Consider the following 72089-nt stretch of genomic DNA (forward strand, 5'->3'; position numbering starts at 1 on the left):
ACTCAGAAGAGGTGGAGAAGCCCCAAGAATCCCAAACCAGATTAGAACCTAACCAGACATACGAGAGACGCAAGCAACATTCATACAACATACTTTATTTATTTATTACCCGCACTTGCATTCTGCCCCAATCAAACTATTCTGGGGGATGATCAGACAATCTGAAACAGCAATCTTTCCAAAATCAATAATAAGGAAACATAAGCACATTAAAAGGTCAACAATAACAAAATTAAAATGGCTTCTATCTTCAGTAAGTAGCACAGGCAAGAAAAAGAAACATTTCAGAAACTTTCTGAAGGCCAGAAGAGAGGGGGCCTTCTGCAACTCCAGAGAGTAGGGACCATGATTGAGAAGATCTGCCTTCTTGTCCTTGGATGGGATCTTAAGAATGGGATCTTAAGTAGATCCTCTCTGGTTGATCTGTCAGGATGGGCAGAATCATTTTAGACAAGGGAATCTTTAACATAACCCAGCATCACATCCTGTAGGACTCTATGCATATTAACCAGCACTTTGAATTGAGGCCAAAAATCAACTGGCAACCAGGCTAGCAAGTGGAAGGGAGTTGGTATTCTGCCACATTCTGTGCCAGCTGCTGCTTCCAAGTCATCTTTAAAGGCAGACCCAGGACAGTAGTCCAACCGTGTGGTGATAAGGTTGTGAGTCACAGGTACCAGTGCCTCCTGATCCAGGTAAGGCTGTATCTGGTGTACCAACTGAAGCTAGGCAACGCACACACACAAACACACCTTGCCATGGCCTCCACATATCCAGGAGGACCTGCTCCTTCAACGGTAGCACAGCCCTGTCTACAGACCTAATTGGAACCAAGTTTCAGGGAGGCCAAGCTGTTTACAGATGAACAGCAGCTCCCTCTTGCTAGGGTTCAGACTTGTTGCTGCCCATCCAGACCCTGACTGCCTCCAGGCACTGGATGAACCCATTTTCTGGCATAAATACACTGAACCATAAACTAACCAAACTGAGTGCATTTTCATCACATGCTAAATAACACACACAAAACCAAACAGTCACTAAGCCTTTCACTGACCTGGTTTCACCTCTTCTGTGAACATAGCAAGAGAGCTACAGTTAGACAATAACTTGCTATTTCCTGCCGTGTCATGTTGAGTTCAGCCATTTTTCCCTGCTGGATGAGAGAGCATGAGACTTTTATTAGCATTCCTTGCTCTGATCGAATCAGATTCGATTTGGTTTCCCATCTTTCTGTTCAGCTAGATACTGGAGCTAAAACCCAGAATATATATTTTGAAAACCCATGCATGAAACCACTACTAAAATTGATCAATGATGCAAGATCTGGGAGAAGATTTGCATCTCTGCTGCTCTTCTAAAGGCAAAGAGAGATGAAGTCCACGTTGGGGAAGGGCTGGTCTAGTTGGATGTCCCTCCTATCTGGCATTGGTGATTGGTGGCAAGCAGTTGCTCATGTCATGTGCTACATGGAACTAGTAGCAGCAAAGAGCAAAGACAGCCAGAGCGTATGTGAATGTGGACTTGGAAAGCATTGGACTTCCAAAGGGAGTGGACTACAGTAACTTAGTCTATTGTCTTAGTGGTCTGAACTGGAAAGCAGAATAGCAGGCAGAAAATTACTCACGAAATCTTATGACACTGCAGGTGTGTTCACACAGCATCCTTAATCAAGTCAAAGACACTGCAGCTGTCTTGTGGGATCAGGACCTCTGTGTCAAAGGAGTCTTGTCTTGCTCTAAGAAGTTTATGATACTCTGCAGTTTTTCATTGGCTGTTAAACTGACTTGAACAAGTCAAGGAACAAGTATGATGCTATCTTGAAAATTTGTACCAGTGAGTGGTCCTCAACATATTTGGGTGGATGCCCATATCTTGGAGAGCATGGCCTGGGGGTTATCACAAAACATGATAAAGTGATGGGCGTATCCAGGTACAAAACACCCACGTGCCAAACAACAAACTTAAGAGGTTGCTTGTGAATACTCCTTTTTGTCTACCCCAGATGTTCTTTACATGCCAGTTAAACTTTGATATTGTTTTTGTTTTTTTCTGGGCAGATAGATATGCTTCCAAAAAAAATCCAACGAACTGAAGCTGCCTATCATTTTTATTTTGTAAACATGCTCCTCAAGTTGATGAGATCTTGGAAATAAAGATGATGCTTTAGGCAGTTGTTTTGATTTATACAAATGTAATTTCTCTTTTTCATATTTTAGTTAAAAGAAGCTTCAAAAAATAAAATCTAAGGAATGTATCTAAGAATAGCAGCAACCCTAGATGCCCCATTGGGGACTCAGGATGTAAGGAACCAGAGAAATTTGACAAGTTTATGGAAGTAACTAGAAAAATGAAGGGGAAAATTGAGACTATCTAGAAAAATGAATAGAAAAAACTGTTCTCTGAGTTGTGGAACACATTGTAAGAATCTTTATAAGTGGGGCTCTTTTTCAAAAAGTTAAATGCACATACAAAATGAGATTTCTAAAATAGTGCTGAGAAACACATTAAAAACATCAAGAGAAAGGGTAGGTGATTTTTAAGGAAAACGTGAGAGAAGCCAGCATTAGTTATCCGGATACATCAGAAATTGAGAAGAGGGAGGGAGGGAGGACGGGCATAGTCAGGTAGCCCCATTAAAATAGTATCTATCAGCCCTTGAGCCAGCAAAAAACTAGGCCAGAACAACATTTGCTGCCCCACTTGCAGAGGCTGGCAACTTGTGCCTCCTGTATTAATGGGGGACAAGTTGAAATAAGCAATTAGTGGATTCTCTTCCATGAGCGCATTGCCTACTGGCAGAAAAAGAACCACCAATTCCCTGACATGAAAAGAATTGGTTCACAGTTATGTGAGTGGGTACAAACATTTGGAAGAGTTCTTAGCCAGTTGTCCTGTTGCCTAACAGGTCACAGACACAGAGGTACTCTGTGTCTATGACTTGTCAGTCAGGTTATTTATGAACATGGGTCTAGCACTCTTCTGAAAGAGCACTAAACTTGTGTTCAAAAATAGTCTGGCTGACAGACTGCGGGTACAGCGGGGTGGCGCAGGGCGAATGGAATGGAGTGATCAATAAGGGGTAAGCTCTGTCCTTGACAAGTGCTGTGCAGGCATGGTAGTGTTAGCAGCAAGCCCCATTCAGTCCTCATGGCCAGCAACACCCAGACATGGCCTGTGCATAGCCATAAAGCCAGAATGGGGTGGACAAAATGCCCCCCGTTGGAACAAAATCAGTGGAAAGTACAGCTGTACAAAACCCCTTGATGGCACAAGCAGTGGAAAATGTGTAATGCATTCATTTGTGACAGAAGCAGCAACACATAGTAGTTGGTGGAAACCAGCTCTGTTTCACTGTTTAAATTGACATTCTGTGCTAGAAAGCGCAAGTCCTGGTTTTTAAACACAGGTCTAGCATTCTTTCAAAAGAGCGCTAAACCCATCTTTCCAAGGAGCCTGGGTAGGACTTGACAGAAAAAACAGTCAGGCTTTATGCAGACAGATGTCTTTGAGGAAGGTGGAAGTCAGCTGTCCAGTCTCTCCTAAGCCCCAACCTGAAATGGACGTGCAGGGCCGTTCCCAGTGACCAGAGGGTAGAGGGCATATCTGCAGCAGCCTAAAGTGGCCGATAAAAACTGGGCAGATCCAATCCTAACTGCATCAACGACCACATCATTGATCAAGCATGCTAGATCATATCCACAGCAAAAATTATGTCAGAGGAAGAGATGAAATACTACTTTAAAACTGGAACAGCTAAAAATGACTTTAAGCTACCTCAGCTGAGCTGAGGATGAGATGAAGCAACATCATGAGAACACCAAAAAAAAAAAAGCATTCGTAGGCCATGTTCATGCTACTGTCAGACACGACAGAAAAGGAACAGCGAAAGAAAAAGAGACAATTATCATCTCTCAATGATCATTTCATTTACCCTGTGTGTTTCAGGGCTGAGACTGGAGTTGCTAGAAATCCACGCAACTGCTGATGCCCAAACACCACACTGCTTTTGAGGCAACAGGAAAATGTAGCAGCTTATTTTGAGTATGTGGAGCAGACAATGGAGACTTTGGTTTAGATGGATCATGGCATTTCCAGCAAATGTTCTGTTACTTTTAGCATGCAAAGCACGGTTCCTCCCACTAAGCTTTGCTCCCTTTCTTTCTTTAAAGCCTCTCCTTTTCCTGGAAGAAATCAACCACTTATTGGACGTTGAACACCGAATGTGTTATTTTTATTTGTTGCAATAAGCATATACCTTAGTTTCCAATGCTCCTCTACTGACAGCAAAACCTAGCACCAAGATAAGAAAGTGTGTCAGAGTCAAAGAAATGGTTTAAACCAGTATTGCTTGAGCTTTGCAACTTTAAGATGGGTGGACTTCAACTCCCAGAATTCCCCAGCCAGCATGCTGGCTGGGGAATTCTGGGAGTTGAAGTCCACCCATCTTAAAGTTGCAAAGCTCGAGACATACTGGTTTAAAGTAACACCTAGAGAAAATGGAATGATTTGAAAACACATGGGCACACGTCTCTGTTGGCAGCCTTGGCCTCTGTCAGGTCAATTCCTCTCCATCCTGTGGCTGTGATAGTACGTGCAAGTCTGTATGTCAAATGAGCAGGATTCAGGCTAGACAAGAGCCCCACCATGTGTGCAGCTGAAGGCCTGCAGCCCCATCTTGCAGGAAGAGCCAGCAAACAACAAAGAGAAAACAGAAGATCAGAACTGCACATATGCGCACCGGATTGGGGGAAGGGCCATGCCTGGGGAAGAGGAAAAACCTGAATAACATTTGCATAAGTGTGAAGCTCAAAAGGGTTTCTCTTAATCCCCTTCCCCTACCCTTGTCAGCTATACTCATGCCAGAGAGTTTGAAGATGGGTTGACTAATGAATAATTTACCGGAAAATATGTTTTGTGTAACTCTTGGGTTTCACGTCACCTTCCACAGAACACGTGGGCCACCTTTACTGATTTAAGCCATGACAGGTGGCCCTCTGCCCCAGTGCGGCATTTGCCCCCTGTTCATTTTAGGGTGGCCACAGGCTAATGAACACCCAAGAGTTTCCTGTGGGGGTCCTTGAAGCCGTCCAACTTGCTTGGATTCAGCAAAGAGGGCCCTGAAGGGAAAACGAAACCAAGACGACTGCATGACATTTTTTGCACACTATGTATTCTCCATCCATCTTGGAATCAGCAAAAAGCTAGACCATCCATTTCCCCACTGCCACCCTTCTCTGGCTCAGTTGTCTCGGTCAATGCTGTCACAGGAATGGGTGACAAAGCTGAACATGTTTAATATTCTGTGCAACTGCCTTGGACAGAGTTGGAATAAGATAAGAACAGGCTGTTTTAACAAAGGTACCACTCAAGATGGCTGAAGCATGTGTTGGAGACAAGATGGAGGCGAAGTCCACAGTTCATTGCAGAAAGTAGCTGATGGGGTGTGTTGGTGCCACGGTTAAGTGCAAGGAAAGGTGAACATTTGGAAATAATGACTAGAATTTAAATAGACCTACAGTTCACCCTAACGCAGAATATGCTGACCTGTGTGTTCAAGGCTTTCTTTTTATTATGGCTTTTCTTTCTCTTTATACCCAACTTAGATGGTTTTGCCTCTCATACACAGGACAGCTCCCCAAAAAAAGAATTAAGGGTGTCTGCAGGGTGTGATCAAAAAAGTCAAGTTGGCAGCCACAACAGAACAATCAAAGCTCTGCCATTTTTTAATTTGTGTTGCACATAAAAACCAGGCAGAGCTTCAATTGCACTGTCATGGCCGCCATCTTGACTTTTTTGACCATACCCTGCAGAACCCCTGACTGAAATCAGTGGTCTACTATATAAAATAAGATACTTAGCTGCTGTAACCTGTTTTTTTCTATTCCCTGGGAAGCATAAAATGGAAAGGCATCTTTGTCCACCCCTCTTACCTTTGATGAGATTCCTGCTGATAATATTATTGTTACCATCATCATCGTTATTAAATTTATACCAGGTCTTGTTTGCTGTTCGGTGAACACAGCTGTGTAGTGTAAGATTACTTACTAAAACCAGCAATGAGCTGGATTCAGTTCTTAGGGCTCAATCCCACAATCAAGACACAACCCTAACTGAGCATGAGCATAATGAGGATGAATGGACGGACAACTAGAAAAGACTTATGGATGACTGTTTTTGTACCTGGTAACTGCAGAGAGATTATTATATGCACAAAGATGGAAAGACTCTGAAATACCCACCATGAAGGAGTGGCTGGTAAAGATGACAGAATCGGCAGAGATGGCTAAATCAACCTGTTTGATTAGGGAAAGGGCAACAACTACATTTGTGAGTGACTGGAAACCCTTTATGGACTTTTTGCTAAAAATAGAAAAAAATGAACTTGTGATTTATGGGTTTGATGATTAGAAAGGGTAGAATGTGGAAGGAAGGGAGCCATGATGTAACCTTAGAGAGAGAGGATAAAATATAAATGCGTTTATAACTGCTGTAAAGAGGATTGGAAACCACTTCTTTTTTTCTTTTTCTTTTCTTTTCCTTTGTCTTTTTTCTTTCATTTCTTTTCTATTTACTTATCACTTCTCTTTTCCTTTCTTTTTTTCTTTAAATTTGTACTATTTTTACTTTGTAAAAAGCTTCTTTAATAAAAATTGATTTTAGAAACTTGAACATGAGCATAACGTTCTGGAATGGCCCTTATACTCATGGCCTGATAGAGAACTTTTAGCCATCTAGATTTTATTGTATTTTCATTTTTATTGTACTTATAATCGTCTTGAATTTTAACTTGTTTTTATTGTAAACCCCCAGAGTCCCTAGAGTGATAAAAATCAAATAAATAAATAAAGGATTGCTAACAGTAGGCGAGTAAGCAGAGATAGTTCTGTGATGGTGGTTTATGGTGCTGGCTGTAACAATCATGTAAGTCAGGCAAGACTGAGCCAGTTTTGAGGCCACACTCAGATAAAAGCATTAAGGACTGCCTGAGCTTCAGATTGGGACACCTAGCCAACCTCCTGGTTCTGATTAAGTATGATAAAGAACAGTTTCTTTCACAAAGCACCTTTAACCTGATTCGTGGATTAACCCTTTTCCAAGTTCTCACAACATACCGAGCTCTAAACTAATTAAGCTGTGTTTGCACAATATGCTACTTCTCAAAATCCAAGGTCAAGGCTAACTAAGCTGAATACAGTGTATAACCAGGTTTTCCACTGGCCTCGTGACCCCTCTTATGTGAAGACAGCTAACCCTTCTTTCCTATTTACCAACCAATCTCATTCAGCTGGGCAGAAAAGAAATTGTTTTCCATTTCCATAAAAACCCTGTGCAGGGCTCTTGCCTCCTCTTATTTACATGATGGCAAGGTCATTGTCTGAGTATCCAGTCTTTCAGTGTGCAAAGATTTCTCCCATATTTTATAGCCTCCACGGTTTCTCACACTTCAGACAGCATCCTATTGAGGATGGCTAATCGTAATGGACTGTGGGATCTGTAATCCCAAACTCTAGCAGGGCATTAGGTTCTTATGCTTGCCTTAAAATCTGGAAAGCTCCCAGCTTTCCACTTCCAGTGTTGTTATCATCATTGGGATCAAGCATCCTGGTGATACAGTAAGCATTCTGTAAAACTATAGATTTCTGACTACAGCATACAGCGACTATGGCGTCTTCATTTGTATTTCTAGTCTACTTTTGCATGCATGCCACATAAAAGGCTCTGAACATGCAATAGAAAAAATAGGCCTCCTCCCCCCCCCAAAAAAATTACAAACTATTTCAGACTTACATGCTATTAAGGGTAGTTCTATTCCAATCACTCAAAAGCACTTTGAAGGCAATAGCACAATTGCCTTCCCTTCTGCAAACTTCACTAGGATGACCATTAAAAGGAAAAGGTGACAATTAACCACTATCCCATCCCAAGGTACAGTTCCTGTGGAGTAACCAAAATCCATCACTCCCCATTCCATGCCAAAGAGAAATAACTTGAATTGTTTGCACCATCCACACCTGTTATTTAGGCTGTGTGCGTTTGGTTGTACATGAACAAAATCCAGTAATTTCAATGCGGGGGAGCTTCAAAGCCATCATGCCACCTTTCCCTTGAAAGAGCTGCTAGGATCAGATACAAGGGAATGTGGTAAATCAAGAGTTCCTGCAAATGGAAGAAATGGACAACTCAAACAAACAAAAAGTTTTACCATAGTTTCAAATACACCACAACTGAACAACCAATAACAACCAATAACTTGGTACATTTGCTAAAGGAAGCCATGAAATGCAGTTTCAGAGCTGACTTTGAAGTAATACAAAGAACTGTGTAGAAGTGCCCTAAGTCTTAACAAAGAATGAGGAATAAATAAATAATTGTATTTATTTTATTCATGCAATCTATCCACCAACTCAGTCCTAGTGGACTTTAGATAGTGATTTCCAATTTGTTCCAAACACTGGACTAGGTACTGCCTTGAATCCCCAGAAGAAAAGCAGAATGTAATGTAATAAGTAAGATGTTTTAATTAGAATTGCCAAGGATTGAATCGGGAATCATGGGCTTGATCAACAAACTATTATCTTCCTAAAATAGGATAGCCACCTTTTCTTGTCCATGTCAGCTTAACTACCTCTTCTTGTCCATCTCCAGTTTCAGAGATTTTAATCAGTCATTCTATTTCCATATTTTGCAATTCTTCTACATTTGTTCTAGAAACTTGCTTTCCGATTAAAAAAAAACATACCTTTAACTCCACTTAAACATTCTTTTTTACAAAGTGATTAAAATGCTATATTCTGCAGTCCCAGTTGTGCATCCCATAAGCAATCTTTGGCAACTCACAAAACCTAGCCTTCTCCATATGTTTCACAAAGGGCTTTTTCGGAAGAATTGAGCAGAGAAAAAGCAGAACGGGGTGGCCCATTCCAGCCTGGGACTACAATTCCTATTATCCCGCGAAGGTTATGGAAGTCCACAGATCTGAAGGACACCAGGCTGTGGAAAGTCGCAATTCTGCATTTTTACAGGGGAGGGTCAAAGAATACAAGGGGCGTGACTCTGGACTGGAATGGTTCACCTCCTCCCCTTTCCACCCCCCAAAACAAGAGTGTGCTTTGTGTATTTGGAGAATTTGACAGATGGCCAAACGCTTTCAAAACCAGACTTGCATATTTCAGGTTTCATGAGCGAACACACTGGTTATTAATATGACAGGTTACAAACATCAGAAGATTTTGCTGTTAATTAGCCCTTTGACAAATACCATGTCCCAAACTCTCACACCAACACATCTTGGTGGCACTCGAGAGACATCTGGTGGCCAAAGTGGGCTTCTTCCTTCCACGAGGTCAGCATCGCTACATTTTGTGATGGTTTGAGTTTGGGTTTTTTTTTCCCCCAAATGGAAGTTCTCAAGCAAAAGGGATCTCTGCAGCCTGACGGTTGAACACCCCAGATTGTAGGCCAACAAGCCAACCAGCTCTTCAGCCCTCCCCCTTCTCTCCAGGGCCCTGGTTAGGGCAAGCTATACTGTAGAAGACAAATTCAGTCTCTCTCTCTCTCTCTCTCTCACACACACACACACACACACACACACACTGCATTTGGACATAAAGGAAGAAATGCAGATTAGGCATTCAGCAGAGCCCCCATCAAAGCATTACATCCAAGGTTTCTCTTCTCTCCAGTGGGATTATTTTGTCCCAAGTTTAAAATTACCTGAGAGCATTTAAAAAAAACTTCAAAAACCCTTGGGGCATCTTAAGGACTAACAGATGTGGTATTTAATACATGTATTCGTCTTTAAGATAGGCCGAAGCTTGAGGCTGTGTTCACAGAAGCTAGTTGCTGAATTAATCCCATTTTCTGGGTTTACACAAAACCTTGGGCCATAAACTTGCCCCAAACACTGAGTCACTTTAAACCAGGGTTGAAGAGATCCAAGCGTGGCCTGGTGTCCAGGAGCAACAGCTTGGTTTTGACGTGGTGGATTATATGGACTCAGTCAGAGAAGTTGCCAGTTCTAAAAGAGAAATACTAAAGCAAGTTTATTGGCTCAGACGCCAGATCATGGCTTCTCTAGTTATAGCCCTATTTCGTTTGGAGAACAAGGGAGATATATTTGGGCACACAGGCATCCAATACAAGCCACGATGAGGTCACATGCATTATGATGTCATTGTTATAATGGCCCATTTACAAGAAATAAAACTAAACTGGATGAATAAATAATCTGAGAGATCTTTTCTGGGAGGAAAAGAAGAGAACTGGGCTTTGCACTTCATGTTAAGCCATGGTTTGTTTAAGTGTGGTTTATTGACTAAGCCACAATTGGCTGGGTTGGGGCACACTAAATCATAAACCATGGTTTGCAGACCACAATAACAGTGCTCATTCAACAAGCAAAGCCAAGCTGAACAAACCACATTATAATTTAATGCAATGCTGCCCATATATGGCTATGTGCATTTGGATCCCCTCAGAATTGGGAAGGGGGGATGTATTTTCCTAACAAGGAAGCTAAGTGCTTTCTTTTTTTTTTTCTTTTTAAATGCCAGATGTTAGGGAACAATAAATAAAATTGATGTAACCTGTTTGTCATTCTGGAACCAAAGCAAATACTTGAGTTTAGCCATTAAAGAATGGTCACATCTCAGTTCAACTCAAGATGCTTTGTAAATCTTCTGTATTAAATAAAAAAAAATCAATAGAATTTTATGATTATATGAAAAACAGCCCACTAGGGAAGAGAGAAAAACCTGCCAGGATCACTGAAAATGTGTGTCTGTAGGCCCATTTTTCCATGAAAATGCTGTTGGTTTTCCGTCCCTCTGGCAAACGGAGAGTGTGCCTCCCCCAGCCCCGTTTGCAAAGAAGGAAGCAAAGCCCCCAATTATTTGGACAGCTTGACTGAAAGAAACAGATCCAATTTGTTGGCATTACAATTTTCTCTTCCAGGTCTTGCCATCTTTCAGCTTTCGACGTAAAACCATATTTGCATTTGTCTTAACCCTTTTTATCTCCTCCTTTCAATCAGCCTGAGGTTTAACAGCGAGACTGTAAAGCTCTGTGCACATTGAGAATTCGAAGCAGCTGCTCCTGCGTTTGTACTTTATTAAAAAAAAAAGGGGGGGGGGATTATGGTTCAGAGGCCCAATCTGTGTGTTACACAGTGCAGGCCCGCACAATTGCATAGCAGTCTGCCCAGGTCTGCAAAGCACATACTTAAGGACCAGATAGGTCATGTTACATGATTGGGGGTGGGGAGTAGAGGCCAGGAGTTTGACCTGAAAATTGACAGGCAATTTGCTTGATTTCATTTTTCAGACCATTAAGCTTCTGGGGGCAGGGGCGCCCACAGGGTGTGGTCAAAAAAGTTAAGATGGCAGCCACCACAGTGTGATCCAAAGCGATGCATATTAAAAAAGGCAGAGCTTCGATTGCACATTGCGGCCACCATCTTGACTTTTTTGACTATGGCCTGCAGACACTCCTGTCTCAGGACTGAGGCTAAGGTGAAAACTACAAGATGATGGCATCTGGGGCAAGCTGAACACCACCACATGCATCCCCATATCATCACACAGGCCAGTGGTGATGATGCAGAAGGGACTGCCCACCATCACTCAAGAACTTTCTGTATTTTAACTTGGGAGGGGCTGAACAGGGCTTTTTTATGCCATAACTACATTCACACAACATAGTTAACAAAATCTCAACCAAATGTAATTCTTGTGTTCACACAACACGCTACGCCCAATGAAAAGATTATTGCAATGTGCGTGGGGCTCCCCTTGAAAAACATGCAGAAGCTTTAGCTGATCCAAAGTGCAGCGGCACAATTTTAGTGCAGAGGTTCATCCATGTGAACCTGCTGTTCGCTGAGCTGCAGCTTCCAGTAAAAGTCAAGGTGTTTCTACTCTTGTTTGATTTACATGGCTGCCCATCTTAAGCAACTCCAGGCGGTTCACAACAACTTTAAAGCCCTGCCTGGCACAGAGCCAGGCTACTAGCAGGACTACCTGTCTCTGAGGCTCTCTACCACAGGGTGGGCGTGCTCCAGGTCCTCTCCATCAAGCACTGTCATCTTGTGGAACTGAGATGTGCCTTCTCTGATATGGCACCTGGTATAGAGTAAGGGAAGTGACCTTGAATGAAATATGTAACAACCGTTAACTTTGGCAAAGAGGCTGAAACATTCTTTAAGTCCTAGGAGACAAGATAATATTCAGAAGTGGCTCAGGCAAATATATCCCTGATTCATTGGGGTATGAGGAGGAGGGGAGGTACAGCACAGACTTACAAAATTCGGTTATTACAGCCTATCTCAGTGAAGTGTGGTCTTCCTGTGGACTTTCAGGTGTGGCCTATCTAGTAGGGCTGACACCTGCCCTATGGAACACCCTCCCCTGTGATATTCTGAGGACCCCAACACTCTTGATCTTCCAGAAGGCTATGAAGACCTGGCTTTCCCTCCAGGCACTAGGGCCACGATGCTAGAGCAGCCCAATATATGTGTGTTTGTATTATGAGTTTGTTATGCAGTGTTTTGGTTCTTGCATTATGATTATTTTTAACTGCATATTTTGTTTTGTTTTAATATATGCCTTCAACTCAATGCCAGTTCTGAGTGACTGCATAGATAGACTTTCTCCAGGATGATCTGTCCCAGCTTGGTCCTTCAGATCATCCAATACTGCACCTACTGCCATTGTATTCAAGTCTATCCACTTTAACATTATGGTCATCTCTGTTATGAACCTAATGCTTTGAACATCATGGTTTGGACAGGTGTCCACCTGAAACACTCCACCTCAGACAATTGCTTTCAAAATATATTGAACTACATTGATTTATTGATTAGGTGGCATCAAGTCAGTGTTAGCTCTTAGCAGCCATAGATATTTTCCATGATGATCTGCCCCAAACGTGGTCCTTCAGGTCTTGCAATGGTGCACCCATCAGCACTGTAATTGTGTCCATCCATCTTGGTGCTGGTCATTGTCTTCTCTTTCCTTCCACTTTTCCCAGCATCAGAGCCTTCTCCAGAGCTGGGTCTTCTCATAATGTATTTGAAGTAGGTTAATTTGAGCCTGATCATTTATGCCTTGAGTGAATGCTCTGGGTTGATTTGTTTTGAGATCTATTTGTGTTGTTTATATTTTATTATTTTGTTTTTTTTTTCTTTCTTCCTTTCTTTTCTTGTGGACTGGTTAGTCAGGCCCCCAGAGTAATGTATTTAAGATGGGCAGACATATAAATTTTCTAACGAAATAAACAAACAAACCGTACAATGGTTTAACATGAAAGACTGGTTTGCACAACACGCTAACAGGCTGGCTGGCTTCCACAACTGTCTGAATCACAAATGACCTAACCTTTGTCTACATCTTTATACAAGCCTGCCCTGTGTTTAGCTTATTCGTCTTCCTACTTCAAAGTAACTGGAAAGCACGCTGCAGATTTTGTAAGTTTTGCTGGCAAATCTCAGTGATGTTATCAGATCAGTCTCAAGTGGTCACAAAAACCCCTGAATATTCAGGCCCTTCTGCAATTTAAACAAACCTTCAAACAGTTACTCAAGAATCAGGTGTGTCCACAGGGTGGGGTCAAAAGCCAAGATGAGGCCAGGATGGGGCCATTGAAGCTCTGCCTTTTTTTTAGGTCCACCAGAGATGGCCTTGCCACCAGAACTACTGTCTGCAAGTTCTCTTGCCTTGTTTCCAGGACCTATTAAGGCAGAGCAAGAGGGTTCATTCTGATAAAAGGACATCATTGGGAAATTCAGAAGTTATGGGCAACTGTTCACTTTTGCTCCCTTTGAGCAAAAGGAGAGTTGGTTTGGGGGGAAATTCTAAAAGCCTTTGCCCCTTTCACAGGAATTCCCCCATGTGCAGCTGTCCAAGTGAGTTCAGATGACAAAAAGGAAGTCAAGGATGTCCAGAGGAGGGGAGGGGGGTACCTGCAGTCTTCTTGGGAAGGTTTTTCAGAAGAGATTTGCCATTGCCTCCTTCTTCCTAGGGCTGAGAAAGAGGGACTGGCCCAAGGTCACCCAGCTGGCTTTGTGCCTAAGGCAGGACTAGAATTGTCCCAGTTTCTATCCTGGTGCCTTAACCACTACACTACACCAAAATGGCTCTTACAGGGAGAGGCGGGTGTCAAAAAAGTCAAGATTGACCTTATCCAGGGTTGTCAGTACACATAAAGAAAGAGATGGGGCTCTGACCTCATGGTTGTAGCCGCCATCTTGATTGTTTGACCTCCCGCCACACCCTGTGGAAGTCATCAGTCATGCAAGGAAACGGTCTCTAAGCCAGTGGTTCTTAAACTGTTTGACCTAATTACTCACTTTCCCAGTCTCGAATAATGTAATTACTCCCTCAAAAAAGCCAGACTCTTGTTTCACACAAGTGACCCGGCAGCAGCAATCCCAAACTGGATTGGAATTCACAAACAATTACAAATTGCTCCATTATCCCCAGGATATGCTCAAATATGCCCCAATTTATGCCAGTTTAAGAACCACTGCTCTAGGCATACCAGGAAAGATTAACCCAACAATTCAGCATGTTAAATGGAATGCTCTAATAGAAAAGCTCAAAGAAAGGCCTTCATGGGCTATAGCCAGAGTTGTATGGATGCCACAACCCCCGGGCATAAACCATAATACTGTACAGAATTTGCCTCTTGGAGAATCCAGGATTTTAATTTTTACAATATGGCTTCTAGACCTTATGAGGGCACCTACTTCAGAGCTGACCCCTGAGGTTGATCAAATTAATGTAAACCGACCAGACACTGGGTCTCTCTGTGTTTAATTTGCATTATTAATATCCACCAGCTTTTGTTGAGACAGCTCCTACAGGGTTTGATTACATATGTTCACCTTCAGCAATGTGGATCCTTGCTCCTAGTATAAATTAGAAATAAGCTAATTAGAAAAACATAGTCTCTTTTAAGATCCTGACTTCAGCAGAAAGCAAAATTGAATGTATAATGCTCTACAATGATCTGTTAAGATTTTTAGCCAGGATAGGTAAAGGTTACATCACAGACTAATATTTGCTAAAATAGCACAGTGCCAGAGAATTACTGAAAGTCTAAAAGAAACACATTTATTTTGGACCCTTTGAAAATTACCTTATGTCTCTCTGTGCAATTCACTGCTCTCCTTCTGGGAGCGTTTGAACCCTCCAGTTCCTTCTAAAAGAGAATTAATTCTGCTATTTCCTGCTTAACAGTGACTGGGAGATAATATCTGGAGGGTGATCACCCTTATTGCTAGAATACAACCCTAAAATGTCCCACTTGTCTCTTATTTTAAGTTCAGGAGGGTAAAAATAAGAGCAACTGTACCTGAGAAACTTTCTAAGGTGGCTTTAAACCACCAGACAATGCCAATCTTTGATTCTCATCACTCCCAACCAAGTTGCTACACTTCCTGCCAGAAGATTATGTGGTTTGTAATCCAAATCCATGGTGAGAGTCTCACATTGAAGAAAACCACCTTAATCCAACATAAGCAATGTGATTTGACAATGAAGACACTGAAGGGGTAGATATAAAGTGGAAGCCTTTAACCATGAACAGTAAAATAACAAACAATCCAGAAATATGCTACAGATTAGCACTTGGTGGACCAGCCATGAAGGCCTTGGAAAAGATATTCAGATGCCTCAATGTGATATAAAGATTAGAATCACACAAACCGTTATATTCCCCTGTGACACTCTATGGAAGCGAAAGCTGGTCTTTGAAGAAGCAAGACAGGAAGAATATTGATGCTTTTGAACTTTGGTGTAGGAGAAGACTCCTGATAATAGCACTGACAGCCAAGAAAACGAACAAACGGATCATCAAACAAATCAACCCACAGTTCTCATACAAGGCACAAATGACCAGGCACTAATTATCCTACTTTGGATGCATTATGCAAAGACCCAGCTCTCTGGAGAAGGCTCTAATGCTGGGAGAGGTGGAAAGAAAGAGAAGATGAGGACGACCAGCAGCAGGGTGGAGGGACTCAGTTGCAACAGTGATGGATGCACCATCAGAAGACCTGAAAGACCAGGTTAGGACTAGATTCCTACCCTTAACAAAGGTGGCCCCCTGCACAGTAGTTCTTTAAAAAGAAAGAAAAAAATCAAGCCTCAATCTATTTCCTTCAAGTTCAGCTTATCTCCTAATAGACACGTCCATGGACTTTTCTTGCAAAACTACAGAACTAGTTTGCCATTGCCTTCTTACAGGAAGGTGTTTTTTTTAAATTTATTTTTCCAATTTAGCCCGCCGGCCTGGGGTTTCCCAGTGGTCTCCCATCCCAAGAATTAACCAGGCCTGAGCTTGCTTAGCTTCCAGGTCCAAACAAGACCAAGACATTGTTCTCTAACTATTGTGAATACATACATGCATGAAGCTATACATTTCAGCTACAGGTTTATGCTTCTATGCAAGCTGGGAATAGCCAATAGGCAATTCCAGGTATGGTTAACATTCCCACCTTATTGACTTAATCAGCACCGTAGCTGGCTATTCAAAGCTCAAGCAGGGAAGAGGATCTGATTCAAAGAATGGACCCATGTATGCCAGATGATATCACTGGGATAGGCTCAACATTTAAGCTCTGGCTACCCAGACACCCATCACCCTCAAAGATTGGCTTTGATGGAGACCTTGTAGGCTCCCCCGTTGGAAATTAGTGGTGTAACAGGGAAGGTTATGACTCTTGCCAGAAAGGGGTTAAGGCAGCTGAAACAGGAACACTTTAACAGGGCCTTTGCATGAGTAGCTGGTGCTACCAACAGGAGTGGGAGCTCAGAGGAAAACCCTCAAACAAGCTTTTGTGGACCAGATGGGTCAAACTCGCTGGCTTTAAGACTCCCAAGCCCATGAGGTGTCAAGCTGTTCAAAGCTGGCAAACTCAGGAAACAAGAACCACTTGGATTCTAGAATGAACTTTATTGCTAATAGGGCAAGGTAACAGAATCTTGAAAGCCTGCCAAAATAGTTCTCCAGGTCAACTTATACCTAGTGTAGTTAAGATGGAGTTATTCTGGGTCTCTTTCCCACATTTCCACATCCCCTCACCTCCCAGACTTAGGAATCTTTTCTATAACAGCCCTGCTTCCTCCTGTAACAATCTTGATCCCTCCTTCATGTTCCCAAGGTCTGTTAGACATCCCAATAGAGGTCACCATCATAGGACAGAATGACCATCTGCAGTGGTAATCTTGCTTACATATGAAAACTAGAGAAATGTTAATTATGCATTAGGTTTTAGTTATTGAATTGGATTTATGGTTGATGACCCTGACAAAATTTTTGATCCCAACCTTGGATGGAAGAATATTTTGGATCACCAAGGGCCTGAGTCTCATCCTGTCCTTTGCATTTCTTACTGGGTACAACATCCAGCCTCAAGAACTGCAGGCTTGAAAAAAACATGTTTTGGATCCTTATGATTATAAATGTAAAGCTTACAGGAATGATCAACATGTGTTGAGCAGTGGACAAAATCAGGACAAGGGCTGCAGAGTTTCCTCACTCTGTCCTATCAATAATACAAGGACTTGTAGTTGGTACTGTTCTGCATAAATTATACAAAATCTGAAAATATACGGATATGCAAAACAAATAGTCATCCAAAGTCACAAAGAAGAATTACATGTTTGTAAGACAGAATTTGAATTACTATGGAAGATTTTGTTCTTGAAAAACACAGCACACACCCTCAGATACGAAGGCATCTTGCGGCCATGGTTAGTGTCTCAGAACTGGGCTGGGAGAACAGAATCTCAACCCTACCTCGGAAGATTTTCATGAACAACTAAACATCAAGTTTTTGGAGAGAAGATGTAGGGGAAAAGGCCTTTTAAAAAAGCAGGCGAATACTTTTTAGTATCCAGTACATTTCACACGCACATAGGTAGATGAGATATTGCTAAATCTTAATGGAACCAAAGATCATTTATCAAGAAAAATCAGACATTATACTCCCAATCTGTTTTTTTTTTTAACACTACATGGATCATAATGCTACAAATTCAGCCTGTGACATTGAAGGTCAACATTCTTCTAGACCATTACTTGCAAATTCTGATAATCTTCAGTACAAAGGCAACTTGTCTGTTAATGACGATGATAAAAACGTAGAATTCTGGCAAGGGCTGCCTAGTTTGTATTTTAATAATCTCTTTTTCTAGTGTTCAGCCTCTGTAAGAAATATTTAAAAAGTGCACACAACTCCTTCTCAAAGACTGGGTTGTGTTGTCATCATTCTTTTTTCTTTTGCTTTTTTAGGTGATGAATGCAATAAAAATAAGGATGTTGCTCGTCCAAGGATTACATGATGAATTGCTTGAAGGCAGCATCAGCCAAAAATGCCTTCTGTGTAAGCCTTCTGTTTCCAGCAGGCAGCAAGTAAAGCTAGTAAAACTAGATACAGTATGCATTTCTAACAGCTTGTAAAGGATACTCACACCCCACCTGTAATGGATGTTCATGTCTCTCTAGGACTTGGTGCAAATATCTTTGCAGAAAATGTTACAGAACAGTGCAACTTGTCCAAAGGCTCAATCAATCAAAGGGAGCCTACTCTGGTAAGAAAAGCACTGCTTAATCGAGCCAATCTGGTCTTAATGAAAAGATGCAATGCAAGGGTTTTGTGAAATAGCACTCAGCTCAATAAGACAGTGTACAATGGCCACCTGAATGCTATGACTTTTCTCTGAGAAGAGGTGCAATGATAACAAGAAAATGCTTCTGTGGTAACAGGGATTCGCCTCCATGAAAGAGCCATCTGTTCCAGTTGGCAGAACAAGTGCTGCAGTCAAAGGAACTTATATTAAGGGGCCATTACGCACTTAATTATGCATTTAGGGAATCCACTGCAACAGAGAATGCCAAAACTCTACACTAAATTCTATCTCTATCTTATATTGCATGAAGGAATTTGAGAGGGAACTTGAACTTTCTTAAACTATGCTAGACACGCACATGCACAGACACGCAAATTCAAGGGTTCTAGGCAAACCATGAAGATTTCTCAGCTGGCAAGCTATGGTGGGAAGTGTCTCCTATAGAAATCTGAACTCCTTATGTCAGTCTCTCTGGTCTCCCTTCCCTACCCCTAGTGTTGGCTTTCTCTGGATGATCTGGATTATAATTCCCATTGTCCCCAAGATCTGCTAGGTGGGCTGATGGGGTCTAAAACACTTGAAAGGATGCTCTGGGCTGGTCTTCCTAATCTGCTGTCATCCAGATGTGTTGGAGTTCAAGCTTCCTAGCCAAGGGAGTAATGGGAGCTGAAGTCAACACCATTTGAAAAATTGATGTAGGCAATACAGAATAAATCAGTTTGCTTTGAGCATTAAGAACCATCAACATACAGGCAGCCTAGTACTTCTGTCAGTATAGTTAACATCATGTCCCAATGCCTCAAAGTGAAACTGTGGGATCTGTTAGCAATTGGCATATCCTACATCCATTTAGCCCCAAAATACTGAAGCCAATTTACTAGGTTTCATAATTGCCCTCTTCCCCTCTTCTCTCTTTCTCACATGTACCCCTTATACTACATCAGCTCTGAGCCCCTTCTTCCCTAGAGCCTTAGACAGAAAGTCCCTCATTCTGCAAAGACACAAAACTAGCTTATCCACGTTTGCTAGTTGCATTCCAGAGACTTCACCTTAGAAGTGAGCCTAAACCTGAAAACAAGCACACCAGAGCTGAGAGGGAAGACATTGTGTATCCAGGGTTTACCGCAGGGCACATCTACCGGAAGTAAAATTGTTGCAGGCTAAATTTTGTCTTCCTGTCATGCACACAAAAGCACAAAGGCAATAGAAAGGGAAGGACAGCATTTCTTTTCTCCATAGGATGCATTTTGCTTTTTTTCTGAATGTAACAGGGGTCATCGCCAGTAAGAATCTCAGCTAAACATTTGGCCAGTTAATAGTGGGGGATGAAGGATGGCTTTTTCCTTTACAAGGCTGAACAACTGGTCCATTAGGCCGCCCAGAAGCTTACCACCACCTACATCACAAGTTAAAAATGTCTAAATTCCTACGGGATATCGAGAGGGTGCAAAAATTATTCTGGAGATTGCAGGCTGCCAATTGCTAGGGAAGGAGAAGCGAGCAGGAGGTGGTGGAGTGGCTTGATGTGCACAGACGTTGCTTAAAAATCCCGAGAGCAAGATCGTCAACACGCTGCCTCGATAAATCTACAAGCAAGACTGCCAAATCCAACTGAACGAGCATCTCCATATTTTATTAGCGCTAAAAGAGTCTGCGGTACAAGGGATTCCTTTTGAATGGTATGAAGATTGTGATCTAGTGCCAACTGGCAATTTAAAAAAAAAATGAAATGACCAATTAAAATGGATTTCCACAAACTACATACAGAGTCCAGTTTCCAACTATCTTCCTTCCAAATTTAAGGGGGAAGAGATAGGAAGGAGAAATCATTCATATTTTCTTAAGGAAAAAGAAAAGGATCCTGGATACTCTTTTCATGGAAATGGGATTTTTTCTTTTTTTGTACATTCAAAGATTATTGCATCAGAAAAATGGATCATGCACAGTTCATGTTTTCAGACAAAAACGTTTAGCCTGTATTATTCTTGTCACTTCTAGCTACATTTCAAAGGTGCACCAATTCTACAGTTTTATACTTCTCTTTGCTTTTAGTCGCATGCTTTGCCTATGCGCATGCGTTAGATAATAAATATTAAATACAGGAAAGAACATTAGAAAAAAAAAACCTTGACATTGGGAATATTTTGTGGCAGGTTCACCGGGTAAAGTACAGGTCGAAAGAAAAAAATGTTTGAGGTAATTCTGTTGGCTATAACCACTCCACCAAGACTTGTTTGAAATTCATGGAAGTTTTTTTCTTCTCAGAAAATTCAAGTACACAAATACCAGCTGGGACTCTTCAGAAATGCCAAGGGCTGTTTTTCTTTTGCTTTTCCTTTTTTATTAGTCTATTAGCCGGCATTCACAGAGTTCCTTGTAAATCCTTTTTCGCACTCTGGGCATGTCGTCCTGGGAGAACTGAAAGGACTGGTCTAAGGCGAGGCACTTGCAGTACTGCAGGAAAAATTAAGAAGGAACACGTCTGAGAAACAGGGATAAGAAGCAATGTTCTGGCAGATTCTGAAAAGGGAAAGGCTAGGATTTTTGAAAAGCTACTGCCTTACCTGGAGTACAAAAACTCCACAGTCACTGTCATTTTTCTGTTGTGGAATGCACTGGAAAACCACACAAACAAAACAGAGTTTAACACAGATATTCACATTGGGCCTCCATGTACCAATCTGCATTCTGCAATTCCTCGTTTCCAGATCACTAACTTGCAACCCACACAACAGTTGTCGATGCTCAAAAGGAGAATGCTGGGAAGAAACCCCCTGGCAGGTCCAGAGAAACCCACAGCAGTGAAACCAACCCTAATATCTAATTACGGATGGTTAACACAACACCAGGGCAACCATTTTGCTTTCAGAAAGATCTGGGTTCCGTTTGTGCCATCCATTTAAAAGAGAGCCAGGTTGCAGATAATAGAAAGCTGGCTGACCCCTCCCTCTGCCGCTTGAAGATCACTGAAAAGTCTTGCTGGCTAGACTAGACCATACTGAGGAACATTCTGATCTGGCTCAATTCTTTAAAGATGGATGGTCGAGGTTCTGTATGTCCAGGTTCATAATTTTAGCTGTTAATGGGCAGCAGAGCAGTAAGTTAAGAGTAGATAGGGCAAGGTTTGAATCTAAATTCCTCCAGGGCTTCCCTATGAGAGAGCTACTGGGACAACAGCTCCAAATGCTGACTGCTCCATTCTCTCCTTCTTCCTGGTCCCGTGACCCAGAGCAGGCATATGCAATCCACCCTCTGGGTCTCCTACTCCTGGGAAGCCTCTTCCAGAAGGTAAAAACAGGCCAGCCAGAAATGTAAAACAAAAGAGCTGCCTTCCCTCTAGAATTCCCAGAATCCTGTCAGTATCACCATTGGCTGGGGTTTTTGAGTCCCAACATAGCTGGAGTTCTACAACTTCAGAATGGGGAAGAAAGCTGTAGCATCTGAGCATGAGTCCAGCTAGACCAGCGTTTTTCACACTTGGCAGCTTTAAGACGGGTGGACTTCAACTCCCAGAAGTGAGAAAGAGACACTGTTTTACAAGAGACTGCAATGCTATTCTCTTTTAGGGATAATGCATGGTGGCTAGGGAATTCTGGGAGTTGAAGTCAACACATCTTCAAGTTGCCAAGGCTGAGAAACACTGCTCTATACTCAAGAGGAGTGCAGTTCCTTATGTGGATCTGGCCAAGTAAGTAAACACAAATGTATTTTATAATGGAAAACAAATTCCATCTCCCAACCACATGCCAAATTTTTAATAACCATGACAGGACAGTTCCTTCCCAATTATTTTAAGTAAATATTTGAACATTACTACCTCCTTTACACAGGTACAATTTATTCTAAGCGTGCATGCACATGCAAGCCCAAATACACTAGTGAAGGGACACAGTTATTCTTGGCCTTCCCTCCACAGAGGACAGATTTCTACAGCTCAGTAGTTTAACAAACTTGGGCATCACTAAGGCATTCTAAAGCAAGATTGCCCATTTGGCCATTAAAGATGTACTAGCCTCTACGTAAACACCTCAGCGATGTACTGACTGTGAGGGAAGAGGGAGATATCTGGAGGACATGTTAACAGATTTGCTGTACAGGACACCACCTAGTTAAGCATGCTTCAGGGCAAACTACAGAGGTGACCCCAGGAAGGAGCTCATAATTTGAGCCTAAGCCTCAGCCCTTAGGAAATATAGATGTATATCCTGCATTTCCTCTAGGAACTTAAAAGTTCTATCTCCACCATGACCATCCCAGGAAGCAGTCTGGAAAGAGTGGTAGTAACTGCCCCAAAGTTGCCCAGTATGTTTCCATAGCTGGGAATTGACTTGATCCTTGACTTCCCTGTTCTTAGTCCACTATCTTGGCACTACACCATACTGGTTCCTAGTCTTAAAAAGCCATGCTCTGATGTTGTTGATCTAGTCAGTGCAGCGATTTAATTATTTAATTAATTATTTGTTTGTTTGTTTATTAGATTTCTCCACCACCCATCTTGTGCAACGATGACTCTGGGTGGTTTACAATGAATAAAAGAATGAGGATTCATTATAAAATATAAAAATGAATAAATGTAAAAATGTAAAATATGAAGTCCAAGATGGCCTTAATGAAATTTACTGGGGCTGCATCACGGTACCAGCCATCTCCATGATCGACTATCCCCCCTCTCGCCCCAAGCAAGGTGGCATAGCCAGGTGGGTAAATTATTCCAGAGGACGGGGGCCATGGCAGAGAAGGCCCTCCTCCTGGATCCTGCCAATCGGCAATTCCTCATGGACAGGGTCCATAACATGCCCTCTCTGCCTGACCGGGTGGGATGGGTCAATGTAGTGGGGGTGAGGCAGATCCTCAGGTAGCCTGGCCCGTGCCACGATGGGCTTCAAAGGTGATAACCAACACCTTGAATTGGACCCAGAAGCAAACTGGCACCCAATGCAGCTCGCGGAGCAATGGTGTTTTATATGCCCTCCTTGGGGCTCCTAAGACAGCTTGCGCGGCCACATTCTGCACCAGCTGTAGCCCCCGGATACTCTTCAAGGGTAGCCCCATGTAGAGCGCACTGCAGTAGTCGATGCGGGAGATGACCAGGGCATGAGTGACTGTTCGGAGGGACTCCCAATCCAGGAAGGGGCGTAGCTGGCACACAACACAAAGTTGTGCAAAGGCTCCCCTGGCCACAACTTCCACCTGCTCTTTGAGCAGGAGCTGTGGGTCCAGGAGGACCCCCAGATTCTGCACCGGGTCTGTCTGGGGCAATGCAACCCCATCCAGAACCAAAGATGGTAAATTCCTGGATACCCGGAAGCCCCCAACCCACAGCCACTCCGTCTTACCAGGGTTCAGCTGAAGCCTGTTGTGTACCTAACCATTAATTTCATACAAATGCTTTCCCTTTTATTCCTCCCAGACTACCTTTGATTGTCAATAGCTGATGTACTGGACTCATCTGGCAGCTTGACACTCTACAGGAAAAAGTCACATCTCCCACCTTTCAAACTATCCCTTCAACCCCTTCCTAGTAAGGTACATAGTAAGTCCTACTGTGCAGAAGCCTTTCCCAACCAGGTGCCCCCCAAATCGGTGGGGACGGGGGAACTCCCATATCTGGCAAGGAATTCCGACTTGTGCTTCCAACATATCTGGAGGGACACCCAATCAGGGAAAGTAGCTGTGTACAGTTGCTTGCAAGGAACTAACATAATATTAACTAAGCCACAAATTCAGAGATATTCTGAACAAGCCACATAGTCTAACTTTTATTCAATCCATCTTTATAATAATAGGGAATCAGGGTAATGATGCTATGGTTAAGTAGCAGCTAAGCTGTATTTTGTAGACAGACCATTTTTTTTAAGAAGAGATCTGGTATGTTGGTTACACTCTGCTTCCATGATGGTTAAATTTTTGGCAGCTGAAAGCTGCTTCAGCTACTGGAACATTCTAATTTTCATTTTTCTGTCTGACATTTTAAACTGAGCTCCACTTTTAAATGGTATGTTGTGTGGGGAGGGGGAGCTTTCTGCAGTGCCTGGAAATGGACATCTGGATGGAAATTCTGGGGACTGAAATCAAGAGACCTGGAAGTAGAAGATCAGGAGCAACCTTCCTCTAGCTTGGCTCTCACAGGATATATATCTGAAGGGTGCCTGGTCTAGAGCGGGAATGGGCCATCTGTGTCCCAGGACTGACCGCAGCCACCAAGTTTCTTTTTTTCAAGTACTGAAGTCCCCCTCTAATTAAAACTCCATGGTTCTCCACCATTCTGAACCAAGAAAGCTATGAACATTGCAGAATAAGGCCTGAGGAAGACCCAACACAGTTAAAAAAACAGAGCAAGTTCCAAAGTTAGGGGGGGAACCTTAACATCTTGACCCCCAGCTTACATTCTCACCCTGCCCAGTGAGGCCCTCTCCCCACCACCACCACTGTCAAATACAGCTCTTGGCCTCCAAAGATTGTTCATTCCTGGTCTAGATGGAATGCTTTAATTTTAGATAAAGTCAAACCTTCTGCCAGGCACCACCACAAAAATGTCGTGCCTGTATGAATAGTACTTACCTTTGTAACAGCAGTCTGCCAACCCTGAAGGAAGTCAGGACGATTCTTTTCTCTAGCTTCTGTCAGCAAGTATTTCCGTATGTTCTTTTATAAAAATGGGAGAAGGAGTATGAATCAGAGCCAGTTTGGATCATCCATAAGTTTCTTAAACAAGCACTACCCTACACACCATGCCCCATGAGAGCCAGTGGGATGCAATAAAAAACATTTGGCTTGAAATAGAAAGCACCTTTAATGGCCATGATTTAAAAACATCCTGGGTAAATCTTGCAGAAATCATTAGCTTTCAGTGTAATTAACCTCATGGGGTTTTAATTCATTTTATCTTTGCAACAAATCTGTTTATGTCCTCTGCAGAGCTTTACAGAAAGGAGGAGGATCAATAATGCACACAAATTGCAAGTTATTTAGGACAGCTTTAAGAACGGGCAAGAACCACTTTGTTGTTCCTATTGAAGATTTGTTGGACTACAACTCCCAGAATTGGGAGTATTGTTGGTCTTTGGCCAAAATGGCTGGGACCACTAAGACTTCCAATCATAGCAAATCTGGAGAACACTAAATTAGTAAAAGATATTAAAAACTGAGAAAAAAAAGTGGGGAGAAGTATGCCTCAGCTAGAATTAATAATTTATGGCAAAGGACACAGCAACATCAATTGCATATTTTGTAAGTAAGGTATTCTAGGAAAAAGCTTATAAATGATGGCTCCAGCCAATTTGTAAGAAAGAAATTTTGGACAGCTAAAGTAATAGGTGGCCTGGCTCTAACAATTCAAGCAATGTGGCATTTATTCTGAGATTCTTGATGCTGTAATGTCTTATCATTTGCCCAAGTTCACAATTTAATGGCTACAGCAATATCCAAAGTAGGCCCATTTGTATATTAACCAACTAATGCTCTATCCCTTTGAAGAAAGACGGCTTGAGATTTGTAAATCAGAAAGACAGTGCTACATTGAGGAAAGCTCTATTAGAGGGAGGACCAAGCTCCTTGTGTTATGAAAGATGGACACATTTTATTAGAACAGCAGCAGTTCCTCTTACCTCTACGCAGAACTTAAAATGAATGCCTTGAGAGTCATAAAATGAAATAATTCGGTTAGGGAGATTCACAGTAATTAAGGACCAGTGGACTTCCAGATGAATAGGAATTAATAAGAGGGTCTTTTTGAAGAGGTCCACCTGAAAAAAGTGCAGGTCATCCATCACCAGGAGGAAGCAATATATCACCTGCCCACAATGCCGAATGCATCATCAATTCCCACAGAACCATAAAGAAAACCACCAGAAATTTCCAACAAGGCCCTCCCTGGATACAATAAGACAAAGGAAACTTAGGGTGCACTGCCTGCCAATTTCACACAAACGCCATACCAGCTTCCTCTTTACCTGGGGTGAAGAATTACTGCCTTCCAAATCAGGGGTTAGAATTTCCATCAACTCAATAGCCATTTCAAGGTTTACATGGCATGCCAAGGGCCACACAGCCTTTACTGGGAGAGAATTTCAGACGTTTGAGGAGTGCATCCACAAAGTTTATTTTGGCCCTTCACACACACACACACACTCACACACACACATATGGCCCACATTTCTGATCCCCAGGTCATAACATTTTGTATCCCTGCTCTAGATGCTGTTAAGATTCCAACTGACACCATTGCCAGGGAAAATGAAACTTATAGCCCATCTTCTGGACAAAGCTGTCCTCCTGCCTTGTACTCATTCAATTTACCATGAGGAAGTAGTAATGCAGTTGGTATGGGGAGTTCTAGGTAGTCATGATTTCAAGTAGGACATTCTGGCTGATTAAGGCCAATCTATTTTATTAGAGACAGAAAGGCACAAGCTGTGTTCCAGGCAGCCGGTTGTTTTGCTTGAATGCGATTTTAGGACCAGTGTGTTAAAACCAGGAGCAGGGTTTCCAGTTCAAAGCTACCCTTACACCCTTAAGCCAAGTGTCATCTACAACTTCACAGAGGTCCCGCAAGGAGAATTTTCCATTCTCCACCTAAAACTGCATTCAAACCCCGCAGCTCCCAGGAGAAGGCAGGAGACACAAAAGTGGCAATGCAAGGGTTGAGGCATGAATTACTGTCTGACAGAGCAAATTAATAACCCCAGGTTACTTCTCAAGAGAACAGTGGCTATACAGCAAACGCTACCAATATCATTTCAGGCAGCGGTTCCACATGGATACCAGCCCCTCTCTCCCCTCCCCACTCAAGTAGGCAGAAGAGCTCCTTGGATTGCAAGAAACAATTCTTTTGCCAAAGACAATTGCAGCTTTGATGACAAGCGCAACATCTCTGAAGCACCAACTGCATGCAGAGTGCACCACAGACTCTAGAAGCACCCCTGCATCTGAACAACCTTCAGCAGACCAGCAAAGCTATAATGGAGGGAGGCAGAGGCAGATGGCCGAAGGCCAGGTTAGAGGACAAGAAGCTTTTGAGGTACTAATTCAGAGCAAGCATCAAGAGATGCTCTGAAGCACACAGGAGCATGAACGAAGCCACCTCCTTTGCAGCTGCAGGTCCGCTGATGAGCTGCAGACAGGTGCTAGGTTTGTGCTGCCGCCACGTGTCCCAACACATCTCCCAAATCAGGTCTGAAACAGTGCACAACCTGCACACACACTAGCAGAGGACAAGCTCCAAGACCCTTCACTCTCTGCTATCCTTCTCTTTCCTCCTCCAACAACCAAGGGCAGGGACATGGTCTGAACCCCCGAGGGCTTTTGAAATCAGGTTGAAGGTAGCAAGGTGCTGTTTCTGGCCTTGATGAAGTAAGGGCAGTTTAAGAAGGCCTCCCCGAAAATCTTCAGGCAGATGGGGGCTTTTTACAGGAGACAGTGGAAGAAGAAAAACACAAATAGTCATTGATTAAAAGAAATGGTAGAGAAAATGCACTACTATCTGAACACTTCCTTCTTCAGAATCTCCCTGATAAAAGATCATTAGGGACCAATAAAAATCACACTGCGCATTATATTTTGTTCTCCTGTATGTTTCTGGAATTCCAATTAGACACATTTTGTTCTGAAAGGCAGACAGCACACAAAAGGACAAGAGATCCTCAGTTGAAACAGCATGTTGTTCTGTGTCAATGATAACTTTTAAAGCTGTTTTTTAGATTTATAGCCTGCCTCTCCCCCAGGAATGCAAAGGGGTGAGCACAGCATACCCACCGTTTTTTCACCAGCACCACCACCACCACAACCCTGTGAGGTAGGTTGGGCTGAGAGAGACTGACTAGCTCCAAGTCCCCCAGGGAATTTCCATGGCTGAGGGGGTACCTGAACCTCCTCAACCATAGCCCAACAGTTTGCATATTCATGTAGGCCAAGCCACTAAACAGCAAGTTTTCCCACTTGGATTTCATATTTATATTTATTATTTTAGTATTGTGGATGTTGACTTTGTAATTTTGTGTGCTGAGGTTTTTAAAGCATAATTTTATTGTAAACCGCCCAGAGTCCCCCTTTTTGGGGGGAGATGGGCGGTAATAGAAATGTGAATAATAAACAAACAGACAAACAAACAGCAAGTTAAATATTTCCAACTTTTCAGTAATATAGTCATTAAAAATGCTGCTGAAATTTAGTGAAGTGATAAAAGGGGAATCTGGGGATCTGCTAGCAGAGGATAGGGTGGATTTTTTAAGGAGTTTTTCTGCTTTCATCCAGTTTCACCCACTTTGCATGATGACCCTGTCCAGTGGAGCCCCGGTAAAGGATAAAAAATCCATCCTCAACCAATATCAGAATGCACATCTTTGACCCAGACAGTCCCCTGGGACTCAATTTTCCTTCCCAGCAACCATTTATTTGATGCAATTTGCCAAGTAAAACAGAAATTTCAATTTGTTTAAAATGATGGTGAAAACATCTTTCCGTATTGACTTGTTCAAAATCAGAATTATTTGACAGCATACAATGAGATGGCGTTAAGCATAAAATTAGCATTTCTATGCATGGTGCTCAACACAGAGAAATGTCCACCAGTTCATGCCACCAAATGTCAAGGTAGCTCTTCAATTCTGCAACCCAATCCACTAGTGAAGAGCTGGAAGGCACCTAAGAGAGATGGAAACTGCCCCAGGCAAGTGATAATGATGGCAGTTTAATGGACAGGAGAAACATATTTGCAAACAAGGCTCCATGAGTGGAAAATAAACCTGTGAAGCTTTAGTTAATCCAAAATGCAGGCTCCTGTTTATTAGCTGGCACTAGCCACCCTGAACATATTGTGAGTTTGGAAGGAGGCAATACCTGGAAAGAATTCCAAAATAAGCCAAGAGGACATCTGCTTAACAGCCTCAGAATACTCAATGAAAACTCCAAATAAAAGTTCTTCTTGCTTTGCAATCCTAAGGGAACAAAAGCCTTGGAACTTTAAAAAGAAGATACAGGAGGAGAAAGATACAGAAATAGCAGAACATCCAACCTTCTGCCATCTGCATCTGTGATCTTGCCTCTAAAGAAGTAACACTGTTACATAGGCAAACCCAATGCTCTGACAAAAATGGGAAGAATCAAGTAACGCCACTATAGAGTGGACTGAATAATCTCAGAAGAAACTGGTGAACAAATGAAACTATTTACAGAATTTCTGAATCAGAAACCAATGTTCTATCTCTGTATTAAATTTAAGAGCCACCTGAGGACAAAACCAGGGGCCACTTCGGGGGAAAAAAGCCTCATTGTGGTGATGGATGATTCCCTGCTGATAGGACCTAAGGCAGCTGTGCGCAGACACAATGTCACCACGGGAGGTGTGTCATCTTCCAGGTGCCCATATCCAGAGCTTAACAGAGAGATTACCAAGATTATTCAATGTTCCTTTCCTCTTGATTCACGTGGGGATGAGTAACATGGCCAGAAGACACCTGAAAGAATCTCTTGCCAGGAAAGTGAAGTAACTGGGAGGACAAGTAATTTTGTCATCAATCTGTTCAGTTGAGAGTCACAGAGCAAGAAGAGAAAACAGGGTCCTGGAAATCAACATCTGATTACATAGATGGTGAAGCCAAGAAGACTTTAGATTCTACAACGATGGCCTATGCTATCTTCACAAAGGACCTCAGTGAGTATATAGGAAGAACTGGGAAGGAAGGGCTTGGCAGGCACTTTGCCAGTCTCATCAGGATGGCATAAAACTAGTATCAATTACAGATGATAGGAACAGTCCAGAAGCTAACATGCAGACAAGGGCTAGGACAAGTAAGTGATGGGAAAGGTTCCCTGTGCAAGCATTGAGTCACATCTGACCTTTGTGGGATGCCGCTTTTGCGACGTTTTCTTGGCAGACTATAGCGAGGTGGTTTGCCATTGCCTTCCCCAGCAAGCTGGGTACTCATTTTACCAACCTTGGAAGGATGGAAGGCTGAGTCGACCTGAACCGGCTACCCAAGAATCCAGCTTCCACTGGGATCGAACTCGGGTTGCGGGGAGAGTTTCAGTTGCAATGCTGCTGCCTACCACCCTGCGCCACACGAGGCTTAGGACAAGTAAAACAGAACACAAAGAGAGAAAAATGGGATGAGCGCTTAGCATTTTGCAGGATATTACAACAGAGACACTTGCAGGTGGTACTCAAAACCTCAGAACTTTCTACACTATTGCAGAATATGAAAAATAAACAGAAGGAAACAAAAGGTCCTAGCTCAGAAAGACAAAGATGTTGTGACAAGACATCATGGAAACTTAACAGGGATTATAATCATGATGGCCTATGATACTGGAAGGCTACAGCTTATTCAAAAGGAAAAGATCCAGCAGAAAGGATGGGGGCATTGCACTGTATGTGAAGAAAATATATACTAGCACAGAATTAGGAATGCAGCATGGACATCCCATTGAAATTGAGTTTGGCTAAGACTAAAAGGAGAAACCAAAGTGAGAGTTACCAAAAACAACAAAAAGGGATTACTTGGGCATGTTAGAAACAAAAGGAAAGCCAAAGAGCAGGTAGGTCCAATGCAAGGAAAAATGGTGAATTGGTAATGAGAGACAAAAAGAAAACAGAACTTCTTAACTCCTGTTGTGTCTTTTCTCAGAAGAGAAATGGAGCTCTAGCTGGACCTTGTGATGGCACTGGGGGAAGGAAGGAAGGAACTGAAGCTTAAGATAGACCAGGAGGGGATAAGAGTGAATTAACTAATGTAAATGAATTCAAGTCTCCATGTGCATATAGATTACATCCTGGAATACTGAAAGAACAAGCAGATTATGATCGCAAACTTTGAGAACATCCTCTCAATGTTCAGCAAATATCATCCTCATCTTCAAAAAGGAGAAGAAGGAAGACCCAGGAAATTACTGACTTGTCAACTTAACACTAAATTGGGCAAGATCCTTGAACAGATCAACAAGCAGCATGTGAGCACTTGCACTGGCATGCTACAATTAACAGGAGCCAGCATGGGTTGTTGCAAACAAATTGAGATGGCTTAATCTTCTCTCTTTCTCTGATGCTCTTTTGGGTCACATTAATAGAAGCATGAAGTCTAGGTCACAGGAATTGTTCCAATGTATTCTGCCCTGGTCAGACCCTGCTTGAAATACTTCATGGTTCTGGGCACCACAGTTCAAAAAGAACAGAGGGAAAATGGAATGAATTCAGAGGAAGACAGCCAATATAGCAAGGAGACTGGAAACCAAACCAGCTTTCAGTTAGTAAATTAGGCTGGAATATTTAGACAGGGCTACATAACACCAGCTCCTAGAAATAATACAGTGAGAATTAACTATTGCTTGGAAAGTAACTGAGAGCAGAAGCGGCCAAAATAAGATACCCTTATTCTCAGTTTTAAAAAAGGAAGGAAAAAGTACACATTCTCAGTTTGATTAAAATCCATCCAAGTGAAACTGCTATTTGCAGCTGAACTCAAAAGGCTCCATACAAAGCATGAACAAAACTCAGTCCTACTATGCAAGTCAAGTAACAAAATCCAATTTAATTTCCCATTCCAAACAGTAGAATGGAACATTTTGATTTATGAAGCCTTGTTCTAAATAAATATTTACAAAAGTTATTTTAACTTCAAAAGAATTTGAAGAAAGTTGGCCTGTACAAGCCACTAAAATAATCATATTTTTGTGGTACTACGATTGATTTTAGCCAAAGGGCCAAGAAGACTTTTCCCTGGTCTATTCCCCAAAGAATCATATTCTCACCAGCTATGCCATCTATGGTACGCTTACAGGGCACACTGGTTCTTAATCAAGAAGATTCAAAAATCTGATTTAGACCAGTTTAAGGCAAATTTCCGACTGATCAGCCTTGTCTTTCCTAAACAATGGAGCAAATTCAATTAAAGCAGGTAGATTTATAATAGCACTACTTACTTTAATTCATTCTTACAACTGGATTTTATAACAAAATATGTATTTTCAAAAACAACAGCTTCTCTTACAATTTTTTATACATACATACATACATACATACATACATATATAATTCTGAAGTTACAAGTGGAAATATAGGACCCTGTGCACATTTTAGCTTCTCTTCTTTCATGTGGGAGGGAACTTGAGTATCAAGAAATACCCACGACCAATGGGCTACCATATGTTGTGGCAGTTACTAAGCAACAAAATGCCTCTGTTTGAAGGGCATTCTTAATTTTTCAGAAATGGACCTAAAATTATACACTGAGAGTGCCCAGTGAGAGTACTTGCTGGGCCTTTTTAAGAATATTCCATTCCACCGTATTTCTTTCATCCTCCTTCAGGATTTCAAACCTGCTAAGCATGCTTAATTGTCACTTAGCTCTTTTGGGGTTCCACAGCAGGAGCTTTTCCCCTTAAACACCCTATCATTCTGCGAGCCTTGGGGTTCTACCTTTGCCCCTGTACATGAATTAAACTCTTCTGGCTTTATACAGAATACCCTACCAGCTATGACCAGAACAGCACTCCCAACACATCAAGAGGCACCAGACTGGGGAAGGCGGAAGAGATTAACTATATGCTACAAGGCTTACAGCATGCTAACAAAGCTGTTCTTTCCCTATTAATACTTAAGAAAACTCTGGCTTTTGTTTTATTTTTAAAGTCCATGCATTTTTATCGTGATCATGCTGTTTCCAAAAAGTTGGAATTTAAAATTTGGGTGTTAAGAATGGAATCAAAGTCAAACAATTGCTACCAGTGATGGCAGCCATGGCTACGTTCTATGGTTGGTAAGACTATGCTTTCAAGTGCCCTAGAGCATGAGGAGGAGAGAAAGCATTGCACTCATGTCCTTTCCATTATCATACAATCAGTTCCATGGTGACTAAAACCTGGAGCAGAAAGGTCTATGATCTGATCCAGCACAACATCCATATTCTTAAGATTATTATGAGACATTTAAAAAGTTTCCTTCAAAGCTTCTAGATCAACAGTCTACTTCAGTCTTTGCTTATGATTTTAAGAAAACACCTGTCATGTTCACTGTTTCAATGTACAGTATACACCGTAACTTTTCACATGCCATCACGCTGACGCGCGTTTCTGTTTGGGAGGGAGCTGCTGTGAAACCTTGTACCAAGCTCTGTATCTGTATTCATTACAATGGAATGTGTTTGGGTTATGTTCTCTGTTCAAGGACTTTTCCCGCAGACCATCAGAAACTGTTAGGAGCACCTGGGATTGTGAACTTGAGAAGATTCTATGGGGGGAGGGATCTCATTTGCACTGAGGGTTTTTAGTTTGCATTTGGCACGCTTTCATCATTCTCAGCTTTCTCTGTGATCCTGCATACTATTCTTTAATAAATCAGATATCTTTGAATTCCTGCTCAAGAGTCTGATAGTGTTTTAGAATAGGCAACCGTTACAACACCTAAAGTGAAACACACACATACACCCACACAAACTGAGGGAGAGGCGGGCTTGTTGCAATTCATCTGTAGAAGAGACAACAGGAAATTGCCCTTTTTAAACTTGCTATATCCTTTTCCTCTCCTTGTACCTTTATCTTACCCAGCATTTTGGGTTTCTTATAATTCACATTTACTCAAAGATTCTTCCAGCTCTCATCTTGGGATGCCAGTGATAATATGATGTCAGATGGACCTGGCAAAAGTGTTTTTCCCAGCAGAGACCAAGTGGGTAGGTTGGCTCACCACTAACCAGTTATTAGCTTTTACTATATTTGGAAGATATTTCTGTCAGTCAGTGATGCTGAAGGATAGTTCTCCTTCAATATTGCCTCAGATTCCTGAAGTAGGAATCTTCTAACCCAATGTTTATTTCTGCTTTAAGAAGTCAGCTAAATATTTCAACCAGGGCTAACTGGCACCTTCCAACTCTATGATTTTATTACACTAAGAGATCACAATACGGCCAAGCCTCTACATAAATAGGTTAATCTAGTCAAGGACAGAATCTCACCTGAGGATAGGAAGACACTAGTCTCTTCTGAGTCTTGGTTCTACTATGAAACCCACAGTGTCATTGTGCTGTGCTCAACAACAACAAGGAAATGTTATTTGCTCCTGATTGTTGCCAGCATGTCACAGCCACTTCCATTAAAACAACCCTTTGGTTTTGACACGTATTATTTTCATATTTTTATGAATGGGAAAAGTTCATAAAGTTCATAAATTTCAAATGCATTCTTTGCAGTGGTTCAAAAGTTCTCACCTGCCAAGGGCTTTCCAGAATAGCAAGTACGAACTTACCTTTTTAGTCCATCGTTTCACCCCATTATATCCTTTGGTTACCAGCTGTCTATGGAAAAAGCTGTTGAAGAAATGAACCTATAAAGACAAGGTGATCAGTGGATTTACTGATCAAATCAGAGCTCGTAATTCCAGTACTGAATCGGGTCCTCAACAGTAAAGCCATTGCATGCAACAAGAGAAGGATAAGGGAGCAGTGTAAGGCCCCATCTTCATAAACCATAGTTCATGCATCTATGCATAAACATCCAAACAATATTCATACATACATATACAAAACATAAGTAGCGTAAGACCCTGCACTTTAGCTACCCTACTGTCCCCACCACCACCCGGCTTTCCAGGTGATTTGGCTAATTATAAATAATACTGTTAATAAATAAATCCAGGTGATTTCTCCAGTTTTTACTTAAGGTAATTTTTATTCCCCCGCCCCCACCCCGCTTTTTAAAAAGTCTTATTTTGCTGATTTTACCTAAAAAGACAAAATAAAGGAAGGATACTTACCTTATCAGGGACTGCATCCATTATTAGCTCACCATACATGTTGATAATCTGAAACAGTTTAGATAAATTGGTAAAAAAAGGAATAGATATTAAGTCCAGTGCTGAGCCATTTTACAGAACATAAAGTATATATCAAGTTCTGCATGTTAGTTTAATACAGGCAATCTGCACAATCCAGTTCTAGGCAAAGGAACAGCAAAAACTACAAGTACCCCGAATTGAGGAAAAAATGTTTATTTTCTCTTATACCATAACCTAGTAATAATTGGGGGGGGGGGGTGTTGAAACAAGATGTTATGCTGGGCTGCCCTACCTCTGTGATTTCAGGCACCGCACACACTAATATCTAATAATATATCTACAGACATAAAGGCTTGAAAACAAATCCAGAGCTTCTTCAGCAATTCATTATTTGCCTAAAGCTCCACTTTGCATATTTTTCTATACTTCCATTGAAATGAGGCATATGAATGCATCCCCTTCAAAACTTACTCTAGATAAAAAGATTTCCAAATCAGAAACTACCATGAATAGCTGCTCTTGTTCACTCTGCTTGTGTGATTTGTTTTTAAGTTCCTCTTACAGATTTTGTATAGTGTGTTCCAAACTTTTCGGAGACCATCTCACAAAGAAAAGGAGTCACCACTCTCCACAACACAAAATCACTGCATTTTACATTTACTGGTTCAAGAAATGATTTGTTCATCTCAAATGTTGGGTCTACCCTGTTGCACCTGCCCGAAATTCTTTGTCCCACAAGAAAACATGCTTAAGAGATTAAATAATGGGGATGTGTTAAAAATAAAATAAATGAGCTTCATTGGGTGTGGGAACAACATGACCTATGCTGTTCCTTGTCTACTAAAGCACCTTTTAGAATTCATAAGGTTTATGTGCCGCTAGAACTTTCATCATGATGATAACAAAGATCATTAAGCACAGCAGCTGAATCAAGGCCATTCTTCTTTTACACTAATCAATTCTTCAGGAACTCTGCAAGCAGCAGATAGACCACCTTTAATGCCTTGGAAAATATGGAAGATAAAAATTTGATAAATAACCAGTTTACTCCTGTGGCCTTCTAAGAGTTAAGCAAGTATATACAGATAAGAGTAAAATGTGTCTAAACTTGATCTTCTGTACTTAGCTTTTATCACTTAGCTGAAGCTTAATATATACCATTTGAGATGATCCATTCTTTTAAACTGCACTTTTACCGGGAGTTCTACAGCAACAAGCAAGATAGTCTACTTCATAGGATTAACATAGTAGAATGTATCACTTAGTGGCCTAATGTGACAGAAATTAAATATCTTTTAAAGCAGACAGAGACACACTCACATGCATACATTAATTCTAGAAAAAGTGGGTTATTTGTATACATATTCTCGTAATTAATCAAGACGATTGCTATAAGTGCTTTAGACTTTCCAACACACGCACACACAGAGCAAGTAAGTTTTTAAATCACATTTTTAAGAAAAACTTCCTTTCTCATTTTTAGGCAGAGATAGAAACTATCACTTAATACAGCCAAAATATATGAAATAGAAACTGTTGTTATTTTCTTTAGAGATTCATATCTAATTGTTTACAGTCACTTCTCTTTGTGAACGCATTTTTCTCAACTGCCTAAAGAATCTGATATTTTAGCTCTCTCATTTCCATTTACTCCAAACTTTTGGCCATCTAATTAAGAAATCATATTCATATAAATCAAGTTATCTTCTCTCACCATGTCAACCTATCCAATCTGAATTCAGAATTCATTCAAATATAGCTGTCACCTACTTTGTAGGTTGGTTGGCTGATAAAAATCTGAATGGGCATTTATTGTTTATTCCAAGTTTACCATATCATCCGTCTAGGTCTAAATACTAAGATATCATCCCTGTAGTTTGTTTTATGTGGTGTATGGGAATATTCTCTTGTTAGCTGTGCTGAAAGTATCTCAGTGAGCTTAGAGAATCCTCACTTTACAAAGGCTTTTGTGGCGTAACAGTGGCAATTCTTTCCTAAACAATTTCCTAATACATACAACCCACTAACCAGAGGTTCTGAATCTTTCTGGCCAGGTGAGCACATCAGGAATTGTGAGAGTACTATGGGCTCTTTCACTGAATGGCTCCCATCCACGCACGCCCAGCAACAAGATACCCATCCACCAAAATGCTCCCCTCCATCATTGCTTCCAGCATCCTGGGAAGCTCTCCAAAGAAGACAACATTCCATACAACCACCCTGGTAGTCAGCAAGTAGATACTTCTTGGTGAATTTTTACAGCAGAGCCTCACCTGGTCATTTAACCAGTTCTGACCATCTAGTGTTGTCAAATCATCCATATCCAGCATGTGCTTATTATAAAAGACCCGGAAATTGCAAGTGGAAGATTTTGGATGCCTCGTCTGATACTTCATGATTTCTTTAGTGATAAATGGCTTTCTGGAACAGAGTTAAGACAGCCAACGTTAAGTAATCCCAGTACTTGTGAGATACAGGTACATAGACCCACAAACATGGAATTTGGAGCAGGAATGAGCAGAGCAGAAAATTATGGAGAGCTACTAACCGATGAGAAAAATCTTCATTAAAGACTTCCTTTAATCTTCCCATAACATCTTTTTCACAAAGTGGAACTAAGCTGCCGTATTTCTTTATTACTTCATCTAGGAATCCTTCAAGGAAAAGATTTGTATATTAAAAAGATGCAGACTTAACAGAATTAATTACAAAAGATCTGGCAAGTTTCAATAAACCATCTTTTAGTCTAGAAAATATAGCACAAAATTAACCCACAAGGTTAACTATTGGGCAAAGACAGTACTGGAGGTAGACCTGGGATCCCAGAAGTATAGTTGCAAATTATAACATGCACAAACCAAGCAATTTCTCATTAAAGTCCAATAAATTTATGCTTCCTTCCAGACACCAAGAAACAGAAAAAAGGAACTGTATTTCTCAAAATGTGTTAAGATGATTAACTTCCAAAAATCCTAGCCAGAATGCTGGTTTTGGACATGCTTGCAATGAAGCCTCAGAGCTGTAGTCCCAACAGAGCCAGAAGACAATAGGCTAGAAAGCCCACCCTTACATTTGTCTAAAAAGCCAGAATCCTACCTTGTGATCCAAAGAAAAACTAGGTATTATTATTACCAACATGACTAAGGCCCTACAGATCATCTAGTACTGTAGTCCCCGTCAGACAGACAGGGGAAGATCATACAGCTACAGAGCCTGATTAACTGACCCTATGATGGGAAGCATTTCTAGACAGATACAAGAGGTTCAACAAGCATAATCTAGGACACTTGGGAGAAAAGACTTCATTCTTAATAATTAAATAACACTCAGGCTCTTTTTCCATGTGTTTCATTAATGTAGGGAAGGGTGAGGAATATACTATGAGCACAAGCAAGCAGACACCTTGGATGACTGGACTTCAACTACAGTGTGATTGCTCCAAATCAGTAACCTATTTTGAAAGACTCATTGTAAGTAACTGCAAAAAGGAAAAAGAGGAGAAGCAGACAAGACCTATCTGAGCATTTGGTGTTCATACAGTTATTTCTGACTGGTTTTATATGGATATATTGCACTCAACTCAAACTGATGTGATATTCCAGACAGTCATGAAAATCTATACCAGATTCATTCACCAATCTCTAGTAAAAACCTTGCTTGCGTTTTTTATTATTAAAGTACCAAACTCCCTTAATTATATCAATAATAATTTACTTTACACCACTTCTATCTCTGCTTGCATCAAGAACAGATTTCAGCATGAAATACTAAACGCCCAGGGCTTGATCACCCACTATTCAATAGCTTATCTTGAGTTGATCTGGTGGCTTCCTTGTTGATTTGTTACATCCTCAAGTCCAACGGTGGCCACTTTTGAAGCACACATGAACACATTAACACCACAATAAGCATTTCTAGAGCATGAATGTATAATTTAGTCAGACATAGATGGTCAAGTATAAATCAATTTTCCCATCTTAAATCCTTATTGAATAGTTTCCATATTCAATCTGCCTTTTAAAAATGAAAATTTTATATTTTTATATTCATGAAAGATTATGCATTTTAATACACATTTTTGTCTTGTTATTTTTACTAATATATTCATTTCTGCACATAGGTCTACCTAATATACGCCTTTTGTGCATCCATCTCTCTCCCCCTCTGCAAAACTGTGAGAACTACAAATGCCAAATATCTCTACTTGGATTCAATACTAAGATAGATCTGCATTAAAATGAGAACCAATTTCTCTCCCATCAATGCAATGCAGGGTTTCATTGTGTTTTAAAGACTGAATCAGGCAAACACACGTCTGGTCAGAGTTCTGAGTCTTATTTTTCAACTCACCCACATGCATACTGCAGGGACTTCAACCTTACTAAGCCAGCCAACACCCTTGGAATTTGAGGATATTAAGAGCGCTCACAAAACAACTGCCACAGCAAGAATGGCCAAGCAGTGCCATCCATTGACAGGAAGGCAAACTAGTGACAATGTTCCCAACCACCACCACGCTTCCTATCATCTGAGCTTAGCTTTGGCTTTTTTAAAAAAGGCAAACAGGCAAACTGTGAAACAAAGCACACTGCAGTACCCCCGCTTTTTTTTTTCTTTTAACAAAGAAAGCATCTAGAATCTTGTGGGGTGGAGGTGGAAGCATTATTGGAAACCAAGTAACGCCTGAGGGTGCTTCTTTGTTGGCAGCATGCTAAGTTCTCAGTTTTAAATAAAATAAAATAATCTAAAAAATCCAGACCTTTCTGCTTTACTCTTTCTAATGTGTCTGCAAATGAAGTGACTCAAAGGAAGGGAACAAGTGGGAGGCAGAGGATTAAATATTCCCTACTATTTCTACCTTTTGCTCATATGAAATGGTAACCTGAATTCTCAGATCTTGAATACCACTAGCTTCACAAGACACTGTAATATATTGTTTTGCCCAACAATCTATACCAGTGTTTCTCAACCTTGGCAACTTTAAGATGGGTGGACTTCAACTCCCAGAATTCTGGGAGTTGAAGTCCACGTATCTTAAAGTTGTCAAGGTTGAGAAACCCTGATCTATACTATGCTGGAACTTCCTATTCCAAGTTCATATACCAGTGAAACCTAAACATGCACCTTCAGTCATCCAATGCTGGACCAGTATCTTCCACAACCAGCAAACACTAGTTATTTCTCACAAGAAGTAGGGTTGATGTGATTTCTCATGTCGCCTTACTGGAGTATACCAGCGATTGGTTTACCTGTGATTTATTATAACTGCATTTGGATTGTTTTTATTGTATTAGCTTTGAGATGGCTTTGTTTTTATTTTGCTTTGATGATACGCTCTATTATTGTGAACTGCCTTGAGTCAGATGGACGATATCAGTACACAAATGAAGTAAATAAACAATAATATGGAAATATTAAGTTATATTACGAATTCCATGAAAAAGGCTGTATTGTAGGACTTCATAATTATTCCAAGCAAAGAGTAGTATTGGAAGTATAGAAGATGAATGCAGAATATTCCATAATGGTTGTTGAATCCCTACAGAACAGTCATGTTTTCCCAGCAAGGGCAAGGTAAGAGCTTATTTTTATAGGCCACTCTAAGATAAGGTTATACCAGAATTTACTCATTGATACAAAAAGGTATTTTTTTAAATCACAAGGATCAGCAAATACACACTTCTTTGCATATATTGTAAAAGCTCTAAAAAAACAAGCCTTTTAAATATCGAAAAGGCTCTTTCATTCCCTGTATAGCAGATAATATTTCCATTTTAAAATCAAAGGCAAACGTGAAATGAATAAGTCAGACTATGGATTCCATTTAATATTTCTTAACTGAAAGAGGCTGTGCATCTAATTAACTGGGTTATAAGAAGCTGCCTGCAAAGCTTTATCTTCTGATCATGAACATTCCAGTGATCCTCATAACGTTCTGGGTCCCCCCCCCCTCCACAAATGTGCCAATTCAGCCATTCTGGGGGTTGTTCATCTCTCCAAAGGATTCACTTCCAGGAAAAGGCAAATTCCCAAACAGCTAGACTGGAGCATTCTAAGAGTCAAATACCCAGTTTTGCACATCATTGGTCCTGTGAATCGCCACAGCAAATTATTCTCTATTTCTGGGGTCCCAAGGAGCATATGAAATGTCCCAAAGAGCAGCTATACTCAAATGTTGTGTTCAGTTCTCTGTATCTATTTCTTTTCAAAATTAACATAATACAGTAAGAACTTCAGTACTGATGCATAATAATTAGACTGCAAAGGATTGGCACTATCATCATATAGACAGGTCTATTTAACCTGCAGTTCGCCAAATTCAAGACAATCCAGTAATCATACTTCTGGACTCTCCCGTGCTTGACCGCTGTTAATCTGCTTGTCAACAAGACAAGCAACAGCCACACTCCTGCTTTACAACGTGGCTTATAAAATCACACATTTACAGACTACAGATGCACCACACGTAGGATCCAAAGTTGAAAATGTGCTTTGAAGGAACATGAGCACACATGCGGCACCTACTGGCACCCCATTAAATAAGCAGCACTCTTTTCCCGGGCTCCCAGGGAAATACTTACTTCAATTAAGGAGAATTGGCAGCACACCCATACCTGCTCCAGAGCACCTTTTTGACTCTATTACGGTCCTATTATAAAAGAGGGTAACACTGCTTTATAGAGGATAAGTTGCTCTATTTGTCGCATCTGAATCTCAACTCACAATAACTACACCAAGCAAAACATTCAGCAACAAGCATTAAGAAGAAATGTATGCAAATACCACGGAGCCACGCAGCCAGCTGCTCATCATTGACACAAGAAACTTTCTGACTGCTCCTTTTGCCACTTTTGGGGGTCCCTGATTTTTGTCCTGTGCTTCCTCTCAGAGGCTCATCAAGAGGACTTTTACAATATGGGTGATCTAAGAGCTCTGCACCAAAGACGTCCGTGCTTACTGGCCCTTCCACTTCCATCTGACTACGACTGTCTTCATTCTGGACCTGCCCCACAAGAGCAGGTCCGTTAACGCAGTCATCGCTTGTGCCCAGATCCAACTTGGAGGACTCCAGGACCACCTCATCAGCACTCATAACCTGATTCGATTCTTCCCCATCATGACCTGAAACTGAGATTTCTTTTTCCGTTACAGAGATGAAAATGTCTTCAGCACAGCTGTCCAACGACGGCATCTCCCCCATTTCTGCCTTGTGCATGGCCTCGGTCCCTGAAGCAGCACCTTTATGCGACTCTGGCAGCACGCAGGTTTCCGCAATACCATTTTGGTCTCGGGGTACGAGGTTCTTATAATGGAGCTCTCTACAATGAAACAGTCTATCCTGTGTAAGGCAAGCATCAGGCCGACGAATTTGACTCTCCTCGATTAGTGGTCCTGGCATGTTATTGTTCATATCTGATAAGCAGAGCAGATCCCAAGGAGAATTACGTTTGGATTTCCAAGAAGGAAGCAAGGCCCTGCAATCACCTGTGAGGGCCTCTGAGCGGAAATCCTCTTGCCAGTCTCCAGCGACTTTCGCCACCCAGCTCAGCTTGCTTTTGTTCAATTTACACGTTTTGCCTCTCCGAAGCTTAGGAAGAGATTTTGCGATTCTAATTCGAAACTTAACCATAGAAAGTTTTTTATACATCATAAATAGAAATCTTTTTAAAGTACACTGGTTAAATTTAGGCCTTCTGATAATCAAGAGGCCACAAGTTCCATTTTGCTTTAGTCCCCGACAACAATATTTCCTTGTATAGTTATTTAGAATTATGATTCCATTGCTTTCATCATTGCTACTGTCATCCCTACTCAGAGCAAAACTATCCCTTTTAAGTGACAGACCAGTAATGCTGGCCTCAGTGCTGTATTGCTTGTCTTGACAAACCTCTGAGTCGACCCCTAAGCCACTGCGTTTAGCCAGTAGCTCACTCTGGCAAGATATCCTGTGAAGCTCCCTAGACCCTGAATAGGGTGTTCCACACCTGCAGCTGGAAAAAGGTTTTCTGAATATCTTTTGTGGACACGTGCAATTCCGAATAGATCCAACTGGCAGGGGAGTTACATTTAAGAATACATCAGGAACCCGACACCTCTGGCACAGAAGAGCCTTCCTTCGGTATGGTTTAATTTGTTTCACATTTAAAGATGTCAGACTGCTCAGCTTCCCTCTTTTAAGTAGAGGAAGACCCTTCTTCTGGAAGCAGTGTTGCCTCAGCCCCCAAAGTCCCACAGTCCATTGTCGACAACTGGCCAGCAACAGACTTCTCCACTGCAAATTTTGACTATGCTCTTTCATTTTTCTGCAGCATTATGATCCCAAAGTGCAGCTGCAAAGAAAAAGAGGAACAGAATTAAACAGTAGAATATTTGCATCTCATTTATAATTCCCCAGCAATAGAACTGCTTAGAACGTGTTCCCTAAAAAAGGATGGACTTTCTCTGAGTGTGGTCACAGTAGACTCCACAGTATCAATGGGTTTCTTTCTAAAACCTACAAATAGGCCACCACCAGCCTTGGGCCCTCCCTACTTGTAGAATACAGATAACACAGGATCTAATTCTTCCCCTCTGCTTTGTGCCAATCCCCAACTGCACCCTATTTACATGGAAGCATTGGCTTTTGCCCCAAATAATTTTTTTTCACTATCTTGGTCCTCGGTGCTTCCCCCACATCTACCTGTTAATTCAAATATATTAAAGTACTCTACCCTAAAGACTTCCATCCTATTCTATACTGCGTGCCTAGCAATGGGTGGCCAGTGAGGCAAAAAATTTCCAGAGAAAACCTGAGGTGGACATAGCTAAGAAGAAGAGATCATTCAAATATCTCAGCCATGAAATCACTAGGCATCCTTAGGCAAACCACTGTTCAACCAGACAACAGTCCTATTTACAGTAACTTATTGCAGGGATAACAGGTAACTGAGCTAATTCAAGAAAAGCTATTTCAAGGAGTATGTGAAGAGCTTTGATTTCAACGCTTGAAATCTGTTCTATAAATTATGACATGATTACGATCTCACTCCTACTCAGTTTTAATCATCTGTTTCTTTAGTGCAATCTCCCCCACCCTGCCCATGCACATTCCCCCTAAGATGCCCTTCAGATATTTTGGATCACTATTCCTAATAGCCTTTAATCAGGAACCAAAATCTGAACTAGCTGTTCTAACTGAAAATCTTAATACTGTACCTTTTACACTGAGGACTAGTAAATTCTTAACTGTGGCCTATATAACTGAGTCACTGCCATTTGTGCATAACTATCGCATCCTGTGAAGGCAGACCTCAGTAAACCATATAGTCTACAAGCCATCTGTACCGATACTCTGGCGGTATGTAATGCAGAGGCTGAACAAAGGTGAGCTGACTTTTTATTACAGCAGGTGACAGAAGCAATCAGCTTTTGTCCTATCAAGGTCATCTGTACCACTGAGAACTGATCAGTGCACAGCTCATTCAACTCCAGCTTGAGAGCTTACAGTAATAAAAAAAAGAACCTGAGAAAAAAGGGGAAGATGAAGAAAAAGCACAGATGGACAGAGAGAAAGTTACCTATAAAAAGTATACTTAGAGGAAATCCTCTGAACTAGTTTACAAAAATTAAAGACTACAGAGGTGATACCAGAAGGAGGGCAGATGCTTGATAAGTAAAAAAAAGAGTACTCCTTTTAATTCCTCTGAAGTCAGCCAGCCTAAATGGAGGATTACAAAAACTCAGTGCTACCCAGAACATACAGCTGCTGACCACAACATAAGGGATCTAAAATTATTTCTGTTCGGTAGTGTAAGATTTCTAAAAATCATGAAGCTTTTTTTTTTCAAATACACGTGATGCTTATTCCTCCAATGTGAATTAAAGTTGTAGCTTAAATGTCTGCATCATTTGTAACAAGATGAATACCCAAAACAATTTGTTCCAAGCTTTAAATAAAACAGACCTTGTCAGAACTTGTATTTATTGAACAAAACTCAAAGTATCTCAAATGTTCCATGTCAAAAAGGATAAAAACATGAAAAATGGGAACTTGAAAGCAGGACTTTGCTGCTTCCCCATGTTCTATTTTAGGACCACAAAAGTAGGCAGGCTGATAGTCCACCCTGAGGCTACTTGGTCTTAACCTATAGAGAAACTGCACAAAATGAATATTTAAAAGAAGAGTCCATGATTTGTAACGCAGTATTATTGCCCCTAACTGTCCCACCTCAGGCATGAAAGCCGGCTGGGTGACCTTGGGCCAGTCCCTCTCTCTCAGCCCAACTCACCTCACAGGGATGTTGTTGTGAGGAAAATAGGAGGAGGAAGGAGTACTAGGTATGTTCGCCACCTTGAGATATTTATAAAAAAAATAAAGGCAGGATAGAAAATAAATAAAAATTGCCTGTTTTCAAGAATGCTCCCAATGCACAATGTGCATGTATGCTACAGCATTATGATGTTCCACTAGGATATATCAGGAATAGCCATGCCAAAATTTAATCTGCCCATTTACTCCACACAACTAAAGAGGATCTACTGCAAGTTTCCTCCCCATGAGGAGTACGTGGGATCTGGACTGTAGAGCAGCCATTTTCCATAGCAGGCCCCATACTCTGGAGCATGCTTCCAACATGCCTTCAGCCTGAATTGGTTGTGGGTGCCTGTCTTGGCTAAGTATGAGTACAGTATCATATTTTTAATATTCTGATTATTGTTGCACTCTGATTTATCCTTACTTCATTATTCACTCCAAGTCTTGAGTGGGAGGTCCACAAATACTGCAAAGTAAAATAAATAACACTGTTACTATGTTTTCAGCTTCCCCGTTGCCATATGAAAAATTACGTAGGTTTAGTTCTTTGCTAAGCTTTGCAGGGATAACCAGAAAAATGTTACTCTGCAAACATGTGCATCAGGAAGAAGCATCAAGACAACAGCCACAAATATTTATTTTTGCTGTTCTGTTGTATATGTGACTCTACTGTTGTTGCTTCCTTGATAATCTCGGTTTTCTGACTGCTGTTTGTACAAGTACTAGTTGTAAAAGTCACTTAACTATTCTTCCAGTGTTTGTCAGGGACATTTCAAAATGGGGGAACAGAAGTCCCTTAACCAATTTTTCTATAGGTTGGGTGGTAGTAATGTCCAGCATGGAACACATCCTACTTTGTGGGCCAGTGCTATAAAAAAAAAAAAAGCAAATGGAACGTTTCAAATTTCTACAGTGAAAACGGAAAAACACCCACATTTTTTCAAGCTCTATTTTGCTGGAATATATTTCAAGTGAGCGTGAAATAACTCTTTCGTTCTAAACCCAGAGGGAAAAAAATTTCATTTTATGAAACAACCACCTTAGTTTCCAGGCAATTTTCTTTAGTTTATGTTTTTGTACACTATATTGTTCACCATTAAAAATCACAGATTTTAGCTGTATATTTGATTCCAGTTTACATAATGGTTCCAGACATGCAAACTGATAAGATTTCCATTGCTACCTTTTAAATCAAAAGTGGTCAACAGAAAATTCACCTGAAATGAAGATTGTGATGTGAGGCCCTATTCCTAAATAGATCGATCAATCAGGGTGAATATGTGCAGATTGCCAAATTTGAACATGCAAAGAAAGAATGCTAATATTTAACTTTTTTTCAGAATGCTTATATTTGATATTGAATAATATGTGGTATTGACCTGCTTTCGTTGTCCAAGGAACTGCAAACAGTAGAAATTCTCAAATATATTCTGCTCAGACCTTACCAAAGATTCCCTCTTAGAAACTTTCATGGCGATAAATCAGGATTATTTCCCCAAAGGCCCAAAATATCAGAAGACCATCCATGGCATCACATGCTTTATATATTTAAAAGTCAATTATATTAGTAATCTCTTTTTGAAGATTTCTGTCTGCTAAACAGCACACTCTTGGAAACAGTACATTTTACTCTTGTGCGAAGAGTTACTGACTGACCACATATTGGCAAGTAACAAAAACAACACAAACAAACTTTAGAAGCAGAAGTGGGCAATTACTCAGTGCAAGGAGGAATACTGGAAAATGTGGCCAAAGAACTGTAGTTAACCTAAGCAGTTTTGCTATATGGGACGGCATAATGATCATCAAAATTTAAAAGTACTGAAACAACATTGCAGCAGAATATTCTGGAGAGGTAAAACACCACAACAAAGACTAGAGAGACTGACTTCAATAAACCTTCTGCCACTTTAGTCCAGCTGATAGCCACTGCAAATGACTGCTCCATAATTCAGAAGGAAAGCAACACATGTATTTCAAAAACAAATTGGAATATGAGTTTACAAACAGCCTTTTCCAACTTGCTGCCCTTCAAATCTGCTCAGGCTGCATTATAACCAGAAATTAAAGCCAAAACTTATGAAAAACAGCAAGTTGAAGAAGTCTGATCTACCCAGAATTGAGCAAAAGTATCTGAGATGCTGAGATGTTATTGTTCAAAATCATTTCCAAATGTTTGCACACAACTCAAAACCTTCTGTTCATCCCAAAAGGTATGGCACTGGCAGCAGGGAGCTGCGTGTTTTAAGTTCATTGTCCTCAACTATAAATAAGGATAATTTCATCACATCCCTTTATTTAGAGAAAGAGAGCTCACTCTGCACCAGCTTGTCCTCGTAAAACTAAATTCAAGCCAGACTGTGCTTTAAACACACATATTCCAGCAATATGATAAATAAATATGCTACATTCAAAACTGCAGAAAACAGGATCCATAGTTTTCAGATTTATTACCCCTCAGTGTCACAGGCCTGTCTCCTATACCACAAAAAGCTTCTTTTTAGACATGAAGACTTTCCACCCAAGTTTTAAACTCAACCTCAAAAATCAGATCACAAATTTATAGCCTGCAAGATTTTTACTTGCCGACAAAGAAGTTATCAGCCTCTGAATAAGGGAATGTTCCATCTTTCTGTGCTGGTTGCAGAGAAAGAGTTTCTTCCTCTGCAGATGGCAAGGAACCAGAGGAGTGATCTGTTCTTGTTTTTCCAGCCAACTCATTCATCTGCACAGAACTCCGTATTCTCTCCTGCATCAGATTCCCAATTGCCTATGGCTGTCAGGCAAGCTGTTAAATATAAAGCTGTTTAAAATTGCTAAATTACTAGTTTGTCACACCCTAAATATGCTGCAACATAGACACTGTCCCAAAGTCAGAGAAATCTGACTTGTAATTACATGCCAGGCCTCAGATTATAAAGGCAGTACAATGAATTTACCAGCATTGTGCTATTTCCTGCAATACCACCTCTAACATACATGTAATAGAGTGTAGAGTGCAGTTCGCTGTTTTTAACTTAAGGCATTGACTATGAACTTGAAAGTCTCCATGTTCTTATACCTACACTGATCAGTGTCTGGTAACTCACTGTCTGGTTCTCCCGGCCATCAGACTTTTCTTTGTGCAAAGGGAAAATAATAGAGTGGAGGAAAGACTGTCCTAAAAGTAGTCTTCCAACAAGCCAGGTCCAAAGCACATCTAGTTCCTCTACCCTCAAAATAGCTCTGTTCTTTGGCTAACAGAATTTTATAATGTAAAATCTTCATGCTTCCTATCCTTCCATCTGAAGCCACTTAACAATCAAGACCAAGAAATGGTTGTTTCCATGTAAGCATAAGCTGCCAATATAACACCCATTTATTCTTATCCATTTCTTAAGTGTGTCAGTACATTCAGTACAAATGTACATATTCACCAATGACTACTACATCAGTTCTACCTCTTCACATTGGTAAAAGACATCTGAAATATTAAAATTGCTTTGACAGAGTATCTGAGCGCAAACCAAGCTCAGTGTAAAAATCTGTGGAATCAGACCAACCATCCTGAAGATCAACTCCAGTAACCACCTGGAGAACCACAAGAAAGACACAAAGGGATTTCTCCTGACTAGGAGCTTCTAGTAGCATTATCTTACAGGTTGCCTAATCCACCTTAAATCCACCTGTTAGCAACTGTCAGCATATCTTGTGGAAGCAAGTTCCATAAATTAAATGTCTGATTTGATTTAATTTAATTTAATAATTGAATGTACTTAAATTAAACTCTGATTATAAGTTTTATTTAATAACTCAAATATCACGAGGACAGGTTCTGGATCTTAGTACTTCCTTGAATGTAGCTATACTAAAATACATTGAACATAAGTGCTTTAAACAGTTCTTTATTTTCCCGGCAGCCAAGAGGAATAAAGTGCTTGCCCTTGACAAAGTACAAGAACTACTTCCAACCAGCTTTTTCAGACATCTTTTGAAAAATCCCCAGAGAAAAGAAGAAGTCAAAAAACAATTCTACTTGTTATCAGACACTCATTTTTTTCCCTTGCAGTGCTACCAAGTACATGTGGTGCACAACAACTTGAAGTCTGAATATGCTAATTCTAGCAAGGTCCTTCAGAGCAGACACACAGCACCTGTCGCTAAGACTTTAAAGCAGCTGTTGTATTTCATGTTCATCCCTGCTTTCTTAAATATATAACTACTCTTCCTGATACTTTCTTCATCAGCAAATCTTAGATTATGCATTCCTTTTACTAATAGATTACTGAAAAATATGGTTTTATATACACATTTATTTATATTCTCTGAATCTTCCTTCTAAAATTAATTAAATAATTTCCCTCCCCTTTCCACAGTTATCTTCTCCACATCATGGGAAAAAATCTAATTGGACAACACTGACCCACAATCTGTTTTACTTTCCCCCTAACTCTCCCCAATGTGCATATGCAACCACTACTTTCTGGAGCTCCCACCTTCCCTGTCAATTTCTAATTCCCTTGTAAGTTCTAATGCATAATTCTTCTATGGGAAAGCTCCAGTTCCCTGCATATCACTGGATGAAACAGATACGCAAGAAATTCTGACTGCCAGTTATTTAACAGAAAAAAATATGCCTTTCTGCTTAAAGTAATATTACTGAACGAGAGGGAGGACAGAGCTAAACCAGAAATGTTTTGTGTGAGACCTCCAATCAGTTCTTGCTGCCCAAAACATACCTCTGAGACCACAGAAAACCATAAAAATTCTGCACGTGGGGCTTTATTTAGTATTGAGTATCATAAATGAACAGAGATTACAATAACCAGCATAGGACTTTTGCATCAGGCTCTAATGGCTAGGCCTTTGGATTCTATTGAGAAAGAGGGAGAGATTGTATTGGGGAAGCCATGTTAGTTTGTTGCATCAAGAAACCTCCGAGCTTCTTGTGGCACCTTAAAACTGAGCAAACGAAATGGTTGCGCTCACATCACACTCTGGGTGGTTGAGTTCCGGGCTGGGCACCGTACATTTTACTAGAAACGGGCGAAGGCGAGCATGTACCTGACCCGATTAAACGCGCTGGGGGAGCGCAGACCCCCGGGGACGTACCTGCTGCACGCAATGGACGAAGGGCGCCCATCCTCGCAGGAAGCTCCGCCACCCTCCCAGCCAATCCCTCCCCCGAAGCCGGGCCCTCATGGGGAACAAGGCCCACTTTCCACGGGAACCCCGCCCCCAGGAGGATCCCCTCTAATATGCCGGGGGACCAGCGTCCACTAGGCCGAAAGCCGGCCCTGCCCACCCGTGACCCCCCAGGAGGCGCGGCGGAGGAAGGCACGCGAGCCCCCGGATCACCACGCCCCTTCCCGCTGCCCGTCCGGCGCATACCTTCGTCGCGGGGCGCATCCCGGCCTCCAAGAAGGGCTGGTCTCCCCCCGCTCCCGTGCCCCCTCCCCCTGAGCGGCAGCACCCGGCAACCGCCTCGGCAACGACTCACGTGGGTCAGGCTCCCACAACCTACACGGCAGCGACCGGCCCCAGCGCCCTACGTCATTCTCCAGCGACAAAACCTCGGAAACGACGGGCGGGGAGGGGGGCGGAAAAGAGAGAGGAAGGAGAGACGGAGGGGCGTTCTGCGCAGGCGTCGATTGTGAAGCGAAGGGGGAACTTCGAGGCGGTAAGGGGGCGGGGCAATAAAGAGAGAAGAAATTGAGGAAGCGCTGCCACCATTTTTCTTATACAGGAGTGAGGATGTAGGGCGCATGCCCCAACAAACCTCCCCTCTTTTGGCAGCTGGGATACCAGTGCGCCTGCGCGATTGATTTCCTGTCGCTAGGATATGAGCGGTTTCTCTCCCCTCTGGTGTCCAACAAGAAAACGGGAAAGATCAGACTGGAAGTCCCATCCCTATTTGGGGGCGGGGCATCCTGCTTGTGTACGTAAAGCACCTTTAGTTACGTGTTTATGCTGAACGTGTGAATAAGCGTATGGCGCATTCATTTGAGCGTCAGAAGAGGGAGTTCACGGGTTCACTTGCGAGCATAAGCGTGTAGCACTGTAGAAGCCATTTGAACTCTCTGTTTATTAGGGTGTTTGGAAACAACCTTTGAGGGCATTGTTTTCTAAAGATGAAGACTTGGACGAAAGACCCAGGTTCAAGTCTTTACTTGACCCCCAAGCTTGAGAGTGGCAGCCAGTCTCAGCCCAACCCACCTCACAAGGTTGTTGGGATATAAATTCAATCAGTAAATAAATAAAATCTCAAGCTTTTGTGAAATGGAGTGTGAAATACTGCAAGCATGACACCCCAAATTAGAACAAAAAATATTTTTCCTACAAACTACTCTTTCCCAAAATAATACAGGGTTGTTTCAACAGTCACATTTTTAACAAAGGACAAATTATTTTATCAGTCCTGCTGAACTGGGCCAGGCTATTGTTCCTAAGTTCATAGGAAATTCTGAAAGGCTTATCTAAAATGCAGGAAAAGGATTGTGGCAAACCCAGGGCAGCTGATTTGGTGCTGGTGCAAGGTCTGATGCGCCTTCTCCATACGTGTGCGTGTGTACACATTTGCACAATGTGTAATACACATTGCAGCTCTGCGGCAAGTGCCCTTGAACTTGGCAGTTGCAGAAGCTATGAAGTTTCTTCAGCTTCCTGGGGAAAGCGTATGGGAACCCAAATGAGGGAGGAGGATGTTCTGGCAGATCTGACCCCTTTGAAAAAGAGGACCTTTCCTGCATCCATGCCTTTGAGCAAGCCAGAATCTCTTACATAGCAAGTTTCCTTAGACATATGCACAGCTGCTTACTTAAGCCTTTCTTTTTAACTTCTGGGAACCAGCACTAGTCCTATTATTATATATTCAATTTCTTTTAAAACATTAGGGTCAGTGTTCATACACCTCGTCCAAGGTTTGTACAACACCTTGAACTACGAATCAACTTTATGGGTTAGGGTCACATGATTTATTTTTTCTTCCTAGCATTTTTCCTGCAGGTGCAGGGTCCATTTTTTCGGAACAACCAAATGTTGATCCGCTGGTTGCGACAGGAATTGACTGACCAGCTTGTCGCCCGAGCCTGACATAGTGAGCTGAGAGAGAGGGACTGGCCCAAAGTCACCCAGCCGGCTTTCATGCCTAAGACGGGACTAGAACTCACTGTCTCCTGGTTTCTAGCCTTTTGCTTTAACCATTAGACCAAACTGTCTCTCATTAGGATCACACAATGATCCAAGCTAAATGTAGCTGGCTAGCTTGTCATTCAGTGTGTTGTATGAATAGCCTGGTTTCTGAGTTCACCTGTTTTCTGGGGTTGCACAATGCAGTGAAGCATAAATTAATCAAACTGGCTGGATTTTCAAAACACACTAGCTTCACACAAACACAGATTGAGATGAACACTACTGCAGTCAAGCTTAGCATGTTTTGCAAATGAAGCCAATATGCCTTTTACTAGCAGAACTAAGCGTGTTCTGTGAATACAGGGGCTCAGACAACATATTGGACACTACAAAAGGGCAGTACATTTCAGTATGCTGTTGTCTGTACAGAATGCGAGAAAGGAGTTTCTTATCCAAAGGACTTACAATATTCACAAGTAGAGAGATGGAGGGAGAATATGTAATTAGTTCAATTTCACCCACTAAGACTTGGTTACAAGGCAAGGAAACACAAAATGAAGATTGTCAAAAGCTTCACCAAATAGGTGGGATTTGTGCAAGAATTTAGAGAGGTAACTTCCTGCAGATATTTTGGGAACTGAATATGAATTCACACAGTCTTATTAACTTATTAATAGAGTTATTAACTTAACATTCCTTTATCTTTCCTTGTTTAAGAGGCGTCGTTTCACATCCATGAGTTTATATCAGTCTACCAAAAGAATATAAAAATGTTTAATCCCTGTTCAAAGTTTTATGTACAGGCCTGGTTGTAAATGCATTCGGCCAAATATATTTATAGAACCTCTTTAGATCATAGTTTTTCTTGTCTGTCGGCCAACTCAATCTAGGGATGGATGAGGGTTACGGATGGGGAAGCGTTTCCTGGGAAGGTTGAGTGGAGCACAACAGGAGTGCACGCCAAGAGCATACATTCTCAGTGGGATCACCCAAGACATGAAGGTCTAGTTGCTGGTGGTATGTGCAGGAAAAGAAAATACAGTGCCACAAAGAAAAAATTACAACAGGAACATGAAACATAAGAAGCATGAACATGGGAAGGTCAACACAATGAAAGATTATATGAATCAGCTGCACCAGTGGTTCTCAAATGGGAGCCATATGGGGGTCCTGGGATATTTTGAACAGTCACTCATGCCCTGATCATCTCCCGCATAGAATACTGCAATGCGCTCTACATGGAGCTAGCCTTGAAGAGTATCTTGAACCTATACTTGGTGCAAAATGTGGCCACACGAGCAGTTTTAGGAGCCCCTAGGAGGGCACATATAACACCATTGCTGCGCAAGCTGCATTGGGTCCTGGTTTGCTTCCAGGTCCAATTCAAGGTGTTGGTTTGAAGCCCTACATGGCATGGGTGCAGGTGATCTGAGGGACCTCCTCACTGTCATTACATCGACCCGTCCCACCCAGTCAGGCAGAGAGGGCATGCTACCGACCCTGTCCATGAGGGATTGCCAATTGGCAGGGTCCAGGAAGAGGGCCTTCTCTACCATAGCACCTGCCCTTTGGAACAAGCTACCCCCGGGGGTAAGACAGGCCCCCACTCTCCTGGCCTTCCGGAAGGAAGTAAAAACATGGCTATGCCACCTGGCCTGGGATGGGAGGGGGGACAGCTATTCATGGGGGTGGATGGCCCCTTGAGGGTGCCAAGGTTAAGATCTCCCCATCTTGAATTTTATATTTTACATTTTATACTTTGTAGTTATATTTGTATTTTTTATGTATTTATATTGAATTGTTAGTGATTTTTTAGAATAGAAGAATAGAAAAACTTTATTGTCATTCCACTATGCACTATACACCAAGTGCATAATAAAATGAAATTTCATTGCAGTTGGCTCACAAACACAATCAGATACCGTAATTACTATAAAATATACATTCTTTACACGTTCCACATTCAACTTAAAATTGATTTGTCATTTTTACTATCGTAAGCCGCCCAGACTCGTTGTACATGAGATGGGCGGCAGAGAAATTTAATAAATAAATAAATAAATTTCAAGGGGCCCACAGGTGAAAAACGTGTAATGGGGGCCACAGCACATACCAAGGGGGCCACAGAAACTCAAAGTGTATTGTCCTACAAATACTGTCTTGTTGATGCCAGAAAATGCACCAATTATTGTCTCATGTCCGTAACTGGTAGTGGGACCTGAACAGTGGGACCACAGGAGAAAACGAAGTTGGAAGGGAGCCACAGGTGAAAAAAAGTTGAGAAACACTGAGCTACACATTGACATCTTGGGCATCAGCGAATTGAAATTACTGGAATTGGACATTTTCAGTCAGAAGACCATCCTGTTTACTACTCAGAATACAAAAAAACAAATAAGCAATTGTGTGCTTTCATAGGAAGGCTATAGCCAAGAGAATACTTGGTACAATGCAGTCAATAAGTGAGTAATATCAATTAGATTTCACCAACAAGCCTTTAAAATGATAATTAATCAAGATTCTGCCCCAACCACTGATTCAGAAGAAGAGAAAGTTGACAGGCGCTATGGTCAAATTCAATCTGAAATCAACAGAATAGGCAAGCAAGATGTGTGCTGCTTGCAGCTGGAATATACTTAGAAAAATGGGAATCTCAGAACATCCTATTGTCCTCATACCAAAGTTATACACAGGATAGGAACCCACAGCCAGATGGAACATGGCAAAACAGACTCCAGATCAACCAACTAGTGAGACAAGGCTGAATACTCTCTATTTATTTATTCAACATATGCACTCAATATTGAGGGAAGCTGGATTAGAAAAAGATGAGCATTGGTTTTAAAACAGGAGGAAGATACATCAATAATCTGCTATGCTGATGACACTGCTCTGGTACCTGAAAATACAAATGATCTGCAAGCTTTAGTAATGAAAGTCAAGGAGCACAGTGAAAAAGGACTAAGATTAAATATAAGGCAGATCAAACTAACGACTCAGGTATAGCAACCAGCCTTAGAATTGACAATGAAGATTCTGAAGTGGTGGATCAGTCAGGTCTCTTAGACTCAACTAACTGAACAGTAAGTGCAAAAGCTGGCTTGCAGCTAAACCTCAGAAAAACCAAGATTATGGCAACCAGCTTGATCGATAACTGGCAAATAGAGGGAGAAAATGTAGAAGCAGTGAAAGACTTTGTATTTCTACGTGCGAAGATTACTGCAGATGCTGACTGCAGTCAGGAAATCAGAAGACGCTTAATCCTTGGGAGGAGAGCAATGACAAATCTCGATAAAATAGTTAAGAGCAGAGACATCACACTCGCAACAAAGGTCCGCATAGTTAAAGCAATGGTGTTCCCCGTAGTAACATATGGCTGCGAGAGCTGGACCATAAGGAAGGCTGAGCGAAGGAAGATCGATGCTTTTGAACTGTGGAGTTGGAGGAAAATTCTGAGAGTGCCTTGGACTGCAAGAAGATCAAACCAGTCCATCCTCCAGGAAATAAAGCCAGACTGCTCACTTGAGGGAACGATATTAAAGGCAAAACTGAAATACTTTGGCCACATAATGAGAAGACAGGACACCCTGGAGAAGATGCTGATGGTGGGGAGAGTGGAGGGCAAAAGGAAGAGGGGCCGACCAAGGGCAAGGTGGATGGATGGTATTCTAGAGGTGACGGATTCGTCCCTGGGGGAGCTGAGGGTGTTGACGACCGACAGGAAGCTCTGGCGTGGGCTGGTCCGTGAAGTCACGAAGAGTCGGAAGCGACTAAACAAATAAACAACAAACTGAACAGTAAAGGAACCAGTAGTCAACAAATGCACCACAGACTAGCACTTGGTAGAATGTCTTGGAAAAGATATCCAGGTGCTGTGATTTATCTATACCTACAAAGATCAGAATTCTGCAGGCGATGATTTTCTTTGTGACACTCTGCTGAAACCTGGACTTTGAAGAAGCAGGATAGAAAATATATTGACGCTTCTGAACTTTGGGGTTAGAGAAAACTCCTGAGAATACCATGGACAGCAAGAAAACAAATAAATTTATCATCAAACCAATCAACCTAGAGTTCTCATTCAAGTCACAAATTGCTAAGCTCAAACTATCATATTTTGGACACTTTATGCAAAGACCTAGCTCTCTAGAGAAGTCCGTAATGGTGGGAAAAAGAGAAGGAAAGAGAAGACGGGTACAATCAGCAGCAAGATGGATGGATTTCATTAGAGTGGCAATGGGTGCGGGCTGGGGACCCATCATCCTGAAGAGGATCTATTTATGTGATCACCAAGCCAGTTTGGTCTAGTGGTTAAGGTGCTGGGCTAGAAACCAGGAGTCTGTGAGTTCTAGTCCCGCCTGAGGCATGAAAGCCGGCTGGGTGACCCTGGGCCAGGCCCCCTCTCTCAGCCCAACTCACCTCACAGGGATGTTGTTGTGGGGAAAATAGGAGGGGAAGAAGGAGTATTAAGTATGTTCCCCACCTTGAGTTATTTATAAAAATAATAAAGGCAGGATAGAAAATAAATAAATAAATAGTCGACACCAACTTGATGGCACTTGATCAATCAGTCAAAAGCAAATCAGAAAGGCATCCAGTATTCATACATCCCATCAAGCAAAATAAAGCAAACAGCTACAAGAGGATAGCTGAGGGCTACCAAGGGGCAGGTTTGAGCTTTTTAATTGGAAATGGCATGTTTTTAAATAGATAAAGAAATCAATAAGGATCTCAAAGCAGCATATGGTCCTTCTGGCACCAGATCTCCTTCTCCACAAAGTTTCTCTATTTTAGTGTGGTTTTTAATCTAAACTGCTGTTACTTACTGTCACAATTGGAAGTTTTATTAGGCTGCATATTTTGCTATTTTATATTACTGCATTTTGTAATGTTAGCATTTTCTTCAGTTCATCTTGATCTGAAAGACATCCAGAGAATATTTGTTGCTTGGCAGCCATATAAAATTAATAAATCAAATCAAAATCCAATGAAATTTAGTCATGAACTCATGGTTCTTGTTTTATGGAAAAGGAAGACAAGATTTGCCATCTGGTCCCTGCACATTGTGCCTGATTTTTTCCTCCTGGCTGCTGTAGATAACTTTTAAATGCCCTCACATCTTCCTGAGGTGTGAAATTCTGAGGTGTGAAATAGGTTCTTCCACCTTTTTCCTGTACAAGAAAATGATGTTTTTCTTGACAAGAGAAGGCAATTTGTAAGTGGGCCTCTCATCACTCAATGGGCAAAAAACTCTTTACATGTGAAGATATACCACGTGCCATTTATGGTTTGCTGATTGGTGGCTTGGCATGTATGAACTCAGCCAATTCTAACTTATTTAATGAATCATAGTTAAGAAACAGATTTCTGCCTGACAGCAGGTAGTGACTACCCATTTCTAGTGAACAGGTATTGATTGACAATTTCTAGTGAAGCGGGGCCCACTGACTGGCTTTTATTTACTTATTTTTAAATAAAGAAGCCCTACTCCACATTCACTATCAGCCTGCATCTGTATTTTGAGGGGAAGATGCACAAAGGCAGATTCCACACAACCCCTGTTTGTCTTGGTGGAAAAGATTTTATTCTTTTGGAAATTGCAGGCAGTTCTCTGGGGGAAGAGAGATAAGCAAGAAGCTGTGTATCAGGGTCTGAGCCCCTGATCAAAGGAAAATCTACAAGAACCTGGAAAAACGTCCAAGAAAGCAAGCAGGGTACTTTATCTTCAGGCATCTGGTCATCCAAAGAAATAGATAACAAGTTTAGTTAGAAATATTGTGTAAGACTGGTTTTTTATTTTGCCTGAGTATTTGGAAGTCTAACATTTTGTCTCTGATATTCATTGTTTCTCTGTAACTCAGTATGTGTGTGCTTTATATCACATGGAATGTCTTTACAACTGAGGTTCTTCTAAATTAGGATCAGAACAGCATCAACTTGTAATCTGCCCAGAACCTCAACATTTTCTTTGATATTTTTCTATCAGAGAGCCTTTGTAAATTGCACTCTAGGATTTTGGGCAACCTATATTTTTATCTCCTTCCCATCAAAAGTTTTGTCTGTGATTATTTAAAATTTAAAAAGAATTTCCACTCTCTTTTTCTTTTATAAACAAAGGTTGACTTTATCTCCCCACAAAGGATTTTCCTAGCCCCCTACCTCAGTAGTACAGGGCCAGGGGTGGAACCATAGAATGAATTTCATTGTTTCTCATTTAGTTTTCCCTTTAATTGCCAGAAAGTAACACAGGTTGTGGGAACGCACCCTCTCATACACCAGGATTATGGGAGAGGACACCAGGTGAGGGTATTCCTAACAGAGAGGTGGTGAATAGACAAGGCAGAAAGCAATGCTATGATATGTAGGCCTAAAGGTATCCTGGGAGGTGGGGATTAAGACTTACAACCTTTCACTTTACAAATTAGCCTTTCACTTTACAAATTTACAGAGGGAATAAATAAATAAAGTTATATTGAATGCCCAGATTTAATAACTCCATTAGACAAAGTAATCATTCCAGATTTGTAGGGTGCTACCAGCATTGTGCAAGTTGATTTCTACTTACTGAGCTGATGTTTTCCTCTTTTTTTTCCTGCCCTATTTCCTCCAGAATTTCCCACATTCCCGAGGAAGAACATGGCCATTCATGAGCTTCCCAAGTGAATGGAGAGGCATCAGCGTGCCTACAATTTACCTCCTGCAGTTCAGCCAGCATCTTTGCTGGCTAGAGATTAGAGGAAGACGATTGAAGACATCTGGAAGGCATCGAGTTAGGGAATCAGCGCTCTAGGTAAATGAGCACATGGGGGCAAGTTGCACGACTACTATATTATTTTCTTAGAGTTTCATGATATTAGGGTTTTTAAAATATTTATTTGATGTGATGTGGCAGATGGACTCTGCTGCTGGAGAATGTGATTCGAAGACATTTGGAAGGTGCCTGGTTAGAGAAGGCAACCTGAATCTGTTTTTTGATAGGCTGGTGTTTTCCCAGGTAGATTGGATCATCCTTTGAAACTGGTGGCTGAGGCTTGCAACTGGTTAGCTGAAACCTGGAACAGGACCTTCTTACATCATTACTAAGTTTTGCAACCCAATGCACTCACTCTCTTTTGGTTTTTCCCAACCAGATATCATCTAGATCAGTGTTTCTCAACCTTGGCAACTTTAAGATATGTGGACTTCAACTCCCAGAACCCCCCAGCCTGGGGGGTTCTGGGAGTTGAACTCCACATATCTTAAAGTTGCCAAGGTTGAGAAACACTGATCTAGAGATGTTGCAACTATAGCTCCTAGAATTTGTTGCCAACGCATCCCATATATTGCGGATAGTCCAAATATACCTAAAAGGCACCAGGTTAGGCATGGACATCTGCAGGGGGGTGGGATGGTGGTAATGACAACAGCCTACCCCACAGGATTATTGTGGGGAAAATTAGGAGGACTGTGTGTACCTCTTAGAGTTCCTGAATGTAGGGTGGGATATAAATAAATTTATATACCGCCCAACTCCCAGTGACTCTTACGGTAAATCTAACAAGTAAATAAAATAAATAATAAATCATGCAAATGCTCTGACTTAAGTTCTTGTATCAGAGATCAAGACACACATCATGTTGGGATATGCCTGGCAATATTGCTGCATTGTGCTATTATTTCGGCATTGTCACATTTTGCTGTGGATGCTACTGAGGTTTATTTATTTATTTATTATTCAAATTTTGCTACCGCCCTTCACCGGTTAGTGAAGGAGGCTTTATAAATAAATGACAAATGGTTGAGGTGTTTTGATTTCCCCAAACCTTAAAAAAAAATCCTAGGCATTTGATTAAATTTTCAAGGTGCACGCATAGCTTTTATCTGGGGCACATCTAGGGCCATATAGCTTATGTGTCCCTCTCAAGAGAGTACAAGCTAAATTTTTATGGTCTACTTTTCAAGGAGTGTGAAGCATGCCCAACGTAGTCCTTTGCTGTGAGGCAAGTGTGATTAGAGTGAAAACCAGCGTACAGCTATGTATATTTTTACACTGGTCAGTGTTCTTCCCCATGGGCCTGGGATCCCTAATTCTTGTGGATAATTTTGAATCAACTCGAAGATCAGTTCACCAGCATGCTGACTGGGGAATTCTGGGAGTTGAAATCCACATATCTTAAAGTTGCTAGGTTTGAAAAACACTGGTTTAAAACCATGCGTATTGCATGTAAAAAGGTAATTAGATTTGTCGGAAGAGATTTCCCAGAGATGTCTTTTTAAATAGCGGATTTTCTTATTTTAGACCACCCAGTTATCTAAATCAGGTCACTATTCCCAAATTTAGGAGAGCATTAACCTTAGTTCATTTTAATGCACTAGAGGGGATTTTCTTAAACTTTCCATTAAGTACATAACAGCTGTACTTGATGGAAAGTTTAAGAAAATCCCCTCTACTTCCACACGCTGTCCTTGTGTTGATGAGGAGACAGGAGAGACGACACACATATTACTTTATTGTTCATTTTAAAAAGACACATGGTTATGTTTTATAACCCCTTTATTAACTAAATGTTCAGGTCGTATGGATTTATTTTATGTACAATTATTAGCTGGCCAGTCTGGTTCCGTTTCTCTGAATGCGGCCAACTTTTGTTTTAGATTAGATTGATCATTGATCATTTAGACATGGCCATTTATTTAATTATTATTTTATTATTGCCAATTTTAATTGTATAGTATTTTGTGTTCTTTTGTGTGGTGCATTTTAACCTCTACGGTTTTCTAGATGGAATACTGGCCATTGACTCTAGTAAAGGACTGACTGACTGACTGACTAGTTCAATTTTCTCTGTACCACTAATGGTTCCAGGGTTCTCCATGTTTTAACCTCTCGCTTTTTCTGTCTTCCCCAAGGAAAGGCAATTATACGTAGCTGCACAAACTTTAAGAATGTTTGCCCAGAAGTAAATTCCAGAGTTCAATGAGATTTACTCTTCTCAAGAGCATAGAAGGGAACAGCCTACATCATTTAATTCAGCGGTGCAAATCTGTCCAAACATGAACAGGCCAACGATATATCTTGTGTTGATTTATATATTGTAGAGACAAACAAATACTAAAGCAACATGGCTTGGAAGCTGAATTAAAATACTGAACTAACCAGGTATGCATGAATAACCGAAACATATTTGATATTTATGATCATCCTGAACAGCCAGATAAGGCTGCTACCAAAGGTGCCCAAGTTTCTGAGCAGGGCTAAGGAAGTAAGAAATATGATTTAAATAAGTTTATCATGGTTGCATTTATCACAGTAGCACAGGAGTTGCAGAAGAATGACATGACTCCAGTGCCACCTGCTGGGTTATCTCTGTTATTATATCCGTCTTGCATTCTGAACAACGTATAAATGTTTACAACAGATTCATCTTTCTGGCATATTAAAAAAGAAAACAGGAATATGCTATGGCAACAAATGAGTGCACATACTCTGAAGAGTAACAAAACTATTTCAGATTAAAGGTTACCCCAGCATTAATAGCAATATTAATGACACAAAATGGAGTTACGTCTTCTCTTTCAAGTTACTCACATATAGTTGTTTTTGGGTTCCTTGCATGTTGGTTTCGCTTCTTAAAATATTATCTGACTATCTATCTATCTATCTATCTATCTATCTATCTATCTATCAAAAACTCCAGTCATATTGAGTGGGTTCTTTAGAAGAAAGTGACATGAGAAACTCCAAGGACTGTTTTTGATAAAACTTTTGCATGATTTTTGTGTGTGATACAGAATTTTTGCCATTAGATGCAGGGATGGCCACCAATTTATACAGTCTTAAATGGGAACTTGGCAAATTCGTGGTGGATGAGGCTGCCACTGGCCACTGTACAGATGTTTCCTACCTTTGATAGATGTATCAAAGGCAGCTTTTTTTAAAAAAATCAAAACTGCTTCTGCATTGCCCCCCTGCCCCACCCCAACAATTTTAACTAGAAGTGTTGCATTGACCTGAATCTCACTCCAAGCTCCTGATTGCAGATCTGCTAGATCTTGGCTAGGAAACCTAACACTCTCCAGATGCTTTGGACTAATGTCCCACAAATCCAAACGATCTCAGGGATTTAGGGATGCTCGGAGCTGTGGTACAGCAACATCTGGAGTGCAGCTACTAGCCTGTTCCCCTACTGGGCAACTTACCCCCTTGATAATGTTTTGAATGACATCTCCCATTGTCACTGGCTGTGATAGCTGGGGCTGATCAGACTTTTAGTCCGAAACATCCGAAGGTCACCAGGTTCTCCTCCCATGTTTATATGTTTTCCCTTAAAGAATTCAAATGAAATCATGGCCTTGGCTTTTGAGAATACCACAGAAGACAGAAAAGAAAGATATCTGTAAAGAAACGTGTGCCAAGAATGTACTTTCCTCTGTGGAGCTTTGCCTCCTGATATACATAATCAGGGCTTTCCATTTTGGACTAAATAAGAGCCTGCTATCTCTCCACGATCCAGCAATTCTGGGAATTGTTTCTCTCTTGCTGAAGTGTATTAATAGCAGGCTCTTGAGCTGGGGATTAAAAGTGTGCTCCCAAACTGGGTTCTCTGGTGGTTAATAAAACACCCATCTTCTCATTCCACACACACACACACCCAGCGCACATGCTTTCTCTGCAAAACAGAGGGCTCCGGAGGAGGATGACTCATTCAGAGAGCAGAACCCAAATGAACAGTGACGCTGTGATGGATAGGCTCACCACAGAGAGAAATATGAAGTCATCTTAAAAGGCTGCATCTGCCAACTTGAGCACAACAAAAAAAGGTTTATGGGGATGTTTTGGATTGCAAAGTGGGAAGCGTGGGCGTCCCAAGAAAGTTGCCCCTTTTTGCTACTGTCAGAATGAAGAGGATGCTTTTCATTGCCCAGAATACTGGAGTTGAAAGGGAGCATTTAGGCCATCAAAACTAATCCCTTGCTCACTGCAGGAATTCAGAGGCAAGCATCCCCAACACATGGCTGAATGATTCCACAGTCAAACAAGTAGGATGCTCTTTCTAACGTTAAATGGAATCTGCTGGCTAAAGACCATTATGCCAACTCCTGAATTTTCTTCAGTGGCCCAGGGACACATTTGGAAATTTGAGAGTGGAACAAAAAGTTTCGCGCACTCACAAAACGGCTGCAGTTGGGAGACTTGCCCATTCACAACCTGAGTCCTACTGTGGACAAGGCTAGTCACAGAGCATTTATTTACCAGAAGATGAACTTGGCTGCCGTGAGAAAGAAAAAGTTGAACTAAGATGGGTCTTGGACTGGTCCAGTGGAAGGAAGAAGGAAGGAAGGAAGGAAGGAAGGAAGGAAGGAAGGAAGGAAGGAAGGAAGGAAGGAAGGAAGGAAGGAAGGAAGGAAGGAAACGTTATAGGCTGTGTGAGGATGCTCCCTGCCATCCCTGTGGGGATTATTTCCAGGCTCACAACTATCTTAACTATTAGGGTTCTGCAAAACCTTGAAGGATGTTTTGTTTAGGTAAAGGTTCATGAATAGCACCACCTCAGAACCAGGATGAAGACTAGGGACCATGTGTCTTCTCTTCACTCTCCTTTGCAGCTGCTGCTCAGCACAGCTTCTTTGGGAAGAAGTCTCAGCATTCTTTGGTGAGCGATATAGGGGGACACAATGCTTAGCTCCAGGAGCCTCTGTGGCTCCAAGCATTGGCAAATGGTGTCAGATGATGTGTCGCTATTTCTCCAGCATGCCCTTACCAATGCTGAAAGAGGCTTCCTGTCAGACATAGCACCTGCACATTATCTGGCAGGTGACAAAGAGAAGCTTCAAGGCAATACAAAGTTATTGTCAAAGCAAATGGCATGGCCTCTGTTTCAACAAACAGAATCACATTGCTTCTGCAGTACAGGTCTCTTTTTGTCAAGGGGAGTCTAAGTGACTTCACACAGCCTATAACGTTTCCTTCCTTCCTTCCTTCCTTCCTTCCTTCCTTCCTTCCTTCCTTCCTTCCTTCCTTCCTTCCTTCCTTCCTTCCTTCCTTCCTTCCTTCCTTCCTTCCTTCCTTCCTTCCTTCTTCCTTCCACTGGACCAGTCCAAGACCCATCTTAGTTCAACTTTTTCTTTCTCACGGCAGCCAACCAGATGCCTTTGGTGGATTCACAAGTAGGAGAGGGAAACATAGCCTTCTTGTCATGTTCGCCGTTTCAATGTGCTTGATACATCGTAACGTTTCGCATGTCATTAGCTGTATGCGTGTTTCATCTTTGATGGGAGGATGGGAGTGGTTTATCTCTTGGTTGTGATTTTGGAATGTATTTGGGTTATCTCTTGTGTTCAAGGTTACTTTCCCAGGCTAGCAGGTCTGACGATTACCAGCACCTGGGACGGGCGGCGCTGCTGGTAGGGAGGCGGGGTATGTTTGCAACGGGGGTTTTAAGTTTGTATTTGGTGCGCTTTTGCTCATTCTCAGCTTTCTCTGTATTTGTCCTAAGTTCCCTAATAAATCAGATTTCATTTAGCAACCTCTTGTGAGTCTGAGTATTTGGGCTGGGCAACCATTACACTTCTCCTGTCACTGTTCTTCTGCAAGTAGTACTTGGAGGCAAGCTGCCATGAACTCAGAAATGACGCTGAGTCTCAAGACTTAATAGTCTTGATAGGCCTGCCCTCTGTGAATTTATCCAATCCCCTTTTAAAGCCACCCAAGTTAGTGGCCATCAGCACATCTTGTGGTAATGAATCCCACAGTTAGTTATGCCTCGTGTGAAGAAGTATTTCTTTTTGTCTATTCCAAATCAGCTTCTGATCAGCTTCATTGCCTATGAAGAAGAGAAAGGGAGAAAAATTAAGCCTGATTTTATACACATTGATCACATCTCTCAGTTACCTAGTTTTTCTGAAGAGCCCAAGATGGTTTCCTATAAGGCAGATGATTGAGATCCCTTATCATTTTTAATTTCCTTTTTATTTTTCCCAGCTCTAATATATCCTTCTAAAAACACAGCAACCAGAACTGTACACAGGATTCTAGATACAGACATGCTATAGATTTGTATAAGCATTACAGCTTGTACGTTTTTTGTCAGTCTCTTTCCTAATGATCCCTAGTATGAAATTTGCCTTTTCACAACTGCCATGCAGTAAGTCAACGTTTTCATGAGCTCTCCACTCTGATCCCAAGATCTTTTTCCCAGTTAGTTTTGGACAGCTCAGACCCCATCAGTGTATACGTGAAGTTGGGGTGGGGGGAGAGTAGCCTAAGTCTGTATTGCTTTATACTTATTTGAATCTTGGCATTTGACTGATTACATAGAGCCAATTTAAAGAGGTCCTTCACCATCACTTTTTGGTTTTCATGCTCCTGAGCAGCAGCAGCATCTACAAATTTGCCCAGCCCATGATCATTTATGAAGAAGTTGAACAGCCCTGACCCCAACCCAGGTTCTTGAGGGACTCCACTTCTTATTTCCCATTATTGAGAAACTGTTCACTCTTTCCATTACTTTGTCTTTACAAGTAAACGACATATTGCAAAAACTGTGCAGATACACACTACAGCTTGACTCTGAGTACATCCTGGTCTTAGGGGAAAGTAGACAATTGTTCGATCATCCTGTTCCTATATTTCCGGGAAATGTTTCAAGCAATCTTTCCAATTTCTAGTGCCTTCCAAATGTGTTGGAACATCTCTGAATTCTGGGACTTACATCCCGAATCCCTCTAAAGACAACCATGGTTAAAGAAGGAGGATGGTGTGCATTGTGTTCCTCCTAGTGAGATGTTTCATGGCATTTTTTCAGATCCTGATGTAGCTCAGTTTTCATTATAAAGATGACCTAAGAGCTCCCCCAGATCAAAAGCCAGCACTGAATCCAACCTCTAGGTCCCCCCTCTCTTCTCTTACACACAACATAAAACACACAGGAAGATGCAAATTCATTACAGGTAGTCCTTGCTTAACAACTATTCATTTAGTGATGGTTTGGACTTACAACGATGCTGAAAAAACTGACCTGTGATCAGTCCTTGCGCTTATGACCATCACAGTGTCCTGCAGTCACGCGATTGCCATTTTCGACCTTCCCAGCCAGCTTCCGGCAAGCAAAATCAGTGGGGAGCTGCATGATTCGCTTAACAACCACGTGGTTTGCTTAACATCTGTGGGGATTCACTTAACAATCGCCACAAAAAAAGGTCGTAAAATCAGGTCGGATTCACATTATGACCGCTTCTCTTAGCAACCGAAATTTTGGTCCCAATTGTGGCTGTTAATTAGTTAATACAAGCAAAAGCCACCATCAAAATTCCTGAGTGTGAAATTCAGAGGAGTTGTGGAAAAGAAATGCATCTGGATGCTGCCTGGGCCTTTCTGGCCCAACAGGAATAAACCTACATGGAAGAGAACTTCTTTCCTGCAATCCCTCATTCTCCACTCAAGCAGAATTAAAGTAAAGTAATAGCAGTAAATGTCCCTCAATTTGTCTTGTGTCAAGAAGCCGAATGACCTTCCTTTTTATAGTCAAGCTGTCCTCATTTTTTACTATCATTTAAAAAAAATAAAAAATAAATGGAGATGCTTCCATTTCAGCCGAAACATGTCACTGAATTGGAGGTTCTTTACCACCAGGTTGCCCATTATGTCACTCAGATATTACATTACCATCTTCCCCCACACTTTTACTTGGTAGCTGATTATTACGGTAATAAGACCATTCTTCTTCTAATTGTATCTTCTGTACTTCAGGGATGCTGGAAATTCATTAGATGTCTATCCGCCAGCATGACCTGACCAATAAGCGGAGTGCTCCTCAATCTGGAATTCATAAGTTGGACAGACCCAGAACTATTGCGAGTTAAGACTAGTTGGAAAGCGTGAGAAGAATCAGAAAGGGAGCCAGGCCAGACCATGGGAGAGTAAGTTGGCTTAACCTTGGGCAGCTGTGCTGGGATAAAATTCGGGCAGCGTGTAATTTGGCATTAAACAATGCCTGGTGCAGAGAAAACCATTGTTGCTTTCCCCGTCTTTATCATATGAATAAGGAGTCACTCAACAAATGGGAATGGTGAGAATCGGGCAACTTCCCCTTATCATGGTGGAAACATTCTTTTGCAGCTTCTTTTTCCTGCCGTGCGCCCATGGAATCGCCTTCATCTTCCCCTCATTCCATGAATGAGAAGGCTTAAGTCCTTTGCTCTATTGCTGTTAAGTATTTTTTCGCTTATACCAACATATTCCTAGGTCAGCCTCAAGCAGCGGTTCTTAAACTGGGGGTAATTACCACCAAGGGGGTAGTTTGGGCATACCTTTGGGATAATGGAGCAATTTGTCATTGTTTGTTTGTGCGCTGACCATCTAGTTGGGACTGCCAAGACACTTGTGTACAACAACAGAGCCTGGTTTTGGGGGGAGGGGGGTAATGACATTATTTGAGACTGGGAAGAGGGGTAATTGGGTCAACCAGTTCAAGAACCACTGCAGTATAAAATCAGCTAGGCTTTGTCACCCAATGCCTTGAAGGAAAGTCACTGATTGTAGCAACCAAGAACATAAATGGTATAGAGATCAGCTATGGAGACAGCATGTTTCATGCCAGCATAGTTTCCCCTGACTCCGGAGGTCAGAGAACTTCAACAGCAACAGGAAGCCTTTTCCACACAACTCGCAGCAAAATACAAAATTTGCCATCACACATGGTAATAAGGGGTGTCAACTTCACCAGAGTTAGAATTAGAACGGATTATACCAGTGTTTTTCAAACTTGGCAACTTTAAGCTGTGTGGACTTCAACTCCCAGCATGCAAAGTGTACTTTGGACTTGCCACACTTGTTTCAAATCTTTTTCAATGCTAAGAAGCAGACCACTTCAAAATTTGAGATTATGAACCAACTAAGATAAAGTCAAACAAAGAAACTCAGGAGAAAAGCCCATTATGTAAATATATGTTGCCCCAGTTGAGGTGGGAAGATTAAATTGCAATTAATTAGATAAGGGAAGGGAAGGGAAGGGAAGGGAAGGATGAATCAAGGAGAATTTTCTGGAAAGAATCATTGGTCAAAGTTTTACTCAAGCATTTGGCTGCCTTTCTTTTTCTTCATTTTCTGCTCACCTCTTTAACCTTTAATTCCGCATCATCCATCTGTGCCAGACAAAAACTAGAGGTTGAAATGCGTAATGCCGACTCAGGGTTCTTTCTCAACAGAGACGTCACAGCACCCACTGAATGAGAAGTTGCAGATCTTGGATTATAAAATGATGGATGCCCACAGAGTTGAGAGTCTAATGAAAGTCCAGAGCCTTGTTTGTTTAAAAACATATAAATCTGGGCTTTGTGGGGGTGCTGCTGACGGTGGAGAACCAGAACAGCTTCTTGGCAAGATGGAAGGGCTTGCCAGAAAGGGTTAGGCTATGCTTCCATCTCCTTTAATATTTGTCAGACATTTTTTAAGCTGTTGTTCATTCTCCAGCCAGGAGACAGGCATCAGTTCCGTATGCAGAGTTACGATGAGACAAATACATGTCTTATCTGGAGATGGGAAAGAACGGAAAACCAGTTTCTCCTTTTCCCTTTTCCAAATCAGTCTTCTCCAACCTGGCGGCCTTCAGCATGGGCATCCACGGAGGGTGAGGGGTGTTCATAATAACAGGAGGAGAAAATAGCCGTGGAAATCGGCAGACCAGTGCACACTTCTTCACGCAAGAAACAAAATGCAAATGGCTAAACATAGCCTGGGGGACACATGAAGATCTTGGAATCATAGCTGATTGCGACTGAATATGAGCCAGAAGGGTGATGTGTTGTTGTTGTTTTTTCTGCTTTGGTCTGACCCAACTTTGAGTACCCAGCCTTTTCCTGTTCTGGGCATGACAATTTAAGAAGGATTCATTAAAACTGGAAACGGTTCAGATGAGGGTAACAAGAAAGATCAGAAGACTAGATTGAAGGATAGCTCTACATGGCCACCTCAGCTGCTTGTCCTCCATGCTGCTTCCAGCTCCTTCTGAAGCCAACTTAACAAATACCAGTCCTCGTTGCAGTGGGTTGGCAATGGAGCCAGGCTGGACACTGACCTCATTGGGCATTTCCCAGTAAGCCTCACAGGTGGACCTTTTTTGCAGATAAGTCTAGTAGTGCCTGCCTTCTCCTTTTTTTTAGGGATTGTTCCATCCTCAATAGAGAGCCGGTTTGATGTAGCAGTTAAGGCATCAGGCTAGAAACCGGGAGGCTGTGAATTCTAGTCCTGCCTTTGGCACACAGCCAGCTGGGTGACCTTGGGCCAGCCCCTCTCTCTCAGCCCTAGGAAGCAAGCAATGGCAAACCACTTCCAAAAACTTGCCAGGAAAACTGCAGGAACTTGTCCAGGCAGTTGCCAGGAGTCAACACTGACTTGAAGGCACATATACCATCCTCAATAGTCCCCATTCTTTCCCTTTGCTTTCCCAGATGTTTCTACACATGGATGCCTTCCCAGCAATTCCCACGTTCTTTCCTTTGACACTGAGTTTTTCTTCTCCCTCCCATTTCATCATTGCTTTGATGCTACAGTGAATAAAGCCAAGGAACCGGTTGCTGGAGTAGAAGGGACCTGCCAGCAGCATTGTTTCCATTTGACAGTGGAACCAATGACCCCAAGAGTTGGCAATCGCCTCTCCATTGGACATGTTCAGGCAGGATGTTTGGGATGCTTGAACCTGAAAACCTGCAGTTGGGTTCACTGGCATAAGTGTCTCCTTCCTAATCATTTACTACGATTTTACTTCCAGAGCCCAATATAGATGGGGTGGTTATGATAGAGTGGTGGCTGAAATCCCTCCCCTTATTTGCTTAGCTATATATGGTTTCAATCACTTTTGCAAGCAAAGCCCCATGACATTAAATATGACATTAAATCAGCAACCCATGCAGCCTGAGTAATCACAACATGTTCTGGAAAGAGATCTTACTAAACATGATTGTGTGCCTGGGTCACCCCATTCCCACATTAGCTGAGAGATGCACAACAAATTATGCAGAATGCGTGTCTATTAAGAGATTTATCTATCTATCTCTCTATCAAATTTGTCACCACCCATTTCTTCCCACCAGGGGGACTCTGGGCAGTTTACAGCAAAATAATCAATAAAACATTAGATATATAATATAATTACAATATATAAAAATACACTATATGAAATACAGTTACAAGTAACTAATAAATATAGATAAAAATGAAGTCCAGATGGCAATGATCTAATTCAGTCCTTGAGTGGGAGGAGCACTTTAGGGCACTAGCCATCCCCAGGCATGACTATTTCCCTCCTCACCCAAGCCAGGTGGCGGAGCCAGGTCTTCAGATTCCTCCAGAAGGCCAGGAGCGATGGGGCTAACCTCACCTCCAGGGGCAGAATGTTCCAGAGGGCGGGAGCTACTGCAGAGAAGGCCCGCCTCCTGGAACCTGTCAGATGGAATTCTCTTACTGAGGGGGTCCGCAGCATGCCCTCTCTGCATGATTGGGTGGGACGGGTTGATGTAACGGGGAAGAGGCTGTCCCTCAGGTAACCTGGTCCCATGCCATGTAGGGTTTTAAAGGTGATAACCAACACCTTGAATTGGACCTGGAAGCAGACTGGCACCCAATGCACCCAATGTGTCCAGACTGCAGAACAAGATGAGTCAAATTCCTGAGAGCTATTTCACCACTCACACAATAACTGAACTCTGTGTGCAGGACCAAACCATATCATAGTGGAAAGACACAAAGCGCACACAGACACAAAAAAAAAATTGGTAAGCCAACAAATGACTTGAAGGAACTTCTCAGCTCATTAGAGCACAGGCACCTACCTCACCAGTACAACAGATGGGATTTCTGAATTGCCAATGTAATTTCTATGGGGTCTGTCTTTCTATATATGGCAGCAACTCCTGAAGGTGTCAGATAGACACTTCTGTAAGTCCTATCTAGTGATGGCAGGAACTGAACTTGGATAGGACTGGGGAACTGGGGAAACCAAGTTCAAGTCCATCCTCAGCCATAGAAGCTCCCTGGGTATCAGCCTTGCCAGGTAGATCAGACAGGAAAAACGACCAGATGAGCTAATTTGACTTCATTGTAAGGCTACATAACAGAATCTTGCAAGTCTGAAAGTACAGATCTCCCACTGTCTCCTTTACAGCCTGAGAAGCTAGGGAGGGTCCCTCCTGAGCCTCTTGCCCCACCAACTATCCAGCTGTGGGCTGTGCTGTCTCTTATCTGACCATTTCCTAAGTAGCATCTCTGGGCCCTGTCCCCCAAAGTCTTTCCCACTTACCATTACATCTCCTCTCT

At 41.7% G+C, this 72089-nt stretch overlaps 1 protein-coding gene across 2 annotated transcripts; it reads right to left on the bottom strand.

Annotated features, from left to right (window-relative positions):
• Positions 1-20244: 20244 nt before the first annotated feature.
• SENP5 (SUMO specific peptidase 5) lies at positions 20245-51206 on the bottom strand. 2 transcript variants are annotated; one of them, XM_063306372.1, is made up of 10 exons: positions 51168-51206; positions 42178-43724; positions 37943-38048; positions 37668-37815; positions 35374-35421; positions 34867-34944; positions 26240-26377; positions 25194-25277; positions 21197-21247; positions 20245-21086 (listed from the first exon to the last, which is right to left on the bottom strand). In XM_063306372.1, the coding sequence occupies exons 2-10, from the start codon at positions 43691-43693 to the stop codon at positions 20976-20978; spliced, it is 2280 nt and encodes a 759-aa protein (XP_063162442.1). In that variant the 5' UTR covers positions 43694-43724; positions 51168-51206; the 3' UTR covers positions 20245-20975. The 2 variants fall into 2 exon arrangements, with proteins under 2 accessions (XP_063162442.1, XP_063162441.1); XM_063306371.1 differs by lacking the exon at positions 51168-51206 and adding an exon at positions 51059-51141.
• Between the last annotated feature and the right edge of the window lie 20883 nt (positions 51207-72089).

Source organism: Candoia aspera, chromosome 6 (genome assembly GCF_035149785.1).
Source record: "Candoia aspera isolate rCanAsp1 chromosome 6, rCanAsp1.hap2, whole genome shotgun sequence".
Classification (NCBI taxonomy): domain Eukaryota; kingdom Metazoa; phylum Chordata; class Lepidosauria; order Squamata; family Boidae; genus Candoia; species Candoia aspera.

Bases quoted from the DNA above. Each gene is read 5' to 3' on its own strand.
- SENP5 (XM_063306372.1), bottom strand. From the start codon at position 43,693: ATGAAAGAGCATAGTCAAAATTTGCAGTGGAGAAGTCTGTTGCTGGCC. The intron at 34,945-35,373 runs GTAAGTATCCTT...TTGTCTTTATAG, and splicing joins TGGATGCAGTCCCTGATAAG to GTTCATTTCTTCAACAGCTT. The intron at 21,248-25,193 runs GTAAGTACTATT...GTGGTTTTCCAG, and splicing joins GGCAGACTGCTGTTACAAAG to TGCATTCCACAACAGAAAAA.